The 72,089-nt window shown below is 39.2% G+C and overlaps 3 protein-coding genes across 12 annotated transcripts; 1 reads left to right on the forward strand and 2 right to left on the reverse strand.

Moving 5' to 3' along the window:
- Positions 1-8,214: 8,214 nt before the first annotated feature.
- On the reverse strand, positions 8,215-15,730 carry LOC137170933 (beta-1,3-galactosyl-O-glycosyl-glycoprotein beta-1,6-N-acetylglucosaminyltransferase 4-like). 2 transcript variants are annotated; one of them, XM_067574593.1, is made up of 3 exons: positions 15,566-15,730; positions 11,658-11,718; positions 8,215-11,045 (listed from the first exon to the last, which is right to left on the reverse strand). In XM_067574593.1, the coding sequence occupies exon 3, from the start codon at positions 11,038-11,040 to the stop codon at positions 9,763-9,765; it is 1,278 nt and encodes a 425-aa protein (XP_067430694.1). In that variant the 5' UTR covers positions 11,041-11,045; positions 11,658-11,718; positions 15,566-15,730; the 3' UTR covers positions 8,215-9,762. The 2 variants fall into 2 exon arrangements, with proteins under 2 accessions (XP_067430694.1, XP_067430693.1); XM_067574592.1 differs by lacking the exon at positions 15,566-15,730 and adding an exon at positions 11,843-15,533.
- An 855-nt stretch (positions 15,731-16,585) lies between these two features.
- LOC137170931 (3-hydroxy-3-methylglutaryl-coenzyme A reductase-like) lies at positions 16,586-25,394 on the forward strand. Of its 3 annotated transcripts, XR_010924685.1 has the most exons (21): positions 16,586-16,706; positions 17,877-18,061; positions 18,192-18,303; positions 18,422-18,509; positions 18,976-19,060; positions 19,174-19,279; positions 19,845-19,951; positions 20,047-20,166; positions 20,265-20,398; positions 20,495-20,781; positions 20,907-21,046; positions 21,148-21,342; positions 21,470-21,628; positions 21,956-22,113; positions 22,250-22,355; positions 22,573-22,743; positions 22,856-22,996; positions 23,683-23,841; positions 24,126-24,280; positions 24,382-24,505; positions 24,541-25,394. XR_010924685.1 is itself a non-coding variant. In XM_067574582.1 (20 exons), exons 2-20 carry the CDS (start codon positions 17,900-17,902, stop codon positions 24,437-24,439), a joined length of 2,643 nt encoding a protein of 880 aa, XP_067430683.1. In that variant the 5' UTR covers positions 16,586-16,706; positions 17,877-17,899; the 3' UTR covers positions 24,440-25,394. The 3 variants fall into 3 exon arrangements, 2 of the variants coding, with proteins under 2 accessions (XP_067430683.1, XP_067430684.1); XM_067574582.1 differs by having other exon boundaries at positions 24,382-25,394; XM_067574583.1 differs by having other exon boundaries at positions 16,606-16,706; positions 17,880-18,061; positions 24,382-25,394.
- A 64-nt stretch (positions 25,395-25,458) lies between these two features.
- LOC137170932 (ceramide transfer protein) lies at positions 25,459-49,135 on the reverse strand. 7 transcript variants are annotated; one of them, XM_067574585.1, is made up of 19 exons: positions 48,453-49,133; positions 46,660-46,794; positions 37,369-37,485; positions 37,153-37,218; positions 34,250-34,357; positions 33,914-34,052; positions 32,657-32,740; positions 32,027-32,184; positions 31,789-31,881; positions 31,608-31,694; positions 31,238-31,330; positions 30,977-31,048; positions 29,778-29,873; positions 29,377-29,509; positions 29,220-29,290; positions 29,001-29,129; positions 28,777-28,906; positions 27,511-27,647; positions 25,459-27,395 (listed from the first exon to the last, which is right to left on the reverse strand). In XM_067574585.1, exons 1-18 carry the CDS (start codon positions 48,561-48,563, stop codon positions 27,520-27,522), a joined length of 1,950 nt encoding a protein of 649 aa, XP_067430686.1. In that variant the 5' UTR covers positions 48,564-49,133; the 3' UTR covers positions 25,459-27,395; positions 27,511-27,519. The 7 variants fall into 7 exon arrangements, with proteins under 7 accessions (XP_067430686.1, XP_067430685.1, XP_067430689.1 ...); XM_067574584.1 differs by having other exon boundaries at positions 31,238-31,333; XM_067574588.1 differs by lacking the exon at positions 37,153-37,218 and having other exon boundaries at positions 48,453-49,135.
- Positions 49,136-72,089: the final 22,954 nt, after the last annotated feature.

Consider the following 72,089-nt stretch of genomic DNA (forward strand, 5'->3'; position numbering starts at 1 on the left):
GGGTGGGGTGTAACAAGGAGGCAGGCCAGTTTTTTGATGGTGTGTCTCATAACGATCTCCAGTGATGAATCTGAATGCAGAGTGATATAATGCATCTAAAAATGAAGTTCAAAGTTGCACCGAAGAATTAAAAAAAACAACTTTTCCGAGCTGTAATTAAATGACTGCACATTATGCATGTCAGGGTGGGTGAGTGAGTGGAGCAGGTGGACCCAAATGCAGAGACGGTAGGCAGGGACAATCCGATGCAGATATTTTTTAATGAAAGAACAAAAAGTCATGGAAACGAACCAGAACGCAGGCGACACAGGAACATCAAACAAAAGCAGAACAGAAGCAGACAACTCAACAAAGACTGAACTGAAAACTGGACTATAAATACATAGGGAGTGATTGCAAATGAAACACGGGTGAGACACATGAAATGATCAAACACAGGAGGTAAAGTGACCAGACACAAGGAGGAAATGTTACAAAATAAAACAGGAACTAAAGTAAATAAACAAGTGACATAAAAAAACAAAGGAGGAACACACAAGGGAGCAGAGAAAACCAAAAACCAGGAAACAAATGCAACACAAATGAAAGAGCCTCTCAAAAAGTCCAACTAAAAACAGAAAAAGTCTCAGGGCATCAGAAGGATAACAAAAACCAAGGAAGTCAAATGAACAAAGACACAAAGAGTCCAAAAAACAGAAAAAGTCCTGGTAGGACGTGACAATGCATCTGTGAAGTTTTCAAAGCTGCTCATTGTCATCATGTTCTCATACTCATACTGAGTTAAGTAATTAGTAGATTCCAACTCTTCTTTTTTCATAATATAACACTTCATTGTGTGCCATTGTTTTATCATCATTTAAATACTTTTAAATTATTCATGTTTACACACTGATCAGAAATACATTTGGATATTAAATCTGTATCCTAAAAATAAAATAAAAAAAGAAAGAGGAGTATTTGCAACTTACACAGTGAAAAGTTTAATACAATTTAAAAAAAAAAAAAAAAAGCTGACATATACACTGTGTATCCCTGTTGGTTTTAGCAGATATAGCAGCCGGAGTAATGCAGTTTACACGGAAGCCACAGTGTGGCAGTGTGCTTCAATCACCAGGGGAAAGTGAATCATTAAATCTAATTTTAGGATATTGTGCAACATTCAAAATAACTACATACCTCCGTGAATGAAAAACATAAACCTCTTAATCAACCTCTTCAAGTCAAAACTGAAACTTCATGTAGATACTCAGAGTTACCAAACAGGCATAATAACAGTTTTAAAATAACAGTCAAAGCCTCCTCTGAAAGAGATGGTGCCACTTTCATTCAACAGTCTTTGTTACATGTCATAGATCTGGGAAGACAGGATCTGCTGCCTTTGGAGTGGTACTGTGTCAACTTAAGGCTCAACTTGAACTTGAATCCAGTGATTATATTAGTCAACAGCATAAATCCCACTTGACTACTTGACTGTGCAACTGCAGCTTAGAGTGCAGCTCCTGTAATGAGGACTTCCTTTCTAACAAAGTTCAACAAGTTCTGCAAAATCTTTGATTAAAAAAAAAACTGAGCAAGTCTCAGTACATTTTTGAAATGTATGATGCAGTCACATCAAAACATTACAAAATGTAAGAAATGTAATGCAAAATGAAGAGATAAGACCTGTTTTGCTGCAACTGAATTTCCTGCTCTTAAGATTTTCATCACTGACTGTCTCACTGGGGCCTAAAAATTTCTTTTCAGGCTTCCTCTTTAAGGGCAGCCGTCTTTGGCTGACTTAATGTACCTAATGGGTTCAAAATCCAGCTCCATGTGCTTTAATGGTTTACATTTGCATGTCTGAAAGCAAATCAGCAAAACCGAAATGACAGAACACAAACACAGTCAACAGCGGTTATTAGTCATATTGCTAAATGTGTGAAAATGATTCATATTACTCTTGTGCATGAGCAGAGCAGTTGCAACCCAGATAGAAACCTGACACTTGTGAGACACGTGGATAGTAAGGGGCCACAGAGAGCTATTCAAAGCTTCTGGCATGACTCACCTTTTCTTCTGCAGCACCAGCACTAGCCTGTAAAAGCCTCAGCAGCTTGATTTTTCCAAGTTCCAGTTTTACATTTGGCTGACAAACAGTTTCTCAGACATTCACTTATTCCTCCTCTTTGACTCACATGTTAAATATTCTTTTACTGCAACTTGTGAATTAAGGCCACCATCAATAGAGAATAATGAAAAAAAAATATGAACATAGAAGTGGAAAAGAAATTTACATTTTAATAACCGCTGACGTTGCGGTGGGAGCAAAATAGGCTGAACAGGAAGTGTGTACCTAACCACACGAGTGTGTAAATTCTTTACATCATGAAACAAACAGGAAGAAAATATTATTTACTGACTGTGTTGAACATGAAAAAAGACCCAGTCCAGCCCATGTTTTTCAATCCAGAAGCAGTTACATCATAAGCTCTACTATGAGGACAACTACAGTATAAGCCAAGAAAGCTGAGCTTAGCAATATACTGTACAACTTGAGTGACCTTTTCATGAAGAAAAGAGAAAAAAAAGTGATGCATTCTGGTAAATAACTGTTGCTGAGTTGAAGACAGGAGAAGAGAATGAGAAATTGTTGTATTTCAGTCATCTGTTCCCCAGCAGAGTGCACATGGCTTCAGCAGTTAAAGGGGACATATCATGCTTTTTGTGATTCTCTGCATACTGTCATAATGTCGGATGCTAAACGTGGTAAAAGTTCCAAAACTTGAGGTGAACATATGTAGAAATGCTGCCTATGAGTCAAAAGCCAACTACTTCAATAGTTTGTTGCATGGTTTGTTGATGTGGCCTCTTAAAGAGACAGGAGCTAAAACAGCCTGTTTCAGACAGAGGCTGAGCTGAAGGGCCACTATAAGATAAATAAATGTTTTTTTGAAATGTAAATGATGCAAAAATATTCCAGTAGAGCCCCGGATTAAAAATATAGACCTGGAAATGTGCATGATTTGTCCCCTTTAAGTTGAACCCAGACACAGCTGAGTGGCTATGGGAGAGAGATGATTAAATAAATACTGTATGTCAACTCAGTCTCTAGTTCTGCTTTTACAGTAAAAAAATATATCTGAATCTCCTTACATGAATTACAACTGTTGCAACTATGAGGTCTTTTCAGTCTTGAACAGTATTTTTTTTTTTTAGTATTAAGGAAGTGGTTTGATCTGATGTGTGGCTTCAGTTTCTGTGGAAACTGTCTTCAGCTGTGTTTAGCTGCTGAGTAAAATGTTGTCATAACCAATAGGAATGTTGTGGCAAAACCATGAAAAAAAAGAGAAAGACCTGGGTTGTGAGAACAACAAGGCTGGTGATCTTGTGTATTATGCTGGTGAGTTTGTGAATTATAATATCTCACACTTCAAGGAGAGTCATCTACAGTAGTTTAAAGTTACAGTTCAAACAGAACAAGGACCAAGAGTGTTTCAGCTGTAGAGTTCACCCGACTTTGTCAGGGATCTTTTTTTTGTCAGACAATCAAAATTTTGTATGTTCACTTCCTCTTTAACTCTTGTCTCTTTCATATGCACACACACATAGAGACTGATTGCAATTGTTCGCTTTAATGAATATGTATTTGCTGACTTGCCTGAAACCAAACTTGTATCATGAATTTTTCTCTGACTTTTACAATTGTTACAAATATTAGGTTAAAATGAATATATGTTGTCAGAATAAATGTCACAAGAAAATAAATGTATAATAACCTGTAGGTAATGTGCTCTGCTTGAACTTGAAAACCTTTTATTTTTCATTTAGCTCCTAACTAATAGCAATATCTTTCACTGTGACATCAGAGCTCACCTGAGAGGCCGCAGCTCACCTGTGTGTCTCTGTGCTGCTCAGGCTGCTGCTGACAGAATTTTCATGATGAAATGATGCCTGACATTCACAAACAGATCAGTTGGACAAGCTGTGGCTAATTTTAGTTTATAAATAATGTTCATGTATTAATGACACGCATGCAATAATAACTCTAAGCTCTTTATCCACTCATGGAAAAGGGGAGTGGTGGCATTGTATAGTAAATATTTCTCCCACTAATTTGAAAGAAGATCGTTTAGATTGGTGACACCCTCAGCAAAGGTTCCTGGTTCCTCTTTGGGAGGCATCCAACAGTATTAAAGGTGTTCAATAAAATGTCACGTCACAGCAACTTAGCTATCATATAATATCAAATGATCTTACTTTTGTCCAGTGAAGACATTTTCAGTTCTGTTATGTTTTTTTTAATTATTTTTTCTTCTTGTTCCTACAGTTGAATGTTTGAACTTCACTGTGCAGAATGATGTATGTGCAGAGTTTGACACTAGAGGGCTTTTTTCACATTAATCTGCTGACAGTGGAAAGTTTCTCTCTGCTCGCTCTGCTCAGATTTTAAGGGGGTGGGCCTCCGAGCATGGCGTGTGACATCACAAATAGTTTGGAAGACAGTCCTGGCCCGGTGTATAACTTTTACAAGTGTAATGTGGAAACTTGAAGCCTCCACTGCACAAACACTGAGAAAAGACTTTACAGTGAAGTAGAAGACATCTTTTGTCCAGCAGTTAAACTTCTGAAATGAAAAACATTTGCATATTTATAGATTTTGGAATTTTTAATGAGGGAGAAGGAGTAGACATAATTTTAAGGATTTTAACAAGATAATTTAACTTTTTGCGGAAAAACCATGTCAGACACACATTATTATTTTAAGTAGAGTATTTTATATACATCTTATAACATGTCTGGAGGGGATCTTTAAAATATAACTGCGTCACATCATTGACTCCACTACTACTGCTGCTGCCGGGCTGCAGCTGGCTGACATTGTGTAAAACAGCCAGCTGAGGGTTGGCAGAGCATCACTCTTGATCATGATAACCCACTTTTTGCAGAAAACCCAAAAACCTTTCAACTCTGCAGTGATCTTACTGATAACGCTAGGAGTAATTCAAATTGCAAGATCGTTCAGCGCTGTTAAAAATATTGGTGGGGACAATTCAGCAACACATTGATATTGGTAGGGACATGTCCCCACCGTCCATACCCAAATCCATGGTAATGTAATGTTATACCTATAAGTTTTCCGTCACTTTGCCTGTCAGTCTTACAGTAGTAGCACTGGGTGACTGAAGCCCTGGTGGTGTGGTTCATTGATGTGTTTTTAATAGTTTTTGGACAACAATGGAGGTTTTTTGCTAACAAATACATTATAGTGTGTTATGAACCATTTATTAACTGTTAAAACTGCTTATAAATGCAAAATAGGGGGACTTAAAATGTTACCTATGTTTGGGTTATATTTGAGTCACTTCATTATCTTCCAGTGTATCATGTACACTGACCACACTTACATACATGCTTGCAAATGCTCTCACTTATGTATAAACTGTTTGCTTTACGTTTCTCTGTCAGCCTACACTGCAACTGGAAACATTACGCCAATACTGTAGATGACAATATAGGAGATCAGTGGGGATCATGAAATTTATTGTTTTTTGCAGTTGTTCAGTTATGAGTAAATATGATCCAGGTTAATATACTACACAAGCTGTAACAGATCATGAAAAATAAAAAAAAATTATAAAGATGCTTTGACAGGATTTTTTCTATATCTGTTCAGCAGATAGGAAGTTGTTGGAGGAACAGAGAGGTTTCCTTGTTTTCTTGTTTTCTTGTTTACTCATGATATTTTTCAGAAAGCAGAAGTTAAAAAAAAAAGTGCTTGTGACTGCAATGTTTTCACATTCACATTCTTTTGTAAAACTAAACTCTCACGCCAACATGAATAGTACAATGACAGCACTGTCGGTCACTCTAATTGAGATCCCTTCTTTAAAGCAATTTCAGAGTAAGACATTTGGGGTCATATAGTCCATATTCATTCTGTGCAAAAATTAATTCCAAATTTCAGCCAATGAGGCAGTCTGAAGTAACATATGTAAGCAGTAGGTGATATGTTCCTTTTTAACAGGGGAGATGCCCCAGTTGGAGCAACCCCCTCTGCCCCCGAACCACTAACCAACACATACATCCATGTACACCTCCGAAAGGACATTGTTGCAGGATGCCTTAATATTTTATCCAGTTATCTTCCTTCTCTCCCTGCTACAATTGTCTTTAAGTAATTGTAGTAAGTGTAAATACACCTAAATTTTACGCAGCAGAGTTTATTCAGGCAGGGTTTTCTCATGTTTCTCACAATACAATAAAAGCAAGGACATTTTAGGTTACATGACCCACACGACCCCCTCCCTTCTCCACCTTGTTGCCCAACTCCTGCTGCTATCTGACTCTGTTCATTCTCTACTAAAGTAATGACATTTTTAAAGTAATTACATCTGAACCTGAGTAACACGAGCCAATTTTCATGCATATTTAATTGTCTGGACATGAATCAAATCCAAGCTTATTTCTCACTTGTCTTTGTCTTTTTGAAAAGTAAACGAAGGTCAAGCTGTCCTCTTGTTCTTTTTTTTTATCTCATCCCATCCCAAATTCACAAAGCTGGCAATGCTGCTTACATTCCTGTCTGGCACTGACATCCCTCCCTCCCCCTTCCTTCCTTTCTTCCTCCTTCCTCCATGGCACAATTCAAACATTATAAAAAATTACTTGTACAGAAATAAGGTCCCATGGTGGTCTAATGGAAGGGGATGGACTTCACCTCTATATCCGTATATGTAAGAGGAGAGAAGGACTGGGGGGTTGGGTGGAGGGTTTCCTTGTGTTTGTCCTTACTTTTTTTTCAGAGGGTAGCCTATTTTTTTTGCCCTTGAACTGATTTTTAGGCACATTTACTAAACTCTGAAATAATGTATAATTATTTACCTTGAATTATGTAGCTGTTGCATCTGAGCGCGATGAGGTCAGTGCACATTAATTTCCTCAGTCACATTACCTGCTCCACTCCCAGGTTTCACCAAACATCTATAGTAAAAACTATATCTGTAAGTAATGTCTCCCCTAAAATATTTTGTTACAGAGGCGGCTTGGACTGGGGGTGTATATTCAGCAGCACAGACATTACTGAATGATCATAGAAATATTATAGGAATATTATAGGAATACTACAGGCAGCAGTGTGTTTCTATGATCCTCTCGCTCTTCCGCAACTACATGTTGCTACTTGTCACTTTGATCATGAAGGTGACACTACTTTACAGAGTATATAGGCTACAATATGGTATAGAATTTATAGTATATAGTTTAGAGAATATTATAGATCCAATACGAAACTGACAGAAGGGCAGGACTGAGAGAAAAAGGGGCGATCGTAAATCCCTCTGCTACTGCAGCACCACGGACAGTGCCATGGATTTATCAATACACAGCACAGTTAGGCTGCTGATATTTCAGAGCCATAGTCGGGGCCATAGATTCTAACTTGCACAAACCTCAGTCAGATAAAGGATCAATGAGTCAGGCAGACTAGACTAACATATTCAACGAAGCAACCCCTCTGCCCCTGCAACTCTCTCTGCTAATGGGGAATGGAGAGGGGGATGTCAGGTTAACAAGGGGGATGCATTTTGGTCATTTTACTAAAAAGGGGGGTTGAATCCCCCTTCAAATAGCTAAAATAAGGCTAGGTTCACAATTTTTCAAGTCTGTCCTAAAACAATAGTTTTTCTTGCTGTAATCATTCCTCCTGTTCATACATTACAAGATCCCTTCATAATGCTCTTTAAATGTTGAGTGATGGGGGCCAAAATCCACAGTCCTCCTTCTGTGCAAAAATGTATTTAAAAGTTTATTTGAAGCTAATATGAAGCTTCAGCCATCCAAGTGAGTCAAAACATCTTTCAAAGTTCCCAAATTCCCTCTTTTTGTTACTGTCCTTTCACTGCAGCTGAACGGGAAAACACTGTCCATCTGATTATAACTGTGGAAGATATCCACTTTATATGACTACCTCAGATGACTGTAGCCTCATATTATCTTCAGATAAACTTTTAGATGCATTTTTTTTTTTCAAAACAAGGACTGTGGACTTTCTCCCCATCACTTACATCGTAAATATATTTGGAGGGGATCTTCTAATGGTCAGTATGAATGGGAGGAATGATTACAGCAAGAAAAACCTGTTTCAATGCTTAAATGTTTTAAGACAGACTGGAAAAATTGTGTACACAAGTGTACACAATCACAGGAAACATACAGCTCATTGTGTGACATTGAAATTGTTCACAACATTTTTATTACATCCTGTAAACTTAACATTTAAATGTCTTTATATAAAACTGCACAGTAGATGCAATGTTGAACAATCTGGTGATGGAAACACAGTTATTCACTGACAGAAGGAATGTAGTTTGAACATGTATTACTGTATGGTATGTACAGTATGTACCACTTTTCTGATTTCCATGACTGCTTGTCCGCATACATCCTCAATATGTCCCCTTCTCTATTGTACTGTTCGTCTTTTTGTTTTTTGTTTTCATACTGTACATTTGAAAAGACACATTATATTCACTCCACAAAATTCTCATTTCTTTCTGCACATATGCTCCCTGAGATAAAAAAAAATATTTGAAACAATTGTCCCCACACCCATTTCCCAAAACAAAATCACTCATTACAGCCTAAGAACGCCAAACAAACAAAACAATCATAAAAACCAAACAATATAATCTTCTGCTTACATTGCATTTGACACAAATACAGACACCATCACAATCATCACATATTTATAGTTACATTTTATTAACTGATTTTGAAGCAAACTCAAAACTGATATGATCACAAGTTTCTTTATGTCCCAAAACTTTATCATATTTAAAACATTTCCACATTCATCAGAGGTGTAAGAAATGGGCAGGGAATGTTAGATCTCAAATGTAACTACTCATTACATTCTCATAAGAGTAATTCACCCACATAACAAAACAAAAACATATTTTCTCACTTACTTCCTCACTTCTTTAATAAAAACTGCTCACAGGGATACAGGATGGTCAATTAAAACAAAAATATGTATGACTAGACACCACGAGAGGTGAGAGAGAACGTGTTTTTCAGTAATTTGGGTGAAAGGGACCTTTAAGGTGACAGGCGTTTATGATACAAAATTCCCGCACTACATTCACGTCGACTTTTAAAAAGCTCTAAAATGTTTACATCCTTTGAAACTGAATGTCAGTGAGAAAGAAACCATCTCTTTGATGCCATATTAAGGCAGTCCTGCTACCAAATATTACATACTTTAGTAGAGCTGAAACAGTTTTCATTATTGATTAATCTGCTGGATATTTAGACAAGATAAAGCAGCAATTTGAGAAGCTGGAACTATCAAATGTTTTTCATTTTTTTCTTCACAAATAATTAATCCATTAGTCGATCGACAGAAAATTCATCACCAACCATTTTGATAATCAATTACTCATTTTGAGTTATTTTTTAAGAAAAAGTGCAAAAATTCTCTTGTTCCAGCTTCTCAAATGGGAATATTTTCTGGTTTCTTTAGTCCTCTGTCACAGTAAACTGTGTATCTTTGGGTTTTGGACTGTTGGTCGAGACAAAACAAGACATTTGAAGACGTCATCTTGGGTTTTGGGAAACATCTTCTGACATTTTATAGACCAATTGATTAATTGAGAAAACAATTAACAGATTAATCTGTAATGAAAACGACTACCTAATTAAATTATTGATTGATTCTCAAAATTTTCTGTCAACTCAATAGTTAATTGACTAATTATTCCAGCTTCATACTGTAGCTTAGGTAGATTATCCTTTCCGGCAGGCTGGTGATACTGATCGGAAAAACCTTTGTTTTTCCTCCAGCTTCTCTTCAAGGCACTGAATGACAATGGGGTCCACTTTGGGGTCAAATTTATTGGCGAACCAGTGACCGTAGTTCAGTAACCAACGTGTCTCCGCTGCACCATAAATACAAACGCTGCGAATGTGTTTCCCTGTGCAGGGTGGGTAGAGGTTCTCCTCCAGATACTGCCACTTCACCAGCCTGGTCTTACTCATCAGGTCAGTGATATCAGGCTGGGATCTGGGCACCTCCCCGGGTACACCAGGCAGTCGCACAAGCGTGGCCCAGAAGTGTTCATCAGGTGAGTAGGTGTCCTCTGACCACGCCAAAAAATCTTTCACCACAACGGAGGAGTCCATGTACACAACAAAGTCATGTGACAAGACAAAGTAGGCATTGCCAGAGAACATCTCAATACCATGGGGTGGCGGGGTCTTAGTCTGGTCCGTTTTCACCGGTAGTTTATGATACTCAAAGCTGATGTCTCTCAGCTCGTGGTGAAAGGTGAACCTCTGCTTCTTCTGCTCACTTGGTCGGCTTGTCTCCAACATATTAGTGCCATTTAATTTCTTCAGTTCTGAGATTAGCTCGATATTGGACTTGAGGGGGAAATCTTGGCCGCAGAGATTGATGACATACTTCCACTTAACTTCTGACCTCAAAAGGTCAGACAGACAGTTCAGATCAGCTTTCAGTCGACTGATGCTTGCATAAAAGACTGCCTCGCGTTTGGAGGCGATGAAGATGTTGGGCAAACAGCGTGCTAAACCCTCCATGGCTGCGATAAATTGAGCTGGAGACTTCTGATCATAGTGGATACAGTAGATATTACTCGGTGAGTATATTGCTTTGATGAGTCTCTCCACCATCCATGCAGATTTATGCACAACCATAGAATAAGCAAGAGGGAAGTCTTTCTCCTCCTCTAAGAGACACACTTTATCATAACCTCTGGATTTGATGAAGAAAGGGCAGTTTGAAGTGAGGTTAACCAGACTTTCATCCTTGTCTTCCACAATTTGGTTCTCCCTGATGATCAGTGATTTACCCACCTCCATTGGGTCCATGTCATATACAGCTGAGCAGTCAATATCGTATTTTTGACCTGGAACAGCGAAGGGAGGTAAAGATTCAGTGATGGAGCTGTACTTCATGCTGACCAATAGCAGGACACAGACAATGACCAGTGACAGGAGTGAAGTGATGTACTGCTTTCTTCTTAGTCTCAGAAATGACATCATTCATTCTGTGATGAGAGAAAACATGATGTGAGGGAAAAGAAACTGACATAAAAACATTAATCAACATAAAGATTAAATATCCCATTCAGACACATTTTAAAACTGAATATAAAAATACTGTGCTTGGAATCATTTATTCCTGATGTAGTTTTTATATACAGTATTTGTCAAAGGTTTGGACACACTTTCCCGAGGGAATGGGAGAATGTGGCTAAGCTTTTGACTTGCACAATATGCAACCATTGTTTATTTCAACAGTTTAACTGTTAAACACCAGTTCGTTCTCAGTGTATGTGCACTGGGGGCTTCATGATTTCCACATCACACTTGTATAATTTGCATACTGGACCATAATTATCTTCCAAACTAGTTGGGGTGTCACCAAATCTTGTCTTTCACTCAGACTCGAGATGAACACAGAGACTTTTTCCTCCTTCAGCAGACAAATGTGAGAACATGTTCTGCACAGTGAAGCTCAAGCATCTCAACTCATTTTTGCGTGATGGGGAGGGGGGGGGGGGGACTTTAAACCTTGAGAGTATGAAAATCACATGAAACCCAAAACATCGAATGTGCGGATTTGACAAGACAAACATAAATATGCAAAGCTCACCCACCTTGGTCTACACGCAGCTGCCGGTCTGCCGAACACCTCGCAAAGTTTCATCAAGTCACACCCTGAGAGTTGTAAAAAATAAAAATAAACATAAAAAAAACCCCGAGTTTAAATTAAGTAGTCATCCGTGTGCTACCTCTGTCCCTGCTCAGACAATAAAGCTTTATAATTATAAATAAGCAAGACCTTATAGATGTCAGGACAAGAGGGGGACTGTATCTTCCGTGCCATTTTTACGCACAACTCGTGCGACGTCTACCAGCTTGAGGCATCTCTCCGTTGATCGTGTTGCGAGATTTAATTTGCCACATGGTTATCCGGAGTCCAGTCCTATCCTATCCTAAATAACCCGGAAAGGGGGGACGGGACATACCCACTACTATTTATGTGCTGCAAACATGTCGTTTCATGTCACTACCAATGTCAATCAGACACCATCTCATGTAGCATGTTGTGAGGGTGAATAAACAGCGCCAATAAAGAACTAGAGCTGTGGCAGATATGTCTAATGGCAGGCCTGCTACTGATTAAAGAATTAAAGATGAATGAAAACCCCGTGGCTAGAGTCATCTGAACTCACTAAAAGAGAGAGAGAGAGACATAGAGAGAGAGAGAGAGAGAGAGAGAGAGAGAGAGAGAGAGAGAGAGAGACGTATGTGGCTGAGCAAGTCAGGATTAAATCAAAAATTTGATTTTTGTGGAGCAACATTCATTTCTCCAACATTTTAAAATGTATACCAGTCAGACAGGTGAGATCAAGCCAGATGAAGGCTGCATGAAAGATGTGGACTAAACCTGTACAGAATATTTACCATGTGATCCTCCCTTCATTGTTTGTGCTTATGGTAACTGGAATTTGTGTGAGAGAGAAAGAAGTTAGTAATCACAGTTAAGTAGATATTGCAAAGCATGTCAGAGTCAGTGACACAAATAAAAACACACGAGCTTTAGAAATATCAACACTGATGTCACCGGGCTGTGAAAGTTGTGTCTATTTCAACGACTTCATACAGGTTCTGCTGGCTCCGAAAGACCTAACCAAACAGATACTGAAACAACAGGGGATCATCCACGAGATCAGTAATGCAACAAGAGCTTAACTTCTAACTGTGCGTTTAGAAAATTAGTTTTCAGGTGTGTTTGAAAAGAAGCAGACAGACATCATGTCTCTCCGGGCAGTTTTGGACATACTTCTGTGGGGTGGAACACAATGTTTGGTCTTAGTTTTTGGCGCAGAAAAAAAACCTTAGATTTATAGTGTTTCATTGTGTTCATATAAAGCAGATAAAATCTTAATAATACAAAATAAGGACAGGCTTGCTGTGTTTTATGAAATTAATTAAAAAAAAACATACTGCAATCCATTATAGCCTGGATTAGAAACATGTATAGGACGAGTGAAACAGATTTTTATGCTGTAAAGGAAGAATGCAGCTTTGAATTACTTCAAAAACAACTTTTTCTCTAGAGGCTGTCCATGATAGAAGAGGAATAACATGACCTAACTGTATTTCTCTGTTTTAATTGGCAGTCAATATGACGATTATTCTCATTTTTAAAAATTATTAGCAAGTTTAAGAATTGTCTTCCACCACCAGAAACATTAAAATGCAAATTTAGAAAAGAGAGAACGACCTTTTTATCCACGTTTGATGTTTAAATTGATTCACCCATGAAGTGTGTCTGAAGTGAACTCTGCAAATCCACCGCTTCAGACCAGGTGTACAACACAGACACAACAGTTTAAGAATCAGAGAGATAGTCAGGTGTATATCAGACAGAAGTCAAGAAATAAACAGGCAAAATAGCCTGACACTTTAAAGGTTAAACTTTGTGACTAAAAACAAGAGTTAAGAACATCAGCATGTCTCGGAGGAGACATCTAGTGGCTTCAGAGCCCTGAACACCAGCTTCTACTTCATAAATACTTGTACTGATATTTACAGCTGTGTATTTGCAGCATGAAAAATAATGTCCATGAATAATATGAGGTCATGACTCTATAATGCTCACTGATAAACCCCTCTAGTGTTTGAACATGGTGCCACGACTGTCTGACAGTAATAATAGAATAGTAATAAAGAAAGAACAGACGTACATTCAGCATGTTTTGCACATAATAATGACAGTTTACCACTGAGCATAAATCACAAAGAAACAAATATTTTCATCACTGCCTATTGCTATCTCACCGTCTCATGGCAGTGTTTGCAGTTTTTTTTGCAAAAGCATAATGTGATATAACTTCAATTAAAGTATTTTGACGCACTTCTTATGACTGAATCGATCAACAATTTATGTGTAAAGTATATTTATGCGCAAATCTAAATGCTGTCTTGTATCTTTCTAATCAAAAAAACATGTTCGACTTGTTCAAACTTATTGACTAGCCAGCATAAAATCATATCTGCATCATGAAACATGACATGTGTGACGTCCATTGTCCAGAAAGAGGAAGTTAGACTCTTTCATGGCTGAATAACTCATACAATAAAACACACTTTTATAAACTTTACAGATTAATAGAATAATATTTGAACAACTGTGTTGCAAACTTTGTCGCTCAGAAATGAATTTGAAAGAGTGAGAATATAGGAAGAATATTTGAAGTGTGACGCCCCCCTGTCTAACCTACCTTCAGTGTATTGATGCTGGAGTGGAAGTGAGTTTTTGCTCTTCTTTTGTGTCTATAAAGGTGTCTGTGAGAATGTAGGTGTGAATCTTTCTCTTTCATCTTGACTCGTTTGAACCACCAACCACAGGCTTGTATCATTGCACATGCATTCACACTTACATTACTGATGTTGTTCACTTTATTATAACAAATATTTTTAATTTATTGCCATCTGTCGTGTCTGTTCCCACATTTGTGATGGCCTAAGAGCCGGGTTATGACATTAAATGATTCCTTTATTTGTTGCTGTCCAGAGAAAAAACATCTCTCCAAATTTGATGATATTGAATTTTTCAGATAAACTGAAAGGTGAAGTGTTCCTTTATGGGTTGAGAAATTTTCTTTAGAGCTAAAAAAACCATCCAAAAACAATTTGGATAGTCTGGAAAATGCATTGTCACAAGCTGAAAACAGAGCTGTTTGTCTCGGCTCGTGAAAAGTTTTACATTTTGAAGTTTACATTTTAGAGAAACATGGACGGTGACAATGTTAGTTTTATGATTATTATAAAATTATACATCTAAAAACAATAAAGTAAGACCTCCAGATATTTGGGAATATGGTATTAACCCATAAAATAACATGGTAGCAATATAGACTATAGCATCGATAAAGTTATTCATAAGTACAGCAGATATGTGGTTCTCTTTTATTGTAAAAGGAAATATTGCTGCACCACCATCTAAAAAAGATTTTTATGAAACAGCAGTGAGTATCTGTCATAATCAGATAAACCTGTTTGGGGACTTTGGTTCCTATTAAGTGTATGTCTAGAAACTAGATACCAGCACTACTGGAATAATACTACTGTGCCTCAACCCCCCCGGTTTTATGGTAATTTGATTAAACCCAACTTTATTTAGGAATATGGACATGTGAGCATAAAATAAACTCATAATTTAAGTCTAGATTTTGACAGAGAACCCCAAGGACCACAGGATCAAGTAATAATGCAAGACCTGCTGTTGCTGATGTAGTTTTAGAGGTGGAAATTTATAACTTTTAGAACAAATTTGCAATTAACCGAATGGTGAACTGAGGGCTCTTTGGCCTCCTCGTGGTCTGGGGCAACAGTGGAAAGTACACTTAATAAGGTAATGCACTTATGTACAGTTGTGAATACAAATACATTGTTCTGCAAAGCACAAAGAGTGTTTTTTTTAACGAACATTTATCTCATACAAATATTTTAAAAATTGTTTGTTTTCAGGAAGAAAAAAAAAACATGTAAATACCAGCACGCAGGTCGGTTACATCGCTATCTCAGTCTCTCTCCTCTGCTCCAGTGTGACGTCTGTGTTGTTCCTCCTTCCCACAAAGTTGAATCGAAAATGAAATGAAAAGTGCAAAGTAAGAATCGACATTGAAGTTCCTCTCTACATGTTACATGCTGTGCTGTCTCTGTGCTGTGGGTGTATAAATAGGTCGAGGTCTGTCTACACATCTGCAATGCACTTGGTTTAGCTCAGTAGTCAGTGTAGTTATCTATGATCTGGAAGTCTCGATTTAGAAACTGTGGAAACTTTCTCTGTTAGGTAGTTTACTCATAAACACTTATTTTAAAACTTTAATATCCTATAATTAAAAGCGTAATAAAAACAAAAACTGGATTTTTACACCTATTTCCAATTTTATTCGAATACAAATACAAATATAAATAATTTTGCTGCCTCAACAAATACAAATACTGGGCTCTTTGCACATCCCTAGTTTTGAGATACTTGTACTTTTCTGGAGTATCGCATTTTTTTGCTGCTTTATACTTCTACTCTACATTTCAGAGGGAAATATTGTACTTTATCTGAGTACCAAAGTTACTTTTCATATTAAGATTTTACATACAAAATATATAACCAGTTTATAGAATATGATGGATAGATACAGCAGTATATAAAGTAGTTAGAATTAGCTCCACCTCAACTGTAATGTTAAAATACTGTGTACATGTTAATGCATAATGATCCAGTAGCATAACAATATAACTCTGACAAGTCCCAATCTGCATTATTTTTTTTCTTTTGGACACTTTTGTCATTAATACTAAATTTCTGACATGGGATTTTTATTTTAATTAAGTAATATTATATTGTGTTATATTGGTTCTTTTACTTAAGTAAATTATCTGAATTCTTACTGGTTGGTCCTGAAGTCTATAGCTTAAAAGTTAAATACTATTTGACATTTATTGTATGCAAAGTTATTATGATTCTGGGGTGTGTTTGAAAATAAAACTCACCACGCCCTCTAACGTCAGGCCAAATGACGTTGCACGTCGTTACGTTTTCCGGGTGGCCATGTTGGCTTCTTGCGTAATGTAGCTAGGACGATATCACTATGGAAAGGACTCTCTGACCACGGTGAAACTAACCTTCGGAAGTACGTGAATTTGTATTTTTTTTAATAACACAGTAACTATAAAGCTGTCGTAAGGCTGAGGGACGGAATGACCTTGGGGACAGGCTGTGTAAAACTAGTCCGGGTGTGACAGCTAATGTGGCTAATGCTAATGCTAACCAATGACAACGTTAACTATATTACCACACAGTCCCACATATCCGTCTTAAACCAAAGGAAACTACTAACTTACTTAGGTTTAAGACCTTAATGTGGGACTGTATGTTCATACAGTTAGCGTTGTCTTTGGTTAGAATTAGCATTAGCCGCGTTAGCTGTCACACCCAGACTGATAAGGGGCTGCTATTATTTTCAATATCGAATAACGTCTCGATCATTTCCTCGATTAGTCGTTTGGTCTAGATAGTTCTTTAATTTATAAATGCTAACGACAATACCGTAGTTATTGTGCAGTTTTTGAACTATATGACTGCAACTAACGATTATTTTCATTATTGGTTTGTTGTTTGGTCCATAAAATGTCAGGAAATGATGAAACACATGCATCACTATTTCTTAAAGCCCAGTGGTTCAGTCAGAGGGACCAAACCACTAATTTAATTACATCAAGCTGATAATACTTGGACATTTTTTTTCTTAAAGAAACGATTGGCTGTCAAAATAGTTTGCGAACAATTTATAATAGATGGCAACTAATCGATTAATCATTGCAGCTCTATTAGAGACAGTTTGTAGGTTTGGTTTTGTCAGTGTCGCCCAATCAGTAGTATCTACATTTAGTGTCAACATCTTTTATTTTACAATATGGATGTGCTGGTATCAAATGTTCAAGCCACAATTATCATAGGTATAAATTATCACAGTAAATGGTACGATCACAGCTTTGTTGGACTATATTTTCAGAAACTGCAATTTGTAAACACACACAGAACATAACACCATGATTATTATACAGAAAGTTTGGACTCTCTCTCGCTGAACATTACGATTAAACACCTGTCAACTATCTGCGCTTCAGTGTGTTTACAACTAATGTTAATACACAAAGTCATGTCCAGGCGGTGGTATAGATACCGTCAGCATGTTTCTTTGTGGTATATAGTAAAAATTGTATATCTGCAAATCTATACGTGCACATTAAAGTTAGATCAATTAATGGGATGATTCACTCCTCCTTTTTTTTTAATACAGCAGAAAGGTGCGAGTCTGACACCATGTTGGCACGTCTGTTCAGGCTGCACGGCCTGCTGGTGGCCTCCCACCCGTGGGAGGTGATAATAGGCACCCTCGCTGTCACCGTCTGCCTCATGTCCATGAACAGCCTGGCAGCAAACAGCCAGATGTGCAGCTGGAACGAATGTCCCAAAGTGGAAGAGGTGAGTGCGCTAGAGAGAGAGAGAGAGAGAGAGGAGAGACAGGTGCGGGTGCTGCTGAGGAAGAATTACTGCTCAAGTTGTGTCTAGATGTTAACGAGAACACACGTCTGTGCCTTTTTTTGTCTTGTAGAAAGTCCACAGCAGTGACGTCATCATCTTAACGGTCACACGCTGCATCGCGATCGTTTACATCTATTTCCAGTTTAAGAATCTTCGACAGCTGGGATCCAAATATATACTGGGTCAGTATGATGTGAATGAGTTTGTGCAGGTGCATGTGATGACACTCACCTTTACTATAAATACAACACACAGTTTATGTTTAAACTGTCAGTAATCTGTTTGTTTTCTCTTCTGCAGGTATCGCAGGTTTATTCACAGTGTTTTCCAGCTTTGTTTTCAGTACAGTGGTCATCCACTTCTTCGGGAAAGAGCTGACAGGCCTCAAGTAAGTGTTCAATATGCACTAATATATACTGCATATACTGATGATTCACTAGTTTAGCATTGCTGTTGAGTATATAGTGCTTTCCCTTCCCAGAGATCAAGAAAATTGAGATTAGAGCTGCAACAATTAGTCAATTAACTATTAAATTAATCTCCAACTGTTTTGATAATTGTTTGGAGTCATTCTTTAAGAAAAAAATGACCAAATTCTCTGGTTCTAGCTTCTCAAATGTGAATATTTTCTGCTTTCTATGATAGTAAACTGAATATCTTTGAGTTGTGGACTGTTGCAGCCCTAGTTGAGATTGTCAGTTGTAAAAGCAAAGATATTACTGGATGCATGTTGTTGCCAGAGGACTCTTTGCTCCAGTTTTTGGAACGCTTTGGCTTTCCAGAAATGTGGACAGAGGTTGCAGTGAAAATAACTCCTCATTTCCTGATTGTCATTTGACTCTTCTCCCCCGCAGTGAAGCGCTGCCGTTCTTCCTCCTGCTCATCGACCTGTCCAAAGCCTGCGCGCTGGCCAAGTTCGCCCTCAGCTCAAACTCTCAGGTAACATCACACACTTTGTCTTGGCACATGTGCAAACTGCGACCGAACTAAGATTCATATGTTCATATGGAGAATGTAGTTGAGGTGTCACTGACTGTGTGTGTTGTGTGCAGGAGGAGGTGAGGGAGAATATCTCCCAGGGAATGGCCATCCTGGGTCCCACCTTCACCCTGGATGCTCTGGTGGAGTGTCTGGTCATCGGCATCGGCACCATGTCGGGTAAAGAATGTTTATATTCTTCTCTGAAAGTGGCAGCTGTGCCTTTTTTTTTGATGGACAGAAAATTATCTGGAAACTATTTTATAATGAAATAATCAATTTTTCAAGCAAAAATTTGCTCTAAAATGTGCCAATTTGTTGTTTTTCTTGGTTTTACATGAGTGTATATTTAATATTTTGGGATTTTGGACTATTTGTTGGACAAAATTAGATGTTTGAGGATCTCAGCTTGGACTCCAGGATGTTGTAACAAGTGTTTTTCACCATTTTAATGATGTTTTATTGACTGAATGATTGTCAGATTAATCAATAATGAAGTAATCATTAGTTGCAGCTCTAGTTCCACTTATGACAGGTCTCAACATTTCAGTCAGACAAAACAAGCAATTTGAAGACATTACTGTGGCCTCTGAGAAATGATGATTATGAATATATGTCATAGACTAAACGACTCATCAATTAATCGGGAAAATAATCAGCAGATTGATTGCTGATGTAAATAATCTTCAGCTGCAGTCTTAATATTCATGAATTGACAGCAGTTCTCCTCTCTGTTATTTTCCAGGTGTGCCTCAGTTAGAGATCATGTGTTGTTTTGGCTGTATGTCCGTTCTGGCCAATTACTTCGTCTTCATGACCTTCTTCCCTGCCTGCGTCTCGCTGGTCCTGGAGGTAAGAGTGATCCGTGACTTTCGGGAGGATTATAAGATGTGGAAGTGAGTTTTTTGCGTCTCGGTGCTCATGTGTGATTTTTTTCGTGTGAACAGCTGTCCAGGGAAAGTCGTGAAGGCCGTCCTATCTGGCAGCTGAGCCACTTTGCCCGTGTGCTGGCTGAAGAAGAGGACAACAAACCAAATCCTGTCACCCAGAGGGTTAAAATCATCATGGTGAGGAACTGCTTTGTTAGAGGGGATATTAAGTCAAAGCGTTATTCCTCTGGATCCACATCAGGCTAAATATGTTATTGTGTGATGTCACCTTTCAGTCTCTGGGCCTGGCTTTGGTTCACGCTCACACTCGACTAGCGGCCGAGCGTTCGGGTCAGAACCGCACAGTGGAGGGACCCGTAGAGAAGAGACTGGACTCCGGTAGCACCATGTGGCCTCTGCAGCTCTCCAGGTGAAATATGTTTCATTCTGTAAATACTTCGCATATTAATCCCGTTCATAACCCGCCGATAAACAACTCTGTTCATCTCTCTTCACCGTCTACCAGCATGGACCTGGAGCAGGTGATAACTCTGGGTCTGGCCCTGCTCCTGGCCGTGAAGTACGTCTTCTTTGAGCAAACGGAGACAGAGTCCTCCCTGTCCCTCAAGAGTCCCATTATCAGCTCCCCTCCTACCCAGAAGCCCAGAGCAGCCGAGGACTGCTGCCGGAGGGAATTCCCACCTCACAAACCCCAGAACAGCACCACAGCAACCAGCAACCCTCCCTCCTCCTCCCCGGCCGTGTCAGACTCTAAACTTTCCACTGAGGCCGACGCGCCGTTCAGAGAGAAGGGTGAGACTTATAATTAGTCCCGCAAGCTTTAATAACGTCTGCACTCACTGGCTCACTGCTTTATTTATTTATTTTTTTTTGTGCTTAACCTGACCTTCGTCTCCTTCCTGCTTCCTTTACAACAGATGCGACTCAACCTACAGCAGCCTCGAGGGAGAACAACGGCCCCTGTGTCTCATGTTTCGAGGAGTCTCTCGCTCCTTGTAGCTCTAATCCGGAGCCCCGACCGCTGGAGGAATGTATGAGCATCCTCTCAGATCCTCAGGTAAAAGTCACCAGAGCAGATTCTACAAAGCACAAGATACACTTTTTGTATTTATCCAAAGGTTTAACAAATGCGCCGGTTCGCTCTCGATGCTTTTCCAGAGAGGTGCTCGTTTCCTTAGTGACGCAGAGGTGATGAACCTCGTCGCCTCGCGTAACATCTTGAACTATAAGCTTGAAACTGTCCTGGAGACTCCAGAGAGGGGCGTGGCCATCAGGAGGGAATTGTTATCACCTAAGCTACCCGTCGCCTCCGCCTTGACTCATCTGCCTTATAAAGACTACGACTACTCTAAGGTGCCGGCAGCGTCTTCTAACCTTCTAGCAGATTTCATTTACTCATGTTTTTTCAGCAGATGAAATGTTTCTGTGTTCTCTCGACGCAGCTGAAGCAGCTTGTGTTTTTTGCTCTCTTGTCCCGTAGGTGATGGGAACCTGCTGCGAGAACGTCATCGGCTACATGCCGGTGCCGGTAGGAGTGGCTGGTCCTCTTCTGTTAGATGAGAAGCAGTTTCACATTCCTATGGCGACCACAGAGGGCTGCCTGGTAGCGAGCACGAACAGAGGATGCAGGGCGCTTTCTGTAAGTGAGGAATAACTGTTTTTTTGTCTGCTACAGCAACATATCTGCTTTCATGATGGGGCCCTGTAGTTTTACATGACATCATCTGCTTACGTAGCTGGAGTCCTTGTTTGAATACAGCAAATCAAATCTTGCATAAAGTGATAACATGTTCTATCACAGGCAGAGCAGCTGTCCCCAAAGACCTTTTTTCCTCATTCTTATAATACAAAACTATTAATAATACAAGTAAAAAAACATGTTGACATTGTTTTTCACTGCAGAGATGATTAAATGGGATTTCTGGGTGTGTATTTTATCTGTATGTCTGTTTTCCTTCCTGTCCAGCTGAGCGGTGGATGTCGCAGCAGGATCCTAGCTGACAGTATGACCCGGGGTCCTGTTGTGAGGCTGCCCTCAGCATGCCGGGCCGCAGAGGTCAAAGTCTGGCTCGAGACCTCCGACGGTTTCAGCGCGATCAAAGAGGCCTTCCAACAGACCAGCAGGTCAGTGGAAACACTGCGGCTGAAAACATTACACGCATGATTGAAGATATCACAGTTTCCCGCAGTCACAACTGTGAAATGTTTTTGTTAGTACTGCAGGATTTACACTCCTTAAATGAACGTTTGCACTCGCTAGGTTCGCTCGTCTGGAGAAGCTGATGGTCGGATTAGCCGGGAGGAACTTGTACATCCGCTTCCAGTCGCAGACAGGAGACGCCATGGGCATGAACATGCTCTCCAAGGTATGACCCAATCTTGTGTGGCAAGTCAGACGTCAATGCAACGTTTGTTCCTCTCTTTAGTCAGTCAGTAAGCCTTTAAAATAGACAGTAGACAGATAGACAGGAAGTGACGGAGAGAGATGCAACAAAGGTCCCAGTCAGACCTGAACCGGGGACGTGATGTTTTCTTGCACGTCTGCTTCGATAAAACAGTGAAGAGTGTGTTGTCGTCTCCCAGGGGAGCGAGCAGGCTCTGCTCAGGCTCAAGCAGCAGTATCCAGAAATGGAGGTGTTGTCTGTCAGCGGCAACTACTGCACCGACAAGAAGTCTGCCGCCATAAACTGGATCATGGGCCGCGGCAAGTCTGCTGTGTGTGAGGCCACCATCCCCGCCAAGGTGGTCAGAGAGGTAAAGACATGGAATACAAACTCCTCTGTTAGCATTACCCTAACCCAAGTCACCAGTGTATCTGTTCAAATCATACATTTCTCACTAAAGCAAACCTTTCATGTGTCTGTAGGTGCTGAAGAGCAGCACGGCGGCTCTGGTGGAGCTGAACATCAACAAGAACCTGGTGGGCTCAGCCATGGCGGGAAGCATCGGGGGCTTTAATGCTCATGCTGCCAACATTGTAGCAGCCATCTACATTGCATGCGGACAGGTGATTAATCACTACTCAGCTAAACTTTAAAGTTTTATATACAATTTGGCAAAGATGACAAAGAGACAAGGCTGTAACTCACTGATACGGTCACAGAATACTTGTAACTGCAGAGCATCTTCAGAATACTTAAATAATAACTTATTTTATGTCAAAACATATATTTTGATTAAGGCTTCAAATAGTGATTATTTTCATCATCTAATGATCTGTAGATTATTTTCTCAGTCAGTCGTCTGGTCGATAAAATGTCAGAAAATGGTGAAAAATGTCGATCACTGTTTCCCAAAACCGACATGACGTGCTCACATGTCGTCTTTTGTCCCGACATTCAGTTTATTATCAGAAAGGACTAAAGAAACCAGAAAAATATTCAGTTATGAAGCTGGAACAAGAGAATTGTTTCACGATTAATTCATAATAAAACAATTAAAAAAAGCAACAAATTTTCTGTCCGTTGACTAATTTTTGTAGCACTGATCTTGATTAGATATTTAAAACAATGGCTGATAGGAATGTACTACTTTCCAAAATGTGTCACAGATTAAAAGTGATCACTATGACGACCATCCATAAATGATGGATCATGTATTGACAGAGACAAGTGTTTCTGTTTAGATATAAAAGACAAACATGGAATCAGAGTCACAGGTGAGCATTGATTTATCATTGATATTATATTTCAGGACCCGGCTCAGACGGTGGGGAGCTCCAACTGTATCACTCAGATGGAGCCTGCTGGTCCAGACGGGGAGGACCTGTACATCAGCTGCACCATGCCCTCCATAGAACTGGGAACTGTGGGAGGAGGCACCAACCTGCCGCCACAGCAGGCCTGTCTGCAGGTAACCATCACTCATACACATCGACAACTTCCTGTCATGATGACTTAATGCTCTGAACTATTAGAAATGTTTGTTTGCAGTAACTACACAAGGAAACTGCTTGAGAAAATTAAAGGGATAGTTTGCACTTTTTGAAGTGAGGTTGTATCTATAGTCAGTGTGAAACTGTTTGTACACAACCAGGAACATACTGGTAAATGATTTGTCCCTCTCTCTGGTTATTCAGCACTCAGATGTTCCATTAATTTAAAACCTTCACATTAATGATCCATCTTTCTCTCTAGATGCTTGGTGTCCAAGGCAGCAGCCCCCACGAGCCCGGTGAGAACGCCCGTCAGCTGGCCCGGGTGGTTTGTGCCACCGTCCTGGCGGGAGAGCTCTCCCTGATGGCCGCTCTGGCTGCTGGACACCTCGTCAAGAGCCACATGATCCACAACAGGTAAGAAATATCACTCGCTCCGCTATTTGGCGCCCGAAAATTGTCGTGGTTCTCCCACCGTGAGTGCTGACTTTGTTTCTCTCTCTCTCTCTCTCTTCTAGATCTAAAACAAACTTAGCACAAACACCTTCGTCAAAGCCAGAAAGCTGCGTGACATAAAAATGTCGCCGCTTCATCCTTTGCTGAGAGGACTGAAGCGTCTCTGAATGAAGGAAGTGCTGCGGGGTCGAGGAAATCCAAACAACAACAAACAAAAAAAGACTATTAAAGCAGACTCGACACGTGCTGAAAGACCTCGACCCGACGCCTGCTTGCTTTGTTTGTCACCCGACTGATTGCAAAAAGACCTTCTTTTTTTTTTCTAGTTGAGATGTTATGTTGCAGCTACTTATTCGTGCCATTTGTCTGCATCTGAATGTTGCACTAGTGAGACAAGTTGACTTACATTTTTTCGAGAGAGGCCACAACTGTGAATCACTGACGGTGTTTTGGATTAGTTCAAATCCACCAAGCTGCACAAAGAACACGTCAACCCGTGCCTCCAAAAAAAGCAACACAGCTGAAACTTTTTTTTTTTTTTTGCACTTGCCAAAGGTTCGCTTGAGACAGCGCTGTAACAAGTTTAAAATGCCAACTTTCTGCCTGAATGTATGTTGTATGATATCAGTGTTGTAGGATATCTCTTGCACAACCTTTCCTGAATGAGGCGCTGCTGTATAAGCAAGTGTACCCGAGAAAAAGCAGCTGCCGTTAAGAGATTTCTGCTACTAAACCTTTCCTTCTGACTCTGAATAACCGACTTGATAAATTGTTAAAGGCAGGATGATTCTTTGTGTCGAGGCCAAATAGGAAAACCGGAAAATCAAAGCCATATAATGTAACTTAATGAGCTTTTATGGTGCACTAATTATATGTTACAGTTGGATGATGGGTTTAATGCATAATCTGATCACTGACCAGAGACTCTGCAGGGCCTTGAACTGTTCAGAACTGGCCTTACGTGTCTCTAAAGATAACCCTTCACATGTTCTCTGATAAGTTTTTAAGCTATTTAACATCAAAAGATTGTACTATGTTTTATTTAAAAAAAATAATAAAATGAAACACTATGTTCCCTCTTTGTCTCACTTATCGTATTGCAGCATGAAGAAATGAAGAAACGTCTCCAAACAGACAACTGGAGGATAAACTTATTTATTTCACTTTTAAAACAGGGCAGGAGAGATGCCACCTTGTCACAGTACATTTTATAAGTTGATCCCACAGTGTTAGTATGAACAAATTATTTACAAAATGTATTTCTAATTACATTCAGTTTCAACAACTTAAACTAAAACTTGTATTAGAAACGTCTGCTTTAGATGAAGGGGTTTCACTCTGTCTCATCCACATCATTTACAGTAGATACAAGCTCTGATTCCATTGAAGGATTGATAAAATAGCTTCACATCTATCATCATTGATTTGACCAAAGAAAAACATTTTTTTGTGCTGTTTACAGGTGGAAATATTACTAAAAGTCAGGCAGGTACTGATGCTCCAATTTGAATCAAATGAGAAGAGTCTGCAAAACTATGAAGGTGATGAAAACTGAATTCTGTCTGCTTTAATCTAAATCATCTGCAAAACTACAAAGTCCAGAGTTTTACTTTAAAAAGCATTTAAAAATGTTCACGGATGAGTAAATAAAAACAGCCAATAAAGAGTTAATAAGTAAACTGTTACTATGAAAAAAAAAATCCTTATTAAACTCTGGATTTTGCAGCCCTGCTCATATATTAGCAACATTTTTTAAGACAGAAAACACAAGATACAAAGATCTGACTCCACCAAATGAACAGAAAAGGTTAAATACTGTAACTGTCAGTACACATGAAGCACATGTAAAGAATAACAGAAACACTGACAGAAAGGTCGGGGTGGAAAACTCTGATGCTAAAATGAAATTGAAACGAATCTGAAGACTTCTTATTATACTGGTAAAAAAATATTCTGCCAGTCCTCTCACACGCAGATGAAATACTGTTTGTAAGATCAATTTTAAAAAGACTCCAAAAGGAGAAAAGACAGTAAGGGGAGCACAGCCATGAGGCACTTCTCTAGTGATTTAACAGGTGCACTAACAGCACGCTTCATCCCGTCTGATGTGAAACTAGATTTCTTCTAACGCTAAGGCATTCGGGCTCGACTTCAGAAATGTTAGTGATGCTATTTACAGTTCATTAAACATTCAAATGTGCTGTTTCACTACAACACATTAAAAAAAAAAGACACAATTATAAAGCCAAGCGAATAATGTACATGAAATATCTTTTGTACATTAAATATATGACTCGTCCCACCATCGGCACCGACAGCAGGTGTTTTCATGAGAGAGACTGAAGTCAGAACGGTCAAGTCTTATATCATTGGGGTCATGTGTTGACATGACAACCCTCTGGACTTGACACCAATAAGATAATAATTATCTTAATTTGAAGTTTTACTAGAAAAAATTAGCAGCTTCAAAGAACGCTAGGGAATTATTTATTATGAAAACACAAAATAAGAACTATAAATGGCAAGAAGAAAATAGTTCAGTCTATTAGCGAAGAGTTTTTTTTGCTTATTCTTTTTTACAAACCTCTTATGGAACATACGTACATTTATATATTAATATATCTGACAGAAAAGAGACACTACCTGTCTGACTTCTACAGGAGCATGAAAGAAACTGCGGCTGAAAGGGAGGGAAGGTGACACGTCAGCCCACTGCTGAGTGCATTCATTCAGGAGACTGATTTAGCTTTCTATTATATAACTATTTCTACTATAATACTCAATATAACGTAGTATTTTATCAGTTAAATCACAAGGAAGAGGAGAAACGAGTAGTTATTTCTCTTTAAAGGTTTTTAAAATGATATCACTGCAACATTTTACTTTACTCAATTGTTTGAATGCAGCCACCAGAGGGCGCCATCATGACCCTTCCCTCCTCTACTGGAACTAACCTGCAGCTAAGAAAGAACAAAAAACAAACAAACAAAAAAACATCACTTGAGGATGTTGACTGGTTACTGGTTCTGCAGACAGCAGCTCCTCAAAGCTTCTCGTGCAGTTCTGTTCTTGTGCTCTAGAAAAAAAAAAAAAAAAGATGGAGATGCTTCATGTTGTCATTTTGCAAGATCCAGAGGTGACAGATGAAAAACATGAAGAACAGATTAGTAAAGTCTTGTGTCTTATGTTACCTGTGAGCCTCAGAATAAGATGGGTTTGCCAGCAGTTTTCTCCTGGACGTAGGAGGTGAAGCGCTTGAGGAACTTGGGGTATTCCCTCTTAGCCACGGCCCTGAGCACGGAGGCGGGAGCCCAGCCTCCGGGATTCACTGCACACATCAAACATCATTCTTCAAAAAAAAGCTTTCTATAGTTTGTCCTCACAAGGCCAACATCACATAGTATCAACTCTGAAGAGGAAAAAATATGCCCTAAAACATGAGTATAGTGTTGGTGTAAACAAGGTTTCTGCAGCGTTCAACAAATAAAATTTAAGACCTTTTTAAGACCACAGTGGAAGCAATTTTAATATCTTTATTTATGATCATACTGGTCAAAGAATGATGGAAAACCACTATTCACATTAAATTATTGAGACTTCCCAGCTGTATATAATAATAATAATAATAATAATTCCTACTGAAGAATGGATTTAACAGTTACAAAATAATAAATAAAAGTTTTTACTACTGTTACACTCGTCCATATTCAGCTGATGAGATTGTAATTTCTGTGTTTTATTTTTCAGTGGAACTCGTTTCAGCACCGATATACAAGTGTTTCCTTTTTCAGTTTGGGTGTTTTTTACTTTTCAATGCCAGATCTTATTTTTGATGCCAAAACTTAACTGCTGCTGTTGTTGCCTCATACTGTAGCTGCAGCAGTGACAGATCTAATGCTGCTGACTGAAACTCTACAAAAAACTGCTTCCTGCAGCACAATCCACTGTTGCACCAGCTTTACATGTAGTTTATAGATGTAAAACGTCTCCCAACAGCCCCAAAACACATACATGAAAGGCATAACTCATGTTACTATCAACAGCAGGAGAGAGAAAGTATTTAAGACTTTTTAATAGATTCTGAGGCCTTTTCGGGGGGTGGGGGGTCTTTTCAAGACCTGCAGATAAAAATCTGATAAAAATCCAATTCCAGGCACTCAAGAAGATGTTGAAAATAAAAAAAAAGCCTTAGAGACACTCTGAGGAAGGAAAGAAGAGTGTACTGATATGCGTTGGTGTATTTTTTGTAACGCACTAACGCAAATTTATAAAAGTCTTTTAATTTTTTACCATCAGCTTGAGTGCCTGGAATTGGATTTTTATTGATTTTTAAGGGCATATTTTTATTCCTCTCTGCCAGAACCAGTGTTTGTACAGCTCCTGTTTGCACTTTCATATCAGTTTATGACAGCTCACTCATAACATGAACAGAGGCCAAAAGCTTGACGGACACTCACCATTGGCGACGTAGGTGATTTTACACAGGATGTTGTCTCTGCTGATCTCTTTATCTCCTTCTGGTGGGCTGACCAGGGTCTGACAGATCATGGCGATGTTGATTTTGGCACGGACGCACTTGTTGGTCGGCTGTAGGACGACGGGACAGGACGGAGAATTAAGAAAAGGAGCAGCAGCGTTGTTGATATAAAGTTCTTACTGAGAGTCTTACTCGACGGCTCACCTGTGCGTCCTCGTGATCCACGGAGAAATTGCAGACCAGCCACGTGTCTGGGTCGTTCTCGTTGTTGGCCAAAATCTTTCTCATGGCAGACAGATACAGCACGTCCCTCTGAGACGCAGGCCACACCCGCTACAACACACGTAATAGAAATCATTAAGAAACAAGCACTTCCTATGTCATCATTCTGTCTACAACCACATAAAGTCTTGCAGCTCTTACCTTGTGCGTTTGATATGTGATCACTGCGTTGTCCGACAACTTCTCCACAACATTGAAGTTTTCAATGGTGGCTGAAAGAGGCAGAGAACATGATTATTATTATGAAGTTGTCTTAATTGTAAGAAACTGCTGATTGATTGAGAGTTAGAAGACTTACTCTCCCAGTCGTTGCGGTAGGCAGTGTCCCAGAAGTAGTGGCAGACCTCGTGACCGGTCACCCCCTTTACTGAATGTGTGGCCTTCAGAGGGTCCAAAACAATCCCGTTTTCTTCCACCTCTCTCCTGTAAACCTGCACACACACACACATTCATAATCACATTTACTAATGAGGTGCTTGTAGAAATGTAGAAGCCTTTGGTCTGATTATACATTCCAGATGAATGTGTTGCAAGAATAAATTCAATTCACTTGAGATTTCTAAAATGATCTCACAAATTACTGCATATAAATCTGCTCTAATCTCTTAAAAACATGATTCAACCTTTATTTAGCCAGCAGAGCCTCGCTGAGATTAAGAATCTTGTTTTCAAGGATTATAACAACCTGACTCTCCGTACCTTCATCTCTCCTTCCTCTACAACCAGCTGCCAGTTGGCATCTCCACCGACGTCCTGCAAGGAGTAGGTCATGTGATTCTGCACCATCTCCTCCACCTGTAACACAAGGCCGAGGACAGAGAGAGGAGGCGATATTGATTATGTGACGACGACTACGTCAGCGTGGAATAATGGGGTGAATGTGTGCAGAGAAAAGGACGGAGACAACAACGCTGCTTTATATTCTGCTTCTATACTCTGCACGCTATTTCTTGTGAGGACACCAGTGTTCATGTAGACAACAAACACTATGACAGTATATGTGTTAAAGACCTTTTTTTCATGACGATAAGGAGACTAAAAAGAACTGACAATTTTCACCAACAAATAAACACCAAACGATATAATGTGACAGATGGACAAACAGATAAATGAAGTGATTACTGGTTTAATTCAAAGTCGTATTTAACGACCTACATTCATCTGTATGTAGATCAGATGAATGCACCTCTTCTTTAAAGTCAATTAGCTCATTGATTAGCTTGACCTGTTGCACTAATAAGCAGCATCTTGTATTTCAGGAATGTTACGTCACTGCCAGTAATGTAACTGATGTTAATGGTTCTTGGGAGACATAAATCACACTAAAAATTAGAGGAAGCATCAAAAAACAGCTGGATTAAATACCAAAACATGCAGGCCGACATTTGTAAGAAGTGAACTTTAATGTTTTATCATGAAGGGCTGTGAATGTGGATGTAATATTGTAATGTTACTTTACAGCGAGTGAGCAGCTCTGTAAAAAACTTTGGTAATTGGGAATAAAAACTGGATTTACTGGTGAGACTGAGTCTAATAATAATCATGTTTCAAATTTCACTGACAAAAATGTTTTGTTGACTAAAACTAACAAAAGTCAAATGACTGGCTGACACTAATTTTTGTTAAAAGATTAAAACTAAATCAGAATCAGAGGCCAAAATGAACTCTGGAGAATGAAACTGGCCAGGTAGCATCTCTAAAACATGAGTTCACACAGATTTAAAAGGGAGCTCCTGCTTCATGCTGCTACAGTGAGTTAGAGGATCCTTCATCATATTCCTGATTCAGCTGATGCAGTTACTGGGAATCGAGCAGTGGTGCAAACACAGTGTTTAATTAGTGCAGGTGAAGCATAGAGGAAAGGAAAGAAGACTGTCTGGGGCTTTGTATTGAGTTACCTCTGCGCTGAATCTGTGGACTTCCTGAGGAGGAGCCCTGACTATCAGAGCAGGGGAGGACTGACTATGAAGCTACAGGAGAGATGAGATGATGGGATGATGGACAAAAAAAAAAAAAAGATGGAAAAAAAGAGACAATTGTTACACAGAAGGATGTGAGATGTAAAATCAAAATAAGTGTGAAATGAGAGGAAAGAAATGGAGATGGAATGATGGAAGTAGCAAGTATGTACAGTTGTAGAGAGTGAAGTGTTTAACAACCTTGTCAGAGAATCTGTGTGTGCCGGTGCTGGAATAAACGTCTCCAGGAGGAACTGGACTGGATCTCTGTATTCTTGTCTTCTCAGTTTGAGACTGCTTTGAAAAAACAACAACAAAAAAAAAACACAGAATTTACATCAAAAACATAACCAAAAAGAATATTATTTCCTTTTTTAAAGCAAAAATGCCAAAAATTAGCTTGTTTTAGCTTCTCAAATGTGAAGATGTAATGCTTATATTTGATGTACATGATAGTAAACTGAATATTTTTGGGTTTTGAACTGTTAGTTAGACTAAACATGTTCTAATCAATTAATCGATAAAACAGGCATCAGATTAATGAATGATGAGAATAATTTGTATCTCTTACCTGTTCTTCTATTTTGTCTTGTCTGTCAAGAGCAGCTTCAACTGCATCGAAAAATTCGTCTTCGTTTATGAGGCTGTTTGGACCTTCCTGTCGATGGAGAGGAGAGGGAACGTTACTTCAAAAGTTCAGACACAACCTGAGATTTATGTTGCGTTACGGAAGAATTTCACAATTACTTCACCTCATAATCGGGACCTCCGAAGTGAGACTTCTTCTTCAACTCATTTATGGCTGATTTATAGCCTTCTTCTATTCTTCTCCTCTTCTCCATCTCCTACACACACAAACATCCAGTCAATCCAGTGAGGAAGTTGGAAATATATGTGCACTGACATAAAATCAAACTGATCAATAACTCTCTCTCCTACATTTCATTTTTTTTTCTCCTCCCCTCAGATACATTTTCTTTTGTTACACACCTTATCCAGTCTCTTTTGCCAGCTGTCTTCTCTCTTCACCATGAGGTCGATACAGTGGGACAGAGTGGCCAGGATCCCGGCTGTGGTGGCCTTGAATGTGATGGCCTCACCCTTAAAGTCTATGCCATTAATTCCCTTGGGACTCAAGGACTGGAACACTGCACAAGAAGAGCACAAGGACTGAAGCAAATGCTACTTACAGTAAAGTAAATCTGTACGCATGTGGCTGAAGTGCTGGGTCAAGTCTTAACGTCCTCTAATTTTCCTATTTTTTCAGTCATCTTATGATAATGTGGTCCAACATGAAAAATTGGAACACTCTTTTGTTATTTCACATAACATTTCTGTATTTCTGCTTTTGTGTGAGCTCTTTTTGCTGGTTTAGTGTTGGAAAAAGCTGATTGAGCAAGAGGATTTAGTAATATTTGAACCAATACCGCATGACAGTTGTTGATGAAACCGCACCCACACAGTCTTGATGAAGCAGTGTTAAACTCTAAATAAACTCTTTGTTTTTTCTGAAGTTTTACTCTGGTTTTGCTTATTTAGACATGAATATTAAAGGCTGTAGAGAAATACTTTAAAACCGAGTTTTCAGGGGGCTTTAAGTAAGAATTCTGCATGACTCACATTTTTCTTTGCTGCCATTGTTGTTGTGCAGAAACTCTCCATCTGTCCGGGTGTTGGGGAAGTCATCCTCATCATCCTCCACAACTGGAAAAAAAAAAAATAAACAGAAAAGTGTGATTCAGGGAGGAAAAGCAAACATAAAAACACCAAACAGGTAGTCAGCACACACACAAGCCTTTTCTTGTAGGACCCTACTGAAAGTCATTCAGGGTTGCAGGGCAGGGAAGCGAGCGTCTAATGCCCCATTCACAACTTAAGCTACAGTGCAGCACGCCATCAGACTGACAGGACTCTGCTGTGCTAGACAAGATGACAATGGTCTGGTTTCATCTTCAGAATGGAGAGAGAGGGTGAGAGAGCAAGGGGGAGAGAGAGCGAGGGACGGAGAGAGGGAGGTGAAGAGAACAAAAGCAGGGCTTCATTCACTGCGGTCATCCGCAGGCGCCCAGCGCAGGCTGCCATGAGCAAATGTTCAGCCAGCCAAGATGAGGTGAGGGTGAGGGGGCTCGTAGAATGACTGCTTTCTGAGTCGCAACACACACAAACACATTCATTTCAAAATTCAGTACATGTTTGTCCTAAACTACAAATATTTTCACCATCTTTATATGGAATATGCTAGCTAAAGATTCTCTTAGTGACACCAGTGTCTTATAAGACGTTTTTTGTGATTAATTGCCAGTTTTTGGTTCCCAGAATTCACCAATTATAAATGTTTACCTTCTATTCTAATATTGAACTACCAGTCTGTCTACACATTGGTACAATTAATGTAGTAATGCAGAAACAAAGGAAAGCAATAGGTCTGTAACAATTAGTTGATCGTCAGAAAATTATTTTGATAATCGATTTTCATTTCATTTCAATCATTTTTTAAAGAAAAAATGTCCAAATTCTCTGATTCCAGCTTCTCAAATGTGAATATTTTCTGGTTTATTTAGTCTTCTGTGATAGTAAACTGTTGGTCTGGACAAAACAAGACATTTTTGGTTGCATCTTGGGCTTTGGGAAACAGTGATTGTCTATCATTTGATAGACCAAATGACTCATCGATTAATCAAGAAAATAAATGACAGATTACTGGATAATGAAAATAATAGTTGCAGCTCTTGAACGCGCACATGACAACAAGAAAACATAAAAGAGGATTAATATCACAACAGAAAAAATCTTGACTTTCTGTCCAAAATCCACCCATGAAAACACAAAAAACACGACCCTGAAGATGCTGTGGATTAGACTGTAGCAGGTTCTTACTTTTGTCTCTCTGCAGCTCGTCTTTGGACACGCCGTCTGCACAGCTGTCAAAGTATTTCTGAAGCGTGTCCACCTGTCTGCACAAGATATCTCTGAAGGTCTCCATCTCTGCCAGCTTCTCTCTCAGGCTGTGGCCCTTCTAAAGAAACAATGTAATGTGGTTGGAGGGCTTGTGTTTATTTTCCGTAGACTACTATTCAACCATTCCGCTACACGTGTGACAAAATTAAAAGCTTCTAAGTGTGTGTACAAACATCCACACAACATTCACATGTGCAGAAACAAAACTAGTGCCAATGTCCTCTGCAAAAAGTAAACATTAACCAGAAATCTCACCTTGAAGGAGGATGTGGAGGTGGCGGAGTAGCCGCTGGTGGCTGATGTGAGAGACAGCATGGAGCCATGTCTCCGCAGACTGGACTCTGAGCCATATCCAGAATCAGCCTGTAGTAAAAACCCACAGGTGTGGGGACAAACAGACACGGCAAAGAGGAAACAAGTCAGTGATGTTGTCACAAAGTCGCCTAGCTTAATAAAACACATTAGAATTATTCATTTTAACCAAATGTAGACATTAAAATCTGTCTTTTGTGAGTCCTTTAACTTCATGAAAGTATAATATGTAATTATTGGAGTAATTTTTGAATGTAATTGTGAGCCATGTCTCTTGTAATCAAGTCAATTTCATTCATATTCATTTTCAGATTTGATTTAACATAACATCAAATTTTAAAGATGATTTATTCTCTTTCTATTCAGTACAACAAACTACGACATTACATTTTTTGATGATTTTTTGTGCTATATCCAAATGTGTGTTGTTAAATTTCTACTGCAAACTGCAAGAACTGCTTTAATGAAAGCCTTTGGAATAACATCCTTATTGCTCTCATCAAACATTTTATCAGGATACAGCAGCACAACATGACACAGATTCAGTGACCAAGGCAGCACAAACGAAACGTCAGCTGACTTCCTGTAAACCCGAGTGGTTCCCCTTTCCTCTTACATAACAGCTTGGCCCTCAAAATAGATGGTTGGCAGATAGACAGCAGAGAGGAACAGCTGGTGGAAAGGAGAAGTGGATATGCCCCTTTAAGAGACAGTTCCATTTTTTAACCACCGAGGGGCAGTAAAGGTAAGCACACGTGACTGGCATTTGTAAGAGCCTGGGGTAACTGTCGGTCAACGACCAGGAGTAACTCTGCCTGCGTTCACATGGATTTCAGTCACTGCAGCTTGCCCTTTAGCCAACATACTGCTACCCCACTGACTTCATCAGCACAGATAGCGGTATCTAACAGTCAGCATGAGGGCTGCTTAATCTGTTTGACAGGGAAAACAAATCCAAGCAAGCACAGGTTTTGTTGCAGCTATAGTATTTGATAAAAATCACTAAATAAAACAGTAACATTTATCAGCTGCTGGTTCTCCTGTCAACAATCTCAACCGTACAGTAAAACCAACACACGTGCACATAAATATACAAACAGCATGTTTTAAGCTGCATGCAGGAGGGAAAAATACTGATAATAGCAGACATAAGGCTGGTGGATGATAAAAAGCTGCTCTGAACAGAAACAAACTTGTCCAAATCAAGAAGCTGTTTTTTTTTAGTGATAAAAAGAAAAAAAATAAGATCAAATCGCTGTAAAAGACGACCCTTTTTACGTCATATTGCTGTTCCGTGCATGCAAAACATGCAAGCAGCTTACTTAGATAGAGATAGTATCCTAGAAACAAGTGTTGTTTTCATTTTTGCGACGTTTACTTGGAGGAAGTGTTAGCTGTGGTGTGTTGTGTTACCCTGGAGACGCGAGGCTGCTGTGGGCTGTGAGTAATGTGGATTTGAAAGGGAAGCGGGGCTTCTAGGAAGTTTTCAGCGGTGACTCATTGTGGGGTGGGATGGTGGCCGGGGTGTGTGTGTGTATGTGTACTCCCTCCTGCTCTGTGTGAGTCATGGAGGCTCCCTGGTGCTGGGATGAGCGAGTGAGGAGGAGGGAAGAAGGGGGAGGGGATTGTGGAGGGGGGGGGTGGGGGTTTCCCAAACTGAGGACCACGAGTGAGAAGCATGTGTTTTGGCATACGGACTGTAGGTGTGGTGACTGCTTTCCCCTCATCTATGTCAGACATATTCACAACTGTGGCTCCACTCTGGATTATGTTTGCCTCGGGTCGCAGCTTCCAAACATACAAATCAGTCTATAGAAACATTTTTTGATGTTTTTTTTATGCACTCACAAATCATTTTTCTCCCTCGCTAGCATGAATTAAATTACAATCTGTCACATGGGATTCTTTTCAGCTACAATGCAAAACATATACATATGTGATGGTTGGGTACTCTGTATATATGAGCATAAACATTTTGTTGGTTTCTCGTTGTGCTGCTAGCTTTCTGGTTAAGCTCCATACCACATAAACAAAATGTTTGTGGGTTGATTCCGGCCACAGATCTCTGTGGCCTGATGTGCTCCTCTCTCTCTACCTGTTTCCTGTTTCTCTCTGCAAAAATGCCAAAAAAATAATCTAAAAAGATCTCCCCTGCCTCCATTGTCCTCTGTTCTGTGGTCGACAGTAGGAATTACAACCTGCTTCCTTTGTCCTTCACTCTGACTGAACACAATGGCTGCCACCGCTTTTGTTCTCCCTGCACTACAATGCTTTTTACAAAGCACTTAAAGGTTGAACTTGTATTTCAGGGCGTGTGTAAATTCACATTGCACTGATATTGTAGGCAAACAACAAAGCGAGAAAGCCTTCACTTTAGTTCAGGAGTTGCTGACTCTCCTCTAGTGCAGGTTAATGTCAACCTTTCAGGGTTGTCCCAAGGGTTATCTTCTGGCTGTGCTTTCTCAGCGAGTCTTGTAACCTTTTTTTTCCAGAGTTACCCATGTGTTAAATGTCTATGTGTGAAAAAGAATTACACCAACCTTGAGCCAACTGTTAGTCCAAAGGTTGAGATAACTTTCAGCTAAGCGTGCACTGTTAAAAGCCTCTACGCGAGTCATGCGCCAACTAGCTCGGATTTAACTATCCACACAACATACAGACTTATGCAAAAGTCTTTGTACAGTATGTGTAGATACTGTATGTGCGCTTTTTGTGGACTAAGTAAACACAGGTGCACAGGTTAACACAAACACACACACACACTTGCCATTACAATGTACAGCACGCAAGTCATGTGAAGCACTCGGTAAGTCCTAAAGTATATAAAGACTTGTTCACAAACGCACCAGTGGTGGAGGGATGATTATTGTTCCCTGGATTCCTCCCTTCTCTCTCCTTCCTTCTCTGATACTCTGATAGAAACACACACGCATACAATAAACACACACACATTCACAAATGCAAACTTGTGATAGATTATACTTTTGTGTTTGTTGCAAATGTGACAAGGATTTGGTTCCTTTTGGTACCTTTTGGGATGTGTCAGAGTGAGCGTGACTTACCCTGTGCAGCTCAATGGAGTCGATCCACTGGTGTCTGTGTTCTGGGTCTTGTGCTCTTAGGTACCAAACGCTGTCGTTTACACTTATATCCAGTCGGCACTCGTCAAACTCATGAGGCTAAAGAAATACACAGAAAAAGGAGAAGACAGGAAGTTAGAGTTGTCAATGTGTGATCTGCAGTATCACGCATTACTATCAAATCCTCACTCGACCTCTGATAGTGATCAGATACTTCTGTGGCCGAGGCTTCTGTGAAATGACATGTCATAAATTTCTTAGCTTGCTGTCATGTTCTTTTCATTGCAAGAAGAGAAGCAAATATCTTAAATGTGCAGAGAGTGCAGAGAGAGGCATATGTGAGGAGTGGCCTTTCTTGTAAATAGCCATTAAAATGACACTGAAACAGCAAACTGCTAATCTCTCTCCTGAGCGTTACATGGTGGGCGACAATCTGTTCCACGAGTTGGCATTGACGACTGGAAACCCGGTAATCCGCCACAGTCACGGCGATGTGAATTAATTGAATGTCATCCATGTAGGTCTATCTACAAATCTCACAAGGATAGAAGACAAAGAAGAATGTGTGAGAGGCACCAACAGCTTCCATTTTCAGACACTGTCCCATAGGAGGAGAAGTGGCAGATAAACTGGCCTTTTAAGGCAACTCGCAGGACGGAGCATATTACTAATAGCTCTCCAGAGCACTGTCAGTGCTGCGGAACTGCTGCGCAAGCATGGCCGGCAACCAGAGGCTGGGTGTGTGTTTGTGTGTTTGCAGGTGTGTGAACTATGAGAATGGTGGTGACAGAAATGGGATCGACATGTGTACAAACATGTGCGTTCTTAAAGGACGCCTCTACTGTGAGTCCCGCTGCTAAGTCATTCTCAAGGTCTAATGGCAGAGAAAGAGCAGGCTGATATATGAGGGAGAGTCTGGCTTGTTCCAGCTAAGTTGAGGACAAAGGAGGACTGAGAATGGGAAAAGACTAAATGAGCAGAAATGACTGCAGAGTAACTGTAAGCAAAAGAGAAACCACATCAGAGAAGAGACCTCTACATTCCTACGTTGGCCGCAATACATTAAACACATCTGGGATTGCTGTATTAGTATATTCGTAATGCACAATAAGTCATTTACTGTGAAGGGCCAACAGTCTGAAACGTCGTCAGAGAAACAATCAGGGACTGAAATGAACAACTGTAATGTTGTTTAGTTAATGCATTTATTGCTTCTATGAATTAGTCAATCAATAGGGTGTTGTGAGGGAAAATACTGTAATTACACTTTATTGATTCTTCCTGTCTACCAACTCCATCTAATCTATAAAAGATTAACCCTATTTAAAAATGTTATATTCACCGAGACACAGGCTGTATCAAAACATGCACACAAAATCAGTACCAGCTGCGATCTGGCAAATGAATATCACCCAGTGAAAGCAAGTGGCCAGACACAGCGTGAGTCCAAACCATTACTGAAGATTGTATTACTTCCGTGAGTTGGCAGAGTTATAAGTGGCGCAATATGGTGTTCTTTTAACAGGTTTCAGTGGAGGAGAGAGACTTGGCTGTGTTGCCCGACACCTGGACAGCAGCGAGGCCAAGACCAGATGCTCAGTGTCAATAATGCGCAGCGTGAGGCTGGATGCTAAAAGCTTTCCAACTCAGATGCTGGTTTAAAAATTACAGACACAGCTCTTGCATAAGATCAACACGGAGAAGGACATGAGGAGGAAACACAAGCAAGGACGGAAACAAGTGTGATGCATCCTCTACCCTGCATCTGTTTTGAGGAAGAAAAAAAAAAGACCAGCGCACAACTTCAAGTTCTTAAACCCAGGATTACACTGCCTAGCAATTATTTTGATTATTGATTAATTGTACAAGTCATTTTTTTAAGCAAAAGTGTCAAAGATTTGATGATTCGAGCCTCTCCGATGTAAGGATTTACTGCTTTTCCTTCCATTATAGTTAACTTACTATGTTGGGTATTGGACTGTTAAGACATCAACTTGGCCTCCAGGAAACTGTGATGGCCATTTTTTTCCACGTTAGACCAGTTATAGACTTTTACTGATTAATCCAAAATAATGACTGGCAATTTAATGAAAATAATTGTTGGTCTCAACCCTAAAACTAACAACTTTAACAGTTTTTTTCCATGTACAATAGCATCCAAAGTCTGAGAGAGACTTTTGGACCCTACTGTACTTGTAAAAGTGAGGTAAAAATTTAAATATATTCAAGTGGAAAGGAAAGCAAAAAAAAAACATTTCTAAAAGCTCCTAAAACCAAATAACACTGAAACAATGTGAAATTGCAGAGAATGTTCCTGCAAACAACTTGCAAGGGATCTTTTAGTGTCTCTTGGTTACTAGGAAGGTGAGAAAATGGGTTCCTCTGGATCACCTCTGGTAAAGAATGGGGGGGTTTGAGAAATGAAAGGCTGCACTGGGTTTGAGAAGGTTACTGGGATCCAAGGCTACAGTAAACAATAATCCATCACGGGAAGGTCATCGCAGCAGCCTTGCACTTGATGATGACATGACAAAAAGCTGACTATGAGTGTCTGGGTTCGTATGTGAAAGGCAAGCAGACGAAAGAAATTAATGTATAAATGAGTGTTTACTTTGTGGGAACTTGCGGATGTGTGTGTAGGTTAATAAATGAAGAACATGGGAAATACAGGCTAAACAAAGTCAAAGTGAAGGGCTGGAGAATGTATGTTGCCCAGTGTGCATGCTGGGATACCTTCCAGCCTTCTGTGACCAGGAAAATTTGTAAAGATGTATTTGGTGATATATGTCATGTATCTGAGTGTTTCATGTATCTGAGTGTTTCATGTATCTAAATAGTCTAAATAGACTTGTACTATTTGCTTTTTGGAATTTAAGCACTGATCTCTTGATTTAAACGTTCAGTTGTCCATTTTAAGTATGTTTGGATTTCTAAGAGTAAGTAATAAAGTTACTTGTCATCCAAATTTGATTAGTGTAAACTCTTTATGGGTGAATAACATATTTCTACTGTTAAAACTGTTAAAAAATTTCTTCTCTGTTTAGCATTTTTAAAAATTATTATTGACGTTAAGATTTAATTTGGATTAAAGATTTTCAATAATCATCTTGAGCGTGGATCAGCGTCAGACGGAGCTTTCAAACAGTTGAACTTTTAAGCTTTCTGCAAGCAATACAGTTATAAATTTATACATTTATAAAAGCGTGAGAACATTTTATTTAAAAATATTTAAGCATTTAAAAAAATCTATTTAATAGCAATGTATCTTCTATTCAATCAACGGCTCCCTTTTATCTTTAATATCACGATCCAAATCATATCCACAATGTTAATTACTCTTATGGAGCGCAGAGCAGCGTTCTGGTGAGCAGACATATGGAGAACGGAGATACTGGGTGTCAGATAAATGGAAAAGAGACGGTAAACTGGTTTGTAATTAAGGATTTGAAATTTACTTGACACTCATGTTGATTAACTCAGCGGGCAAACATGCTGCTCAGCCAGAAACATCTCTACATGCACAGTAGGGCGCAGATTCTTGAGATTATTTTTTATAACATTAGTTCTGATAATAAGTTAGTTAAAATCTCCTTAATATCGGCGTAGGAAAAACCAATCATCCATCATCTCTTCGATCGTCGATATACGATCCAATCGCCTATCAAGGACAAGCCTATATGTAACGCAGTGATAATAAAATTGTATTGACAAATTTGAGAAAACATCCATCTCTTGCAGACAAAGTTTTTATTGTGCATTGAAAGCTGTTCCCCACAATGTTACAGTAATTTTTTTTTACAAATACTTTGGACAAAAAGTAAACTTTGACCACAAGGAGATGCATTTTGTCAGCAAGGTTTAGGCCGAGTTAAGATATCAACAAAATACCCACAACACCACTGTGGAAGATACACTGAGATAAACACTGAGATACCAGAGCAGTCAGTGCGGTTATTGTTTAGTTAATTAGAAGCCTCTGCCAGCAACTACTTGTAATGTCTGACAAATGCCTCCTTTTTATGGGGCCCAACAGCAGCTCAACTACAACTATATCCCATATTCATGTCGTCGGTGTCGAGGTCTTTAAGGGAGCTTGTTAGGGGGAGAAAAAATAGGACAGAAAGGGGAGATTACGAAATCATTTACTGCTGTGTAGGCAAGTAATATGAATGCCAAAAATCAAAAATGAGACAAAACAGCTTCACTCTGTCTCTATCCTCTTAACACAAACTTCCCACCCAGCTTCAAAAAGCCTCCCCTCCTGTCCTCACCCTTCCAACCCCTTTTGAGCTGGCCTACGTGTCCGCAGTCACAATCTCCAGAACTGAATGGAGGGACTGAAACCAATACAAACATTCAACTCTACAAAGCTGCACCAGCCCTGACTGAATTACATTACTCATTTGTGCATTTTTGGACAATATAATTATGCTCTCTGCAGAGGAGATTCAGACAGAATCGACATTACTACTAAAGCGGGCCTGGTGCCAGGAACATCCTTCTGTGGAATCTGGACACCAAAATGGGATCCCTGCAGCACTTAGTGGAGGAAACACTGACTCACCAAGTGCTTATAGTGAAAGACAGATAAAGGGAAGGATAAATCAACAGGAGTGGTAATAAAAACAAAACTGTAAGGTCTGTCATCAAAACACACACACACGGACATGTGGTTCTTGACCCTTCTCGATGACCTACGTAGAGGAAGTCACATGCTATGGAGGAAGAGTTTCCTGGCTTAAGACATTTTGCAACTTCCACAAAGCTTCACGTCACTTACAAATCGTCTATTCATCCTCTTGACCTGTAAGCTTCCTTTCTCTTTCCTTATCTGTTAAACTCCCTCCTGAGTTTCATTTCGTAAGATATTGTGGGGGAAAAGTCACATTATGACATCCAGTGCCACTGCCTTGCGAAACAAGCCAGCTCATGGATCCAGTCTGCACTACTCACTGATTCCACTGAGACAGGCAATTACAAGTAGGCCAGAGTGCTCTTTTTAACTGACCATAGATCTAAAGATGGCAAAAAACAGTGTCATGGAGGTGAGTCAGCCGTAGTAACAGTTTGACGGTTGTCCTTGTTTGCTGTGGTAACAATGTAAATGTTGATTTTCAAGTCAGGACTTTGCAAGTGGGACAACACTGAGAAGGATTTAAAACCCGTTTGCCTTAGTCAGGTGTGAAACAGATGAACAAGAAGGGCATCGCTCTTACGTGGTCGATCGAAGGCCTCGAGAGAGAGAGAGAGGATCTAAATCGGGAGCTAATGCATGCTGGAGGACTGTACAATGATGCTAAAAGAAAGGCCGTAGTAATTCCTAAAATACTATATAGCTACACATATTTATCTATGAGCCTTTTCCAACATAATCTTCACCATATAACAAATTAATCAAATCATATATACAGTATTAAATATACACGACCAAACACTCAAAGAGAATGAATCCAATCAAAGATCATTTTGACTTACTGGATAACTTATGTTTACTTACTTGGTAAATTAATGTCCAAAAATGTCTATTACTAACGCTGATGTTATGTAACATTAGTTCTCTGTGTCCACCTTTAGTCACAGATGTGTCGTCAAATTCAGTAAGTGTTATCAAGTTCCCTAGTAATGGAGGAAGGGTAGGGCGTGCATGACTTACCTATTACTACCTACTATTGTATAGACAGGTGACAGACACAATGAAATGAAGAGTGTATAAAGCCATGCAGTCCAGCAGCCCTGAAATGAATTCTCCCTTTAAAAGCCTACATTACTGTTTCTGTTGAAATTAAGGCTGTAGTTTAAAGTGTAGGTCTATTTAATGGCACTGTATTGTAAACGGTTCTTGTAGCCAATATAACATACGTCCCAAACACACCTACTTACAATACTCCTGTTGGGTATGCTGGGTATGACTGAACTACAGCTGCAATGATTAGTCGATTAATCGATTTGTTGATCAAAAGAAAATTAACCAGCACCTTTTTTATTAATCAATTAATCGTTTAAGTAATTTTTTCAAAAAAACCCCACCAAACTTGTAATAATAGTAAAATTGAGTATTTTGGGGACTGTTTGGCAGATAAAACAAGACATTTGATGACATCACTTTGTTTTCTGATGTTTTATAGAACAAACAATGAATTGATTAATTGTTAAAATCATAGTTAGATTAGTGTCAATAATGAAAACTAACCCTAAGAAACACCGTAAAAAAAAAGAAAAAAAAGTGGGCCACCAGCATTGAACTACAGGAGTCGTGTTCAGTCCTGCCCAATCTTGGGTTATTATATTGTCTCAATTTACTCTTTTGAGAAATGATTCCAAGCACTTGCTCTGGTATTTCTACAATGGAGAAATCACAAGTTATCTTACAGGTCTGCTTAGGTTTCTCAACTTCAGTATCTTAACTGAAATCTGTGAATAACTCATGCTGCAACTTACAACGCTGACTTCCCTCTGAACTAAAGACATACACTCATTTGCCAGTTTTTTTTTTTGGTACACCTAGATAAAACTAATTCAGTATAATACAACAGCCTTGCATATTCAAATGTTGTTGCAATGGATGTGAAAATAGCTATGCCCTCTTACCTTTTAAATATATCTCAAGAAATACCAGTCAAAACATGTTACTATGTGTAAAGGTCTTAACGGTGATACACGGTGTTCGGGCACTGATTACATTACTTGGCCACTGCCCCCACTGTCGTTTATCATGTCGCATATCAGCGCCCACGTTCATCAAATAAAAAACTCTAATTTGTAAAATACTAAACGTGTTATCAATAATTAGTCAGACGACGGACGCTACAATTATAAACTGAAAGTGTCTGCTCCGTGACTGTCCACAGCAGCAGCAGAGTCACAGCAAAGAGTAGCAGAGTGAGACATCTGTCCTCCCTCCTGCTCTCTGCTGTAAACACACGTAGCTGTTAGTGAGCAGCTGCTCTCGTGTCTCTCCGGGTCTCGGTGCTCGTTTTCGGCAGAAACTCTCCCGCTCTCTGCCTGCTCAGCTTGCTCTCGGTGTGTGGTAGGCAGGCGGGTTGCTCCGGTTCTGCGCTGCAGCCTCACCGTCACACACGCTCTCTCTCTCGACTGCACACTCGCTATGCACATTTTGACCAATATGCACATTGTATAACACATTTTAGTTTAGAACCCATCTAAAAATACTTTTTTTTTTTTTTTTTAAATCCTCTGGTACTTAGGCCCAGTGGGCTGCCGGGCTTGCAATACACTGGCAGAAACACTGGAATGAGAAGTGACAACACTAGTGCACCACATGGAGGTTAATATTTACATAGGCTGGGAATGGATAAAGCTGTACAAATACAGCTAATAGAAAAGCCTGTTTTAAATATGGCCTGGGAACAGTAACTTATTCATTTCACTTGTTAGTATGTGGAGAAAGGCACAGGCTGAGCTTCAGTCAATGACTGACCCGGGTTCTCACTGAAACATGATGAAAGGTGAAACATCAAGAAGTTAACACTGTTGACACATTTGGTGTGTGAACCAATACATTTGTGAGTGTGACAGCTGTTTTGACACTCTGAGACAGGATATTGTTAAAAGTCTCAGTGTATTGTGTCTATATACTGTATGCTACTGCACAGAGCTGCACTTCTTGGTCTAATCTATACAGTGACATTATTAGTCTCATGATGAAGTTTACAGTTAAGTCTTACCACATAGCTTGTTGTTTTGAAACTAGAACAGTCACCTGACGAGCCAGTTAACCCTCGAGCAAAACTTGGGACACAATCAGGAGATCTTTGTAAAAATAGGTTACCACCTGCAGTTGAAGAACATGTTTGAGAAAATACAGGCTAAAGTTTCTCATCTGATTAGAGTTGTCAACAGTGAGTCAAGCCTCAGGCCTAAACATGGATCCAGGAAAGAGCCGAGTCTTTCCTTCAAGAATTAAAGAGAAACATATGGTGGATGCCTTACGTATGAATCACATCTTATATATCATACACCATACTTCTCAGAACTATGTGAGAGGCTCAAGGAGAAAGAGAGGGGGAGATACAACGCCCATAGAAGCAGAAACAGAAAAGTCTGTCTTCGCTCTTTAGATTTCTTGTTACGTGCTCCTCGAGTGATTTTGTGTTAAATTAAAAAATATATATAGTGGAGACTGTTTTTTATACTTTGGTCAGGGAAAATCAAAGCAGCATTTTATATTAAAAGGTTAAGACAGCACTGCTACAACTGGAGTCACTTTGATATGAAATGTTGAAAAAGTGTTTTTGCTGCTGCTGAAAGTTTATTACACAGTTCTGATGAAATGTCACTCACACAAGTGGAGTTTTTTTCCAAAAGGCAAGCCAAACCAAACGTGACTTGCAACACAAAACAAAACATATTTTCGATGAGAAACTGATATTTTTTTGCAGCACATGCAGGGACTGATTGAAATGTGAACAAAGCATGCAATGTGGAGAAAAAGTGTGACCAGCTGTGAAATTTTTTGAACTTCATGCATTGGTGAATTTGTCATGCAAGAACCAAACCATTAGCAAACAGTACATGTAGCTATCCGAGCATCATTTAGATAGATATTGTCAGTGCCTCAGCAGGTCTATCGCTGTCTTGATAGCCTGTGTAGAGCGAGTTTATCAGCCGACGGCGACAGATCTTCCTCATTTTACTTGCTATTCCTCCAAATCTCCCACCTGATTTGGTTTACACAGCTATGTACACTCTGAATAACAAAATAATTAGGTCAGACAACAATGACTAATCCCCGCTAAGTCAATGTGCCCAGAAGCAACCAAGATAAGGAGATGGTCAAGGCTCCACAAACAACCATCCCTTTTAGTATGACCAATTATTTGTTGGCTTTTTTTTTTTTTTTAAATGAAAGGTCAAACAGGAGCAACACTGAGTCTACAGAGAATCAGCTAGCAGCAGGTGAAGTAACACGGAAAGGTAGTTTGTGGCTACATTTTGAAATTTAAATAAACATTTACAGAGTATCCTCTCAGGTCTTGAATAGCACTGGATGTGTGCCACAGTAAGTTCTACTGTTTGGTGGCTTAAACAGCTAGGTTGACCGTTCCTCTCTCTTAGCAAATATTGCCCTCTTGCACAAACAACAGCATTCATTCTTGTTAAGACACTTGCACAAATTGCACAAATGCTGCATTCAGCAGTGCACAACTAAACTGTACCTTCTAAAATTCTTACAGTTAAGTGACTGTAGCATGTTGCAGCACAGAAAAGAACAAAAAGTACAAGTTTGTAGTTAAGAATTGCAACAGTACTCACAGTAATAACAGCTTTGCTAAGGCAGAGGGAACCCCGACAGCCATACTCTGTCTCATCCTGAGACTTGTAGTAGCTCAGTGTGTTGTTCTTCAGAACCACCCAACGGTCCTGCCACCCATGGATGTAGTTTGTCCACTGAAAAATAAAAGCACTCTTATCAATGTCTTTGTAAGCTGAGGGCCAAGACAAACACATGTACAATGTAATGGAACATGATACATCTTTATAAAATGTTCAGTTTTTATTGAGACTACTACTGTGGCATGTTTGGTAGGTATGGTATAGCATGTATGCTTAAGGCTGCACTTTGTGGTGGTGTCTTATTGAAAGGCGTCCACTTCATGTTGTCCAACCCATTTACATGTTATAATATAATGAAATTTAATAGGAGAAAACCACAAAGTACAGCCTCAACAATTAGAACAGAGTTGAGTCAACACCTCTCTGACTCAGTGTGAACAACAATAAAAACATTCAATGTTGGCACGCCTTAATGGTGAAGGTGCATATCACATGGTCACAGTTTCCCAGTTCCACCCCCACAATGTTTCCTGTCTTGCTCTACACCATCAACTGTCAAATAAATGCTAAAAAAAAAACCATGTATATGTACAAAGTCAGTCTTTATTAAATGACTGTTGTACTGGATTGTTAGAATGGTTTGTGTTGTTTATTACAAACACAAACAGTATGTGCCCAGATGCTAAAACTTCTGGGTAAACCCGAGTTGGGACACATGGGATTTAAGCAGGGTGTAGACTCATTAATCCTCACATGACATATGACGTATATAGGGATTTGTATGATCGAACAGGTGAGCTTTTCTGGATCGGCTTAATCTCACAATATGCTTGGTTAGCGGGTCAGCGTGCAATCTGTTTACAGACATCCACTGTACAGTGCTTAACACCATGTTAGCTTGCCAGCAGCTTAACTAATTAAAACTGTGGTTGATTTGCCCAAAACAAAGTCTTGCACAAGGGAACAGAAGCATATGGCAAAATAGGTTATCGAGACTTTGTCTGGAAGTAGACTTAACTATCTGTTTACTAAAGATAAACAATAGCTTGCAGAGTTATTTACATGGTGCACTCCTCATCAACAGACAGTCACTCAGTTACTTGTAGCAGTAACCCAGCAAATGTTTTCTTGCACCCTGCATACTGTTGTCAAAGCAATGTTTACAGTATCACTGTGCATTAGCCCACAGCACTCAGTAACACCATTTGCTGTATCCACACTGTTATTATAGTACATATGAGAATGTGTAGCAGACCTGCTTTAACCTTTGAAAGGAGTCATTAAATAGTCGATGGACTACAAAATCAGCACAAAGACCTTTGACCTTTTTTTGATAAGGAAACGCTAATGTCTGCAAAATAACAGCTGTCCCAATTATTTATAACTTTATTGGTAACAGCATTGTGTAAACATTACCATGGCCATGATCCAGGTTTTATAATCGTACATGCATAAACCTGGAATGAGGTATACACTTCAACCATTGCCACCAGTACATGCATTACATACCCCCCCGATTCAATTTCAAGAGGGGGTTTTCCTCTTGCTTCAGCGGGGATTTTACCGGTCTAATATAGCTGAGCAGCAACGTGTAAATGTTGACAGACAGGAAAGGATCCTGATGCACCCTTTCCTCAAATAGACATACCAGGATTTGTGGTAAAACTTCACCAGACTACCTCCTTTCACCCTGATTAGCAGACAGGTGCCTCCCTTGGCAGTTACGCCCTCAGGATTTGGCAGTGACTCCGGCCGAAACAAACGTGACTTACCTTGCTGAGGATGCCGCTGAACTCAGCGATACCTACAGGGTGTCCCGGCTCCTCTCTCGGCTCCAAATCCTCCTCGGAACCGGAGGAGTTCCAGCTCTGGTTATCTGACATTTCTTTAACGTTTTATCGTAAAAAAACAACACAATATAAACACGGCATACGACGCTCAGGTGAGTCGGTTTGAGCTGACAGTATTAGCTGTGGACCTGACAAGCGAATTACGAGCAACAGATCACGGAACCATGTTGTTATTATCGTTATAACCGCTCTGTGAGCAGGAAGAGTTAACCCAAATAACCGAGCGATTCAAATCGATAGTAGCTCCCCACCGCGTACGTTAACGTCAGTCAGCTTGAAAGGTTGTCCCGCATTTTGTGCTCAAACTGTCCGGGTTAACGTTAGCTGAGGCTGGCTGTCAACTCCGCTGTTCCACCGCCCCTTTTTCTTCAGCTTTAGTCCCCCGAAGTGGCGGAAAAAAAGGATGAAACGCAGATAAATATGCTCGGGCAGGCTCCGGCAGTCTGACGTACACCCGTCGCTGACTGTCAGATAAACGTTGTGGCCCTGGCGGCGTTTGTTTCCCCCTGCTGTAGACTAGTGACAGCCCTCCAGCTCAACGCCATGTTCAACTGACGTCTCGAGCGTCTTCTACTCGGTGGGCGAGCGCGTGTTCTAACTTGTGTGGCGCGCAGGGGCGCTGGCTCGGGTGACGTCACCAAATCCACTCCTAAATTGGAACCAATTTACGGCGCTCTGAAAATAGACCCGAAGAGCACAAAACTGTCATAAATACGATGCTCCAGATTACTGAAGGTGCAACACTTAACCGAATTTAGCTTTAACACACTAGAAGGAAATCCCTGAACTCGATTAAATTACCATTGCAGTGCTTTTCCCACCAAAACAAACAATAATTTATACTTTTAGCTATTGATTTTAGGTGTTGATTTCTATTTCATAACCGAATTATTAAAAAAAAAAAAAAAAAAAAAAAAAAAAAAAAAAAAAAGCTGCGGTTCCCCACTGACTTCCTGTTTGTGGTAATTTTTTTTTTAACCCTTTGACTAATTGAAGGAGGAGCACTTATCTGGAGCCAAACAGGAAGATTGGGTTGAAAACTACTTTTTATACATTTCCAAACATCACAAGGTAATTTTGATGTGGTTGAGGTGCTTCTTCATTTGAATTTCTTTAAAAACAAATACTGTATGTTGTGAAAAACACGCACGTTGGAGTTCTTGTGCGGTTCATTCAGTCAGGTTAAGAAGAGAAATAAGTTTACAATTAAATTTAGATTAAATTTAAATGATTAAAGTTAAAAAAAAATCAAAAGTAGCATGGTCTGAGAGATATTACATTATTTACAACAGTTATTTACAGGACTTCTAGTGAAGTACTGGAGCAGCAGTTGGAGGGAGGTATATAATAATGCATAGCTTGTGTCATTTGAGTTGAAGATGCAAATTTGCAATTAATCAAATTACTAAAACCCAATGAATATAATCAGGGCCTGTGAGAGTCTGAGGCCCCGGGTAGTTGCTGCTTTGCCCGGGTATAGTATCCCACCCTTCATGACACACGTTTCCTTTTCCATGAAAAACAGTGGAAAACGGCATCCCAAATGGCTCAGTGAAAAAACTCAGGAAAAAAAGGAGTGGAGCCATGAAATGCAATAAAGTGAGAGAATTTAATATGCTCAATAAGTGCACATTCTCTCACGTTTTTGCATTCCATGCCTCCCCCCACCCACTCAGTATTGTCACTGACGCATTTCCTAAACGTCATGATTTATGTGAGCCTTAAAGCTCCTGCAAATGTGATTTAAACTCTTGCATATTTCCCTAAAACACTGATCATGCATGATTAAATAAGCAATAATCACAGTTAAACTTTGGAAAAATATACTGAAAGTTTTATGTTTAGCAAGTTTAATAAGATTTTGTGCCGAGAAAGAGTTGTTTAAATTGCTGTAACTGTTTCCTTTACACTTTAGGGCATACTTTTTGTAATTAAATCCTGGTGAAATTCAACACCTCTTCTTCATAATGAGGGCCGCTCGAGTCCCAGCAGCACCCCCTGCTCTCTTTCACAACCAGCAAAGACTTGGTGCAGACATTCGTGAGGCCTGCACATATCTGTGAAGTCAAATTATTAAGAGGGTTGAAATGGCAGAGCAAAGGCAGAGACATAATCCACTGAGAAATCTAATTATCTCTGATTGTTTCTGAAGGGAAGAAAAATCTTAATTGGGAAGAAAACCATCAGAAATTTGAGATTCCATCATAAATCAGAATAAATTGCCATGTTGATTTAATGTTTACAGTACCGGTTTTGTCTGTTTTCTTTTTTTTTTTAAGGGTTTTCTCACTGTTTATGATGTCAATGGAGCTATTAATCGATCAGTTGATCTCTGGTTTCAGCTTCTCAAAAGTGAAGATTTGCTGCTTTTTTTGTCATATGTGACAGAAATTACACGTCATTAGGTTTTGGACTGTTGGTCGGGCAAAACAAGCAAATTGAAGACATCACTCTGACAATTTGTGACAATTTTTTAAAACGATTAATCAACAAACATAATCGGCAGATTAATCGATGATGAAAATAATCTTTAGTTGCAGCCCTAGTTCAGTCAGAGCTTAAAAATAATAAAAAAATGTTTTAGGTTTCCCCTAAAGGAGAAATAAACAAAAAAGCCCGATAAACAAACATGCATAATAGTCAAATGATGGTATTAAAATATCGTACTGTACTCTAATTCAAGTTAAACGCTTTAAAGTATTTAACATCCTAATACTTTATGACATAACATATTCCTTCATGAAGTATGTTCCCTCTCTCCGTCAACCATTCCTTCCTTGACATAAGCCTGTTCTTATGGTAACCCTGAGTCATGTGATAATCCTTTGGCTGGCGCGCGCACACACACACACCTAGTCGCCATGCAACTCAAACACCACTGTTTCTTCAGTGATTACTAGTTACAGGAGAGGAAAGGAAGAGAGGGAAGAGAGGAGAGGAGAGCTTTTAGCCATGTCATGGGTTTTGTGAGTCTGATGCTGTTCCATGAAATCATGAGACCTAGAAACGAAGGAAACCACAAGACTTCTATTAGCTGCACAATCCGACTCTTCTCCTCCATTAAAAGGAAAAGTCTGAGTAGCAGGAAGCTGAGATTTCAGACATAGCTCAGCTAACAAGTTTCTGACAGCTGTAGCCACCACCACAATACAGCGAACTCACTATTTCAACCTATACTTGATAGAAAATGTACACAATCGTTTTCATTGGTGGGCTTTTTGGGAAATACTATCTATTTCCTTGTTAAAATCATTTATTTTCAAGCCATTAAATGTCACAATTTAACTGTATTCTGTACACTAGCTGTGATACAGTGCAGGAGAGGAAAGACAAAGTATGTTATTTGCTAGAAAAGGTGAGTAAAACAAGACATTTCCCTCCTCTTTCAGTCTTTACCAGTAAAATCAGCTCTAGTTTAGCAGCCAATCCCTTCGTTTCACATTAAGTCCTTGAAAATCCAGTAGTGCCTGGGAAAGAGCTTGAAGATAACCTGTTGTTTCGCTGGACGGGATTTAAGCAGTTGATTTAATCACGGTGACATGCAAATTGTCCCTGACTTAGTAGATCTGTGATTCATTTAGAGGCCAGGAGTCAAGGACCATGACTCAGGCAGGGCTGATCGGGCAGTAATGTGATTAAATGACATCCTCTTTTGGGCAGCATATTCCTCACGGGTCAGCAGCTCCAAGTGGGCAAAAGGGAAGGAAGCAGCTGGCCAGCGAGGACGGATTATTTTACTTCATATTGGTGTCAGACACTCATTTATATACGGGATTATTCAGGAGTGAAGTTAAACATGTTCAGTCACTCTGTCATATTGTTTGGCAGTGCTGATTATAGGGTGTTTTTCTGATTGCAGCAGTTGATTTAAGTCTCAGAGGGGTGAGTTTTTCAAAATGTATTTATTAGTAATGTGCTAATTTACACCAGCTGCATGTGTGGTGGACGTGACTGGCAAGCAGTAGTCTCAGGGAGGATATCAGGGAGAGTCGTGCACAGAAACCTCAGTAAACATTGGACCAGAGTGTCACTCGCCTCATAAGCTCACTGTGCCCTCTGCTGGTGCTGAGAGACACATACACATTAATAAAACTGTGTGTGTGTATATGTGCGCCTGTGTGTGTCTGTGTGTGTGCTTTTATCTCATCAAGGTGCAACAGTTGTGACACAGATCCTGACACCTTTACATCCCTTACTTGACGACATGGAAATAGTCCCCAAGAGGAAGCATTAAACTGTCTACAGGCTGCGTATGTCATGTGCACGAGTGTGGATTAATTTAACCCTTACATATTGTTTGACCCAATTATACATTTGAAAACAATAAAAACACCCTAAATGACATTCTTTAAGCCTGGAATTTTATGACTTTTCCTAAAGTGACCCAGAAAATACAATAAATGGAAATATTTCAAACTTATTTAAATTTGTGCAGCGGGTTTATATTTTTGCACATAGAGGGTGTTTTAATGGTTATAATGAAACCTACCATTCAAATATTGTTACATCCTATAGAAATAATCATGTCTGCCATGTTCTCCTGTTTTAGATAACATGAGATCATAATATAGTGTGATTGTGTCAAACCTAAAGAAAACACTCTCCTCTCTCTGAAACATTAATGAAGGATCAATCACCCATTTATTAATGACTGATAAGATATCAATGGATGCAAAATACATTTGTGGTTCAAATTCTGGTATTGGGACTAGTTATAAAGGGGGTAAAATCTTTAATTTTACTGTGTTGTTTCATTTTCTAGTCGTAGTTAGAATTGAATTTCCTGTAGCCTAGATGTTTTGTGACATGTTGTGAATATGGCTTTGAATTTCACTACAAAGATAAAAATAAAACACACTTCATTTTAGTTCTTTCACACCAAGCTTACAGAGGTGGAGTCTGTTCTGGTTACAATAAGCTAAACACACATACATCATAGTATGTCCATTGTGTCTGCACCTTCTCTTTATTTTATTTTTAAGAGATAGTGCCCTCTGTTGGCTGAGACCAGTACATACAGTATAATTTCCACCCCTGACATGCTTAGGGGATGTCTGCTTGGAATAATAAATTAGACAACAGTTAAAAAACAAACCCAAGATGGACCAAAGTTAAAAACCAATCATCACCCTCCCTTCAAAAAGGAGCAAAAACAAAGGTGCAGAAACACACAGCACAGAAGCTGCCACATGGCCCGCTGGCCTTAGCCGGGCTCCTTTTCTCCACCTTTGTGTGCCTGTTGATGAGTGAGTAGAGTCAGCTGAGCGTGATTAACCTGCTCCACTGAGGGAGGGGCGGTACCTGAGGCACAGGACAGCGACACAAAAACAACCAATCCACAGCACCATGGCCATAACTTTTTAAAAAAATCCTTAAAATGACATCTACTCCTTCTCTCTCATTTAAGAATCCAGTTTTTATGAATATGCGATGTTTCATTTCAAAGTTTAACTGCTGGGTACAAGATGTCTTATACTTCACTGAGGACTTCAAGTTTCACACTGTAAGGTGCATATTGAACCACAATTGGCCCCAAACTAGTTTTTATTTCACAAAGTCATGCTCGTAGGTACACACCTTAAACTCAGAGAAAATTTCCACTTCCAGCGGATGAATGTAAAAACAGTCCTCTAGTGTCAAACTCCTCAGATTTCATCATTCAACACGGTGAATACCAAACATCCAAGAGAAGGAACAAGAAGAAAAACACATTTTGGAGTGGAGGGGGACTTTAATCCTGCTGCAATAACAAATAAAATCCCAACATTTTTAAGTCTCAAGAATACTTTCAGCTACTTTATACAAGTATTTGGTATATCTGTCTACACAACGCATCTTTTCTTTCATTCTTCCTGATCAGGAATTCTTCTTTTAGGGCCTGTGCTCATCACTGTTGCTTTGATATCCATCTATTAGATCCTTGACACATCTTTGCAACAATCACAAATGTTTAAATATGGACTGAGTATCATTTTTGAAAAGATAGTGATATTTTTATCCTCCACCATACTCACACACATGCTGTATATACATCCGAGACATATTTCTATAGTCTATCTTTCATGTCTGTGGAGCACAGAGAGTATAAGAATGGAAAGATAAACTGTATAAAGCAACAGTCAGTTTCAAATGGCTTTAACTGAGAAGCGACAAGAATATTTTCTAAGTGTGTCCAGTCAGATAATTCAGTTTGGACTCATGCATTATGGATGCTGGCTAGTCAGTTTTTGTCCTCGCTGCTCTCTTGTCTAGACAGATGAGAAATATTTGCCTAGAGAGGCTCTAAATTCCTCCTCAGCAACAGAATGAGATCACTGTTGAATATGAATCGAATTATTGCAGACACATCTTCTCATGTCACACTTCTCTGAAGAATTTTAAGTAACTTAACTTAATCTAACGATACTGTAGTTATTGTGTTAAGTTCTTTTCTTAAAACTTAAATTCTTGCAACTCTGTCTGATATGGTGTTTGTTTATCCAGGGTATCCATCCAGTCCATTATAGTATTAAATACATCATTTTTCAAATCCTAGTTGTTTTACAGTATTAATCAAAAGTTTGGACACACCTTCCCATTCACTTGAATGAGAATATGTTGTCAAACTTTTGACAGATACTGTAAATCAAACAAAGTAAAATAGGGTTAGGGTTATAGGGTTAGGGTTAGGGTTACAAAGTGACAGAGTAAAGGATCCGCAGAAAACGAACTGAAGAAACCGTTACTCAATACATAATTTCACCCACAGATTAATAAACCTCATTAAGAGACATCGACATTGGCTTTGATGCTAAGATTTTTCATGAGCTATTAATTGACATACTGTAATTTCTTTAACTTATAATCATTATAGTCCATCATTCTGCATCTACAAATGATCATCGCTACTTGAGATGTGATACTATGGAAAGATTTCTTGTGCCTCCAGAGTGCACATGTGTTGTATTTTACCTTCAAGAGTTAAGTACCTAAATGTGACAAGGCACTGCACTGGATTGCCTGTGAATATAACTGAATCAATCTCATTACTATGTTAATATACAATTATATTATCACTATGAAATCGATGTGATCTTAGGCAATCCTTAGTGATGTATCACACTTTGTATGGATATGAATATGAGTTGTTATCCTCAGGATGAAGGTACAGGGCACCTCCTTTATATCTTCTAGTATAGCTTTGTTAACAAAAATCATTGTTATATCAGAGTTGTGCTACCTGCATTTTGTTGTAGTTCTTGATTTTGATTGCTGGTGATATTGTGGTGAGGTATTATATTGGTATTATATTATATATTAAGGAATTTCCGAAAGGATAATAAACTAAAATGTTGTTAATATTAATGTCAGTGGATGACTGATTCGTCAGTGTGTAGATATAATGTTTAAAAAGGATAATTTGTTTAGGACTGCCAATATTATTAATAATTAATGTTATTAAACTACAGTAATTTTATCAGCATAATCGCTATTTTCTTACTTTTGATGTTTTGCACTTTTTTCTTATGTGAATAAAACACCATACATTCTCTGTTTCTTGCAACAGGCATTATCTGTGTAACCTACAGTATTTCAGTCCTCTCCTGAGACACTCGGGGTCATTTTCTCCTCCTGGTATAATCTGGGTGTCATTGTTTAGGCTTCTTAGAGATTAACTGAACAGACAGTCCTTCAAGCGTACAAAAGATTCTATGAAATGACACAAAGCCTTATTACAAATCAGGTCGATGATACTTGTCTGACTGAGCCGTTTCAGACAGATAACTAGTTTTTTTCCTTTAGACATCACTTCATCCTACATGAACTACTCAGAGGGGAAGAAGTCTGCAGACAGCATATTTATTAGACAAATCCAGACAGCTGATTAGTTTTCAAGCTATAGTGACACTATGAGATGAAAAAAATGTCAGATGAGCTGTGAACAAATACGTTTCTCTATCACAGACTGGAGTTTCTTCTTGCTTTCTTTTTCAGTGTCTAAACTGTTAAAAAATGGAAATGAATCATGTGAACTCTTTACCTCCAGCAAGCAGGACGCTAACGTTGGGTCAACCTGCAAATCGCATGTTTATGAACCAGCAACCTCAGTAGAAATTGTGCTTTTGTGTCTAAAGGAATAGAAATATAGATAGTAAGTAAAAGAGAGTAGTTTGTTGGATCAGCATGCTATAATGGCTCCTTGAGTAAAGTCATCCTCTGCTAGAATAATCCACAGAGAGAAAAACCACAGAGTCGCTCTGTATCCATGGTAACCAGTAGAAGGCAGTGTGGTGTTTTGGTAAATGGTCCCTTATTTCTTTTTTGTCCTTTTCACCAGTTTGACATAATGACGATCTGAGTTTGAAGTTCTCTGTTCTGAGAAAATGTATGTTGATGTGTGTTAAAGTCCTTCTTTTGAAACAGATGCTCAAATTTATATCATAACTTCTACTTAAAACAATTATTTACATTTTCTTATATTTAGGATTTTCTTACGTTTCTAGTCTTAGCTTTTGTTAGCCACCCACTGATAGCAGTAGATTATGCCAAATTGTATTGAACATAAAATGCTGTGTAGTCACTTGAAATACAGGGATTTAATATGTATACAGAAACCAAACCCTTAACTAACTAGTCCCTTGATTTTGTCACAAAACTTAAATTCAATTCTGTAAAAAGAATATCCTCAGAGTTGACTGCAGCTGTCAACCTAACCCTGATATTGTAATTGTATTTTATAATAAATAATCACTAAAGAACACTGTATCTGCTGTTTGGCTCAACAGAAAATGACAACAAAAGGAAATGAAAGTTTACATTAGTCCATGTTTAAGTTCCATGTTAAGAATAAATCTGTAGATTTTGCTTATTAATATATAGGATTACATTATATGCCTGCATGTGTGTGTAGTTTAGTATCAGCTGTTATTAGCGGTGATGACTGCACTGTGCATCAATACAGAGCATGACATGCACACACACACACACACACACACACACACACACTTCTTCACACCTGCAGTCCCACAGTAAAGTACTTTGTCATGCTACACTTGTTAAGCTATTTCCATAATTGATTTACAGAATCAAACTTGTCTCCTGGACGAGGATGAGCCACTGAACTGTGTGAAGCTTCATAATGGAGAAACCCTTTCATAGCTGCCATAATAAGCTTGGCAGCGTCCCAGTCTTCAAACTGCATCACAGGAGCCATGATGACTCAATGAGAGATCGGGACTCTCAGTCATTTACCACATACTGCCTGCTGTTTTAGAGTCATTTACAGTTAAGTGGAATCAAAGCTAAAGGAGCGCACTGAAGCGATAAGTCCAAAAGGCAAAAAAAAGACCATATAAAGGACTAAACCCATTTAATGAATGTAATCATAGGTTGACACCCTGAAAACAAAGCATCTGTGTATTGGATTATATGCTAGTTTATCAATATATTGGTGTCCAGATATAAAGTACAGGAGGCAGTTGTGTCTTCATTTATAAGGCCTTTCTATCTGAGTTGCCGAGTTATTTAACATCCTTAGTTAAGCTCAAAGCCAATACCCATGACACCACATCACAGAGCAGGTTAGCTTTAAAAGTTCTTCACACAAACTCTGAACTGGTTTCCATTACTATGCACCTCACTTCTGAAATGAACTGCAAAACAGCTTGAAATTAGAGACACTTGTTCTTCTGAGGGACTTTAAAGTTTTACTAGCCGCTATTCTTCACAATGTTCGTGATTGTTTTAAGCAGTGTGTCTGAGTGTGTTTGATGATTGATTGCGATTGTGATGTGAATGAACCATCTTGTTGTGATCCGGTGTAAATGTAACCCGTTCTAAGGTCTCTCTTGCAAAAGAAATCTTGATCTCACAGAGATTTCCTAAATAAATAAAGCTTAATAATAATAATAATAATAATGATATAAAAGAAAAAAGTCATTGTAATAGTGTGCAACACAGGAAATACTTATCAATATAACCTATTAAGTGTTACAAGTTAGGTGTTACACTGATTATTCAGTCTTAAAGAGCAAATGTAAAGTCGACACAATCAATTTACATCGACATTGATGTTCAACAATCTGCATCAAGTACTGTTGTGCTGAAAATTATGTTAAGTTTTATAAGTGTAGGAAACTGTAATCTGGGTGAAGAACATAGTAAAAAGGATATTTTTTTCACAATATGCCTATGCACATGGAAGAATTTTACTCTCTTATACTTGTAAAATGGGATGTAAGAATAAAGGGATCTTGAATCTTGAATCAGTGCTGTATGCGTGTGTGTTCCCTCCTCCCTCCGCCCTCGTTTTAAAGACAACAGAGCAGAACGGCAGCCTGAAATACAGCTCATTTGTCAGTGACACGGTAATGCTGTGACCTTCCCGAGACAGGCAGGCTTTGCCGACTCAGCGGTTTTTCTCTCTCTAGCAGAATTACGGTCGTCATCCGCTTGAGTGAGAATGGCTCCCCTTGTACACGACAGGGAGACGCAGCGCACGGCAGGAAGAGGAGCTGATGCCGGGGTAACGATGACAAGCTGAGACAAAGCAGGGGGTCTGTGATGAATAATACTTTCCATGGATACTGCCAGAAGTGTTCAGAATGGTTTAATAAGGTGTTTAGGGCCACTTTTTGGTCCTCCAAAACAGCTTCCAGTCTTGAACTGTGAGCAGCAGACACACTGGACCATTTTTACAATGGCTAAATGCTATTTTGAGATGAAAAGAAGATATTTTTTGAAATCCAGAACATACCAGTAATGGCTTCATGATGTTAACTGGAGAAGAAATGGAGATCTGTTCTGCCTTTTGACAGTGTGTATGGAAGCATTATCATTTTGAAATATAAGAACATGATAGAGCAACTGTTTCTGTCATAATGTGCCTGTAAAATGATTGCATATTCTGGCTGTTTCATGACCATGCAAGAGAAATCATCAGGGTCAGTGACTCCTAATGAGAGGGCCTCCAGGTCCACCAGACACTGAAAAGGTGACTCAACAGACCATTTCTTTTTTCCTGCTACCAGGTCAAAGGTCAAAGGACGAAACTTTTCCTTGCAGTAAATGCCAGCAATGTGAAACTCAAAGCATATTGCTACAGTACCACGTCTGACTTATAATGGCGTTCAAGTCAATTGAAAGGATAACGGACGTCTACAGTGAGGGAAGCGATATGAGGTTCAAAGCACAGAGGCTTGAAACTTATGCAGCATATTGTAGGTATTCATGACAGTGAACATTCTGGTTTGTGCAAATCCACAGTTACTATTTATGATGCTAGAAGTGATGCTAACACATGGACGGTTCTGTGTGTGGTTCAGCCCGATTCACCTTGTCAACACACAGGTGTCCTAGCCCAGCCCTGCTTCCTGTGTGGACTTGATGCAGAGCCACTGACTGCAGCAGAGGCTTCCCCCACTACACTGGCTGCACCACCTTCCTTCAGCCACCTTAACCTTTAACCGTTAACCCTAACCCAAAACAAATAAATACACAAAAAACACTTTTATAGATGAGAGATGATCACATTTTAGATTAGCATAAAAAGGAAAAACAATTGGTCAATGTTTTATTAAATCTTTTAGGTCATGACGGTCATGAGTCGGGTAAATATACTGTAGTTGTGTTTACTTAAGTCAGGACAGAGTGGTAAGTAGCAGCTCATTAAACATGCATTAATAGTTAGCATCGACTTACTTTTTTAATAGAAATGATTATATCTGCTTTTAGTTCCATTACAAGTTCTTAACATTTGACAGCAGAGGTCAGACAATAATTACAATACATTTAATTTAACGGTGCAATGTTTTCATGGGGCATTGTTTTTTTTTGATTTTGATGTTTTTTTGGATGTGCAAACTCTACACTGTGGTGTTTGTCTTTGAGATCTTAACATTTTTGCCTCTAACTTGTAATTTGGCAGAGCTAACTTTAATCACAAATAAATCCTTTTTTAAACAGTTGGCTCACCCGAACAAAATACATTTTCTTGCCTCTCAGTGGTCCTATTTTTGGCATCTCTACCGCTAAGGTTTGGTTTTATTTGCCAAATTTTTAGATATCTGTCTCTGAGACTTCTGCCTCCACAATGTGTTGATGGAACATTTTTTAAAACATTATGGAAATACTTTCTTCTCACCAACTGCTCCCTATAAAAACTGTCGACATTGACACAACTGTTTATTCTTTTAAATGTAAAATTTAAAATGTGCAAAGTATCAGTATAGGCTGACAGAGAGCCCAGGGTTGCATAAACAACAAATGACAGCAGTGCAAAATACATGAACTCTCAGTCTGTTTTATAAAGACATGATGATACAGGAGTATGTATAAACTACCAGTAGGCTACACTGCTGCACTGTCCTCAGATAGGATGTTCCTCCTTCTCGCACTGTTAATTTCAATGCTTTGCTCATTTTTCTCCCCGACAACAACACTATAACCAGTTTTAAGATTTTACATGGTTCACAGACACAACAATCACTGCTATTGATCTTTAAATGAATTTACATCACATGCATTTAAAGGTTTCCTATATTTATTGCTAATATTCAGTTCAGGCTGCGTGTTCACTATTTCTGGGTCACCATCAATACTGAGAGAACAAAAAACAAACCAAATATGAACAAAGCAAAAGAAATACATCCGGACACTTTTATATTTAAGGACTTCAATGTCATTTAATATTACCAAAAGTATACAGCACACCTTTTTCACAGCAGACATTTCAACTTGTAATAGCAGGAAAAGCAAATGTGTTACTAATAATGTTAAGAGCTTCTTTTAAACCTTTGGGTAGAGCCAGGCTATCCTTTCCTTCTATTTCCTCTATAAGTCTTTTCATTAAGTTAACAGTCTCCTGGCTTTAGTTTCATATTTAACAGACAAACATGAGGGTGTTTTTTTCTCACGTAACTGTTGGCAAGAAAGCATCCCAAAATCCCAAAATCCCAAAATGTTGAACTATTCCTGAAGTTGGAACGCAACGGTACAGCCAAACTTTATCAGTCACGTGCATGTGGACCATGTGAGTGAGCCAGGAATGATTTATGAGCCTGGTTTAATGTACCTCAGAGGAGGAGTACTGCTTACATAAGATGGAGCGCTGTTTTAAACAAGAGCTGTCCCTGGCTCATTGTATATTCTGATAGAAGACCATTCTCGCTGTCTCACAGGATGACAGTCACAAAATGAGCCGCACCGTATGTCTGTGTACAAGTCTCAAAAGCACACCGGTCTCGAGGAAACTTGAGGGAAATGCTGACTAACTGAACAAGAGAGATGTCTAAAATTGCTTGTGACAATGATCATAGTTTTAACTCATCTCATCACTCCCATCAGTCAGTGAACTGGAGACGCCTCTTAACCTTCAGAGGACCGCTGACAGCAAAGTCTGCATTAACAGATTTATAGTTCATGAGGAAATAAGCATAGATTCTGCTAATGTAAACCCACATGTACAGTAGCAATGATGCAGATTTATGTACAGTATGTGTGTATAAATGCATACAGTATGTCCATATTTCAGTACACTCAGTGCAGCCTAAGAAACATTAAGGTATTCTGTAGAGGCTTTTCTTCAGCCTGCAGATAGACCCTCTCAGTTCTAATCTTAATTAAATTACATAGAGGAGCAAGACAAACAGCCTGAGGGGCAAAATCTGACACTTTCACGACATTGTGCTAGACTGTTACCAGGATGGTCATAAATCAACCTGGTATCACGCCAAAGTGTGTAATACATCCGCTGGTCCATCCAGTTAGTGTCACGTTGCCTCGCCTAGGCATGAAAAGTACACACGTGTACGTAAGGAGCATTTTCTAATATGGCGCCTCTGTCGGCAGTAATCGGCAGGACAACTTTAGGTGCTTTCAAAAACTATTACAAATCGCTGTTAAAAAATAATTGTGTTTTATGGTGTAACAACGCTGCAGTTAAGGTCTGGTTAGGTTTAAGCACAAAAATCACTTTGTTAGGGAAAGATCATGGTTTGGCTTGGAAATGTGACACTTGTGGTTGGAAGTGAAAAATTATTTTAAAATCTGTGATGTCACCACAGTCTATGGGCCGAGCGGGAACTCGCAGACGAGGCCAGTGGTAGAAACAGTACTGTGCTTGTTAAATGGGTGGATACCCCCAGAAGTAAACCTGGAAGCTAGAAACTTTTTTGGCGTATGTGCCAGGTGAGCAATTCTTATTGGACTGAATAGACACCATTTTCGGTCTGGTATCCAACTCTTTTAATACATGCATGGTGGTATATGAAGCAAAAAAAGTTTGTCTTAAGTTCGGCATAAATTTACCAAAATCCCATGGAGCAGGCGCACTAGAGACTTCTGCCTGCCGATCTACCCTCTGCTAACTTGAATGAGGTTAAAATAATTTAATTGTGCGGCTCCTCTAGACTTTACAAATGTTATTGGACCTAATAGATCACATTCTGATAGTGAAACGAATCAGTTTGCAGGGGTTGTGATGCTCAAAAAAATGTATCCGCTGATTTACAGATATCTCTTTCACAATGTCTATGGGAAAAAGTCTTTTTGAGCCAGTGTGCATCATGTGACGGGCGTGGAAGTTTACTTTTCACGCCTAGGCAAGGCAAAATGTGACACTGACACAGTGTCCTCTAGTGGATTGGCACATGTATTACATGCTTTGGCGTGATACTAGGTTGTAGTAGTGCCCAACAGATGTTAGCAACAGCGGCCTTCTGATGTCACTGAACTGTTGACAGTGTAAACACTCACCAAGACACTATGAAACTGAATCCCTTTACTATTAATTTGTACTGTAAAATTCCATTAATTTATCCATTTTAATGATAAAATTAAGGTATTTATCAATAGGATGTCAAAGGAATAATTAATGTATTGAAATAAATTAAGGGATATTTAATGGATTACTTTTAAGGGATAAAAACCGCTTCAAATAGTGCAAAAGCCATTAAAAAACACCTTTATACCTTAAAATGTCCTCATTTTCTAAATAAGGGAAAGGGAAATAAGGTACATTCAGGAGTGGTTTTCATGGATTTCTGTCCATTTCAAGGGATTTTTTTACCTCTTAAAATCCCCTGGAGGCTTGACGCATAGACACTTTTTCCACAAGTCTGAAAATGGTTTTATCCTCCTTTGAAAAGTACACACAATAGCTGCAGTATCATCATGCTGCAAAACATGAGGAGAATTCACATTTCAGTTCAAATTTCCAGTTCCCTCGCCTCACATTTACACTTTAATCTGTATATTGATCTGTACTCACTTCACAAACACAAGAGCTTCAGTTAATATGACTACTGAATATCAATGATAACTGAATAATGGCCTGTTCAACAAATGAAAAAGAATCAGTTTTATGGCAAGATATTATTCAAAGCTTGGTCAAAAACGCTGCACACCTCAGGGTGAAATATGGAGCACAGAGTGGCGGTGGCACTCTGAAGTATTGACCACGCCTCACAGGGATTCACATTTGATTTATTGTTCAGGAGAGACAAAAGGTGATACAAGAGCACCTAGGGTGAGGGTTAAAGAAGAGACTACTATATTGATCAATCGTAGGGAGATAAACAAAAAGGGGGCAGAAAACAGAGCAATATATAACATTAGGCATGGAAGCAAGTGGAGAAGGAAGGCAGTTGCCAATCCATTAATTACATTTTCCTGTCAGTCACTCCCCTTTTAAAGCAGTGGTGGTGTGTGAATATTATTAAACTGACTAATGTTTGGTTGCAAGCACATGTTTGTCCTCGTGTGTGTATGTTTTGTGAGTTTTTATGCATGTATGCCATTGAATCAATGCACAGGGGCCAGTATTGCAGTGCAGAGCTCCTCTAGAAATAAGTGTATATGACAAGGCTAATCCTACTACGATGTCATCGAAGCCCTACTCTAAAAACCTCACCGTCTGACAATGTCATATGGTACCAGCTTAGAGGAACAAGAGGCGAAAAGCAATCTGTAGTCACTGACCAATTTCCTGGAGAGTGTCAGAGACGTTTTACTTTCTGCTGTCACTGTGACTCAGCAAGAGGTAGATTTAAAAAGTCAGTGGAGGTATTCAGCCAATATGATCTCTAGAATCATTATCATACAATAATCCTCATTGTCACTGGAGAAAATGAGGCATTGTAAAAGTGATCTAAGAGACCATTCATGACAGAATAAATGGATTAAAGGTAAAATTAGCTGTTTGCTAAGCCTCGTTCCCCTTAGTTATTCCTGCTACACCAGCTTTCTATTCTCGTACGTCTCATAATGCAGTTTACAACGAAAACAATGGCAGACTCACTTGAAATTCTTTAAGCAATGGGTCCTTAATTTCGGATAGAAGTAAACAAAAGCAGGCTTTTCATTTCTAGCTAGATTTTGCCAGCAGAATTGACAACATTTGCAGATTTCATCAGTTGTAGCAAGCTATCTAGCTAATTAAGCTAACGTTAACTGCATGAGTTGGTTGAACACTCTGTCCCGGTTGACTTTTTTAATGTTTCCGGCTGACTTGAAGACGAGAACCCTGTAAAGGATCATACTGTACATATGCTGTTAATGGTTACATGCATACAGTAGGCTACCAGTCAAAAGTTTGGACACACTTTCTCATTCACAGGAATGAAAAGGTGAGTCCAAACTTTTGACTGGTATTGTACATGATATTGTGCTAAAAGACAGAGGCTAAAGCTGCATATCTGAAGTAAAAAAGTCAGCATTCTCACCAGTTGATGATCCATGTAGAAGACGCAGAAATTCTCATATTGCAGTGTAGTGTAGTTGTAATATTATGGCTGTTATTTTGTCCCAGCATATCACTGTTTGGATGCTTAGCTTACATTCAGTGGTTGTTTGAATTTTGAAACAGTATGTTTTCACTTTTAACGTTAAAAGACAAAAGGCTTTTAGGATGAGGACCAACTGATGTGTTTGCTAAATGTAATGCTATCTTGGGTAACATTGACTGGGGTTGATGGAGTGTAAACTTCTCTAATCAAGAGCAGGACAGATGCTAACATTATCCTAAACTCTGATAGCATCCAGGACCGGTTTACTTACCATCAGGCCTAGTCATCATACACTGCTTTGGTATAAGTAATGATAAACATTTGAAATTAGGCAGACTTCCATATTTTCATCAATTACTGAGTGTGTGCCAAAAAACTGATCCTTCCTGTTTAACTTTACAGTGACAGAAAAGCATACCTGAGGCATTTCAAGAATGTAGGACTGTTAATCACCCAAGATCACAGATCAATGATATTCCCCAATTTCTGGATTTTTCACCATAATGTAGCATATCAGTTCAGCCTGTCCTCACAAGAAAAACGACAGTGTAGCTCTAAAATTCAAGCCGGCAAAAATGACCTATACTTACGTTCATGACATCTAGCGACTGTAGTAATTATGACCCAGGGAAGTGACGCAGTTCAGATGACATCAGTATAAGGGGAAAAGATGATTTTGCCTTGTTAGGAGGAAGCGGTTGGGTGGGTGGATGGCTAGATAGTTAATCCCGCCTCCAACTGCAAGTGTCATGTTTCCAACTGAGTCACGATATTTAATATACTGGACTTATATAAGTCCAGATGAAACAGCATTTGGAGAGAATCTAATTTCTGTATTGTGACATATTTCCTAGTGAAACAAGATAGACAGGCAGGAAATAACATTGGGAGGAATTTGAGTTGATTTGATAATGAATTTTAGCTCTGTGCTGCAAAAAATTGTTTATTGATTAAAGGGTGGATAACATGACATTATTGGTTGAAATTGGTTGGTTCAAGCCTTACGTAAACACATGTCATATTTTGATTTACAGGAAGAAAACATGATTGGATTTTGATTTAAGAATATCAATTGTTTTTTTTGGCATATATTGTTAAATAGGTGCACAATATGACCAGGGATGTGATCTAAAAGGGTTAAAAAGGCATTTTTCATTTCATCTCCACTTTAAAACCTGTAATGTTGTGGTGTTTACTGTTGCCATGACAACAAAGGTTGCGTAACTTTAAGGAAGTATAAATCATGTTTCAAGTGACCATTTTAACCCAAACCATGATCTTTCCTTAACCCTAACAAAGTGTTTTTTGCGCCTGAACCTAACCAGACCTTAACCACAGTGTTGTCACACCATAAAATACAATTATTTTTTAACAGTGATTTGTAACAGTTTTGGAAAGCAGCATATTGCGGTCCTTCTGGAGCGCATTACTACAGCTGCTAGATGGCGTAAACGTAACTATAGATTTTGCCGGATGAATTTTAGATCTATGCTGTTGTTTAATTATGAGGATGTGTTGATTAGTTAATTAAACTGCCGGTTTGAACACTTCTCTTCCTACCATGTTCTGATTTTTAGGCATCTTTGGCATACCTTTATTACAACCTCTCAGCAGAATTATGATACTTTACATCTCTCCTGGCTTTGAACATCCAAGAATAACAATCCTACACTCTGCAGACTATAATACGCTTTCGAGTTTTAACATTCCTGCAGGTCTATCAGCTCCTTTCATTTATTGCAGACCATATGGCAGCGACCAAGCTGGCAGTGAAGACACCTACGGGACGTGGGCCATATCTCTGCAGTGATTCTCAAATCATGATAAAAAAAGGCTTAGCTCATAGACACATTCTCATCATGCAGTGTTCTCTGCTGGAAGCTATAGCTCCTTTAGCATTTTATCTGTTCTCATGATGCTATTACTTTAAAAGAAAGCTAGTTGCGTTGGCAGAGGTCACTGAAGTAGTTGGAAAGTTCCCACCGGTTTCCTGAAGGCAATGAAAACGCTGAAGGGTGTGTTCTGGGCAGAAATTAAATGGATACGTAATCTAAGTGCACAAGTAGCAGCAGGGGTATTCAGACCAGAAGTGCATTTCTACTTGGTACACATTTTACATCATCCTTCAACAGTTGAGATAACATCACCCCAAGCTTTGACTTTTTAAAAGTTATCTTTGAACTACAATATTTTCATATAAATAATTGGATCCATCAACTCTTGTATAACTTTTCTGTTTTTGAGAGGAGGAAAGGAGGTTGTGTTTAATGAACTGGAAGATTGATTGCAAATACAATCTCAAGGCACAATTTACACTCAGCTATGTCACAGTTACGGTCATAAGATACATGGTAGGCATTATATTGAAACTGTGTTAATTAAAAGGACATGCATTTGGAAATCTGCTATGTAATGTTACTCTATTGCCAAATCAATCAATGTGAAATGTGAAACAAAGTATTTGGAAATGTCGGCTGTTCACTTATTCATCACCAATGTCAGCATGAACCTTTCAAAGAAGCTTTCAAAGTGCTGCCAAGAAATTGCAGGGGGAGCAAGGTGTGCCGGTACTTGCAAACAAGGAAAAGCGAAAAGAAGAAAGAGATGAAAAAGAAAAATAAATCAGGGCATGTAGTTAGAAAGGGCTTGTGCAAGAAAAAAATGCACAGCCACATGTGGAAGACGGGAGAGATGCAAGGAACTATCTTAGCATCGACGTGTCATCATCTCTTCACTGACACTGATCAGAGCTGATTTGCATAACACTAAGGATCCCTCTTTCAAAAGATGAGGCGGATGAGCGGTGAAGGGAATCAGTGATTCCTGCAAGGTGGCTTTTCCCTCCCACTCCCGCATATCCCATAACAATTCACCATCACATGACTCACATCTGGGAATTCCTCTGTGGTGAATCTGGCCGCTACAGTATATCCTTGGCACAACACTTTCATTTGGATTGAGCTGACAAGTTAAAGCAATAAATGAATCCTTCTCTTAATTACCTCCACAACAAGCAGCCATTAGTTTGTACAAGCCAAGGAGAGGATACTGCTTTGTCCTATTAGCTTGCACACTGGTTTGTCATATCCATCAGGGCTCCTTTTGCTGTAGTTAGTGTACAGATAATGTGCTTACAGGCCCACTGCAGCCATTACAGGCCCGACACAATCATCCAAACCTCATATTTCCTACTTACTCAGATAAGAAAACACATGCATTACACCTGAGAAAAGACATTAACAGTGGAGTCCTGTTCAGCACCTATTATGTGACTATGTGTTTTTGATCCTTACAGTTATCCACAAGGTTTCAGAAATAACTGCCACAACCTCTGAAACGAAAGTGTCAAAATGAGCACAGTTGGATCCCACTATAAAATAACCGGTTCAGCAGCTTTGTGAGCCCATTATCCACTTAACCATTTCACATCTCAACCCACACATGATAAAACATTTTATCTGTCTACATTTATCTTTGAAATTGCGCAAGATCAGCTAGATTCAGGTGCCACTAACCTAACAATAGCATAATGTAGGTTACCGTCATGTGTATTCTTGTTATTTTATATTAATAATGACATGATGATGGTTAACTGGAATACACGTCGGTAACTTCATTATGCTAACATATCTAGCTGTTGAAATGCATGCAGCATTGTTAGTTTAGAAAATAATTGATTCCTCCAAAGTGGCGCCTGACAAATGTTAAATGTGCAAGCATACACTCGTAGCCACCAAACCCAGAGATTCACAGAACTCTGCAGTTCCCCTCAGCTCTATAGTGCATTTTAGCATCTTTCAGCTCTTTGTTTTGGATTTACAAACTGCAACTTTATTGTTTTGATCCCACCACTCTCATCAACCTAGTTTTCAGACACAGCAGGCAGCTGTTTTCAGCAAAAAAGCTCTAAAAACCCACTGGACACCAAACAACAGACAGCCAAAGTTAGCGACCAGCTACAGTGGAGCATTTAGAAGCTACGAAAGCCTGATATTTCTCTCTGGAGTTGGTGGAGAGCAACGGCTTCAGCTGGTTACCTACCTGAGTGGAAACTGGAATTGAAGTGATCTAACAAATTCATTTTTGTGCCTACCCCCACAGATTTTGCACCAGTGAAATTGCAGATCCAACATCAGCACTTGCACTCACTTGATAGTACTACATCTTGGACCAAATAAATACACAAGTCAAAACAAACACCGAGGATATACACTCACTGAGCACTCTAATGTGCAATCTAATGCAATCCAATACAACAGTTCTGCCATGAATTCTTTTACAAAGCTTATCCATTTTCAGTTTCTGTTGACATTGTCAGAAAGGTGATAATTCTACTTCATGTTTTTTTTATTAAGGTTGTAGTGGGTGGTGGTGTACTGGAGTGTATTATATTGAAAAGTGTTCCTAATATTTTGCCAGCCTTGTGTGTGTTAATGTGTTGGAAAAAAGATGTTTTTTTAACAAACATGAATTTTCACTTCTCAGTTCACCTTTAAATAGTGAGAAAACATATCTGTATTTGCATGTTATGTCTGTGGTGATAAATCTCATAGCACCTGGATAGCATCATGGAGAAGACATACTCCTTGATTTCACTTCAAACTCCTCTGTCAGGAAGACAGACAGAGCTGTTCACAAGCTGCCGCAATCATTACAACCTTTATAGCAGTTTCAAAAAGGCTGCAGCGCTGTGGCAGTTTCAGAAAAATACATCTCATAAAAGAAAAGAGACAGGTTCTTTGCAGTTTCACTATCTGCTGCTGGTGCAAAACCACAAGTGGCAAACAAAAGTATCTCAGTGCTAGATTAGTAGTTTCTCAATTTCCAGAGTTTTCCTGAAATCTTTGTCTGTTAAATATAATAGACTTTCCTCTTGTTTTAATGAATGAAAATACTCATTGAAAATAATTGTCTTTAGTTGATATGTTATCAGTAATTTTTTTTCAAGCCGCAGCTTAATTGTTTGGAGGCTATTAAAAGCAAAAAGATAAAGAACCTACCTTCACCTGCTCATATGATAAAAATTTAGTGTCAGCTGTCAGTTTCTACAACTGCTGTGCCCCTATTATCGCAATGTCTTTTCTGCTCTAATGCAGTTCCTGTCAGCTCATGCCACAACTTCACTGTTTGGATCCACTCTCACCACTCATTTCTGATGCAGACAGTCACTTTCAATGAAAAAACTCTAAAAACCACCTGTATGCTACCTGCCCAGCATTGAGCATTTAGCCACTGAAGAGCCAGGAATTAGTCTAGACCAAAACCACAGCTAAAAGTAGGGTGAATATTGGACTTATATTCAACAGGTGGCCAGGAACGAGACTCCAAGTCAATTCTGATATTGCTCCATGTCTTCTGAATGTGTAAATAGGCAACTGTTTGCTAACATGTTCACCATATCAATTTTTTATCGTGAAAATACAGCCAAGTATCCTAGGAATTCATATTGGACAAATCTGCACTTCACAATTTATGTCCAACGAAAGTGTTCAGTGCCAATGCAGGAGTGCAGTCTACAACTAATAGTGGCATTGCCAAGTAGCCAAAAAAATCAACAAATGTAGTTGTTTTTTTTAAATGTAACTCCATATAGATTGATAGATTAATAATAGTTATGTTTCCTGAGGTGAGGTGACTTGTATCTTTGGTTTAATGGTATACAGTTGATATGAAAGTGTAATCAGATGTGTCTGGAAATGGCAGATGAGTACAATATGTTCTCTGGAACAGGAAATGCAGAGGAGTCATGCACAGTATCAGTGATGAGACAATGTGATTAAAGACAAAAGCACAACACACATATATGGATGGACGGATTTGACTGGCCAGGTCCTGAATGGATGGACACGCACGAGAAAGAAGAGGAGGCTGAAATAGATTGCGTGGAAAAACAAAAGGTGGAGGAAGAGAAGAAGAAAAATTGAACATACAAATGAGTGGTACTAAGAATAGTCTTTTTTTCTTTCTACCTCTCCTCCTGTCTCCTCACCCAACCTCTGGTTGACAAGAGGGGGGAAAGCAATTAACATCCCTGTCACTATCCATCTATTATCCTCCATCCTAATGGAAGATGACAAATTATGGAGTACAATATGGGATGCCGTGGTCCACCTCCTACACCCTCCTGTGTGTGTGTGCAGGTGGGTGAAAGACAGAGAGATGGAGTGAATTGGGTAAAGTAGGTTCCTCCGTTCGCCCTGAAAGTGGTTCTATACTTCAGAAACTAGGCCTGTAGTATCAGAGGGGAATCCTAAGGGATTGAGACAGACATTAGCTTTCACTTTGGTGGTCACATGACATTATATGTAACCTGTAACAACTAACTTACAATTAGCTTGGACATGAGCTTGACAGGGAATAAATGTCATAAATGACAGCTGGAGTGATGCTTCTGTGAGGTCTTCATGAGAACTTCAGTACATACAGTATAGTAGTAGTACCAAGATGTGTTCAGTCGTTGTTGTTGTTGTTTTTCAACCATGGGAGCCATAAGTACTGTAGTAGGGGACATAACATGCTTTTTGTGATTTTCTGTATTGTATATATGGTTATAATGTTGGATGTTGGATTGTCAAAGTTCCAAAACTTGCGGTGAACATATGTAAAAATGCTGCCTTCAAGTCAAACGTCCAGGCTTCAGCTCCATTTGCAAAGTTACCTCTTCTTCCCCATTGAACTGACGTCAGATCCTTCACACATGCCCACAGATGACTGTCCATTTTGTAGCCTTTGTTGCTCAGTTTGTTGCTAAGGTTGTTGCTAAGGTTGTTCCAGGGGTTGTTCGCGTTGTCCACTT

The sequence above is a fragment of the Thunnus thynnus genome, chromosome 19, assembly GCF_963924715.1.
Source record: "Thunnus thynnus chromosome 19, fThuThy2.1, whole genome shotgun sequence".
NCBI lineage: Eukaryota > Metazoa > Chordata > Actinopteri > Scombriformes > Scombridae > Thunnus > Thunnus thynnus.

What these genes read in the sequence shown, in the direction of transcription:
- LOC137170933 (XM_067574593.1), bottom strand. Translation starts at nt 11,040, where the DNA reads ATGATGTCATTTCTGAGACTAAGAAGAAAGCAGTACATCACTTCACTC.
- LOC137170931 (XM_067574582.1), top strand. Translation starts at nt 17,900, where the DNA reads ATGTTGGCACGTCTGTTCAGGCTGCACGGCCTGCTGGTGGCCTCCCAC. An exon ending in AAAGAGCTGACAGGCCTCAA is followed by an intron (nt 18,510 to 18,975) that starts GTAAGTGTTCAA and finishes TCTCCCCCGCAG; the next exon opens with TGAAGCGCTGCCGTTCTTCC. An exon ending in TCTACATTGCATGCGGACAG is followed by an intron (nt 22,997 to 23,682) that starts GTGATTAATCAC and finishes ATTATATTTCAG; the next exon opens with GACCCGGCTCAGACGGTGGG.
- LOC137170932 (XM_067574584.1), bottom strand. Translation starts at nt 48,563, where the DNA reads ATGTCAGATAACCAGAGCTGGAACTCCTCCGGTTCCGAGGAGGATTTG. An exon ending in TCACATATCAAACGCACAAG is followed by an intron (nt 29,130 to 29,219) that starts GTAAGAGCTGCA and finishes CGTGTGTTGTAG; the next exon opens with CGGGTGTGGCCTGCGTCTCA. An exon ending in AATCACCTACGTCGCCAATG is followed by an intron (nt 27,648 to 28,776) that starts GTGAGTGTCCGT and finishes TGATGTGTGCAG; the next exon opens with TGAATCCCGGAGGCTGGGCT.